Here is a 72,089-nt window from a genome sequence, read left to right as displayed (position 1 = left end):
GGCCAAGGTTCTTGCTGGTGTGAACTCAGAATGCACCTGCAGAGATAGGCTGATCTCTGGGAGGGGTCTGGGACTCCAGCAGTGGACTGGAGGTGGAGTCAGAGACCAAGCAGGTGGAAATTACAGGTGGTCCCACGTGGATAGGCAGGTCTCCTTTGTTCAGAGTTGCTGGGAGAAGTCTCCGAATTAGGGTGGACTGTTGGCTCCACCCTCTGTCTCAGTGCTCAACCAGAGAGGTGGGGGTCAGTGGGCAGGGTAGGGCATAGGATAAGGGGGTGCAGGCTCATATTGTGGATGGGTGGGGGTGTATCAGAGCTCCAAGGGTGCTCTCGATGGGGACAGGACACAGGAGCAGTGGGATCAGGGGCCAACTCAGGGAGTTCGTGGTGGGGGGGAGAGGTTGTAGGGGAGAGGCTGCCCCGATTGGGCCCAGACTCACCTCTAGCCAATGGCTGGCAGGAGAGGACAAAGGCTGAGCTGAAACTTGGGAAGGTTTTGTAGGATAGTGGGATCTCACTGGAACCTGGGACTCTCCAGCTAAGGCCTCTTTCTTTAGCCAATATCCTTCCTTTTCATTTAATGAAAATAAAATTGGTGTTCTGCTGATGCCTACCAGGGAAGTCATCTGAAAAATTAAACATTTTTTTTTCTGTAAAATATATTGTTTGACATATTGTAAATGCTGAGAAAAATAAATAATTATAACCATTAAATATCTACCAATCAAAAAGAAACAAGTCATCTGGTCATCTTCTAAGCTGTATTCTATTCTCTCATTTCTAATCCGTGTTTCTGTCTGTCTCTCTCTCTCTGTGTGTGTGTGTGTGTGTGTGTGTGTGTGTCTTCTCTCTTTCTCTGTTTGTCTACACTCCCCCTCCTCCCGCTTTTTTTCCCATTTTGTACAGTGTTTGTAAGGCTTATAAAACCACCAAGCTAGACTTCTCAGTAAGGAGAAAATTTATATGCGGAAACAAACTGCTAGATTCCTCTTTCATAGACTAGGTAAGGGAAACAGTGGATGACAGGAAAAGCTTTTTCAGTTTTTAAGAGACATAAGCAACAGGAGGCAAGGTGAGGGCCAAAAAAGCCAAGCTGTTTAGGCTAATCAGAAACTAGATGCCATGGCCCAAGGTAGTTGACCTTTGTAGTAAATAGGGCATGCAAAAGCTTTCCTTAGGATTCTGTTTACATGATAAGAATTCTTTTGTTTACTGGATTCCTTGTGTTAAAGACATTGCCACAGGCACTGCTATTTTGGGTTCATGCACTGGACCTGACAAATAGGTTTTAGTTAAACAGGTCAGGCCTGACAGTTGCTATGTGGTCATAGATGACTTTAAACTTCCTCTACTTATGTCTATGCCTACAACTTGCTACTGGTAGAAGTAAAAGAGTTTATCAAGACCCTGGGTTAACTTTTTAAAATGTTATTCTTTTAAAACAGAAGCAAATTAAATCACCACCAAATAAATTATATATAACACAGTTACAAAGAAAACAAAATCCATTTGTAATGTTTACATATGTCACTGATATAAGGCAAAATCTCAAAATAAGAGAGTAAGTAGTAAATACTAAAGAGAGTTAAAATTTAAATTAAAAAATTAATTTACAATCCTTAATTTTAAAGTTATTAAATTATTAACTCCTAAATTAAAGTCAGATAAAAATTGTAATGCTCAAAACCATTTTGTAAAATAAAATATAATTTTACAAGTAAAAGCAAAACCTGCAAAAATTATTATAATAATGTTTCTGTATAAATCAACTGATATGAGCTTTAAAAGACAGGAAATTAAAGCTATACTTCTTTATCTCTATGTTTATTACAAATAACAAATCTAAAATTAGATTTTTTTTTCACAGCATTCCAATCTGGCCAATATTCCTGGTGTTGTGCTCAGACTCTAGACCCCTAAGGACATTAAAAGACCAGATCAGATGCAAAATCAAAGTCTTTTTAATTTATGAGTTAACTCTGGTCCTCTGACATAGAGGTCACATTTTGGCAGTAGTGCAAGGGGATTGTTGAAGGGTCTGCTACATAGGAATAATCTCAGGATTGGCACAACTCCAGGATGGGGGCACTGAAAGAGCCACAGAGCATGGACATTCACACTCCCACTCAGGAAAGACAACAACCCAAATCCTTCACAAGAAGTGGTCTTGATGTAAAAGGATGAGGTCTTTTATATTCCAAGTACACTGGGGTCCACAGTCATGCGCCATGCAGTGGTAGAGGACTGAGGACTCTGAGTACAGAATTGAGACAGCTTTTATAGGGTTACAACAAAGCCTGCACATCTTAAACCAATCATCTCATAGCATTCAGAGAGGTCATTGGAGGGTTGCCTGTATTTTTTCATCCTTATAGTACTTATCTTGAGTTGATTGGTCAGCTGCAGCTGCAGAAATGTTACAATGCCTCAGGTATTTAAGGAACTTTGGTACTTACTGCATTCTACTATTAATCAGTAAAGCAGGCCCATCAGCTATCTTCTGATTGGTTCCTTACCACATGGAGGGTATCTGGCAGTTTCATCCCAGTAATTAGAACAAGGTGAGGCAATGTGTGTGTGTGTGGGGGGGGGTTCAGCACATCCTACTGAGTCAGGAACCTACATCTTGTTTTTTTTTTTTTTTTTTTTTTTTTTTACACCTGTCATGGCTAATAAGGCAGGAGGCTGAGTGAAGGTATGGGCCCTTTACTGCAATTCACAAAATCTACATTCACTTGTTAATTTTTTTCTTTTTGTCTCACATTATCTCTCTATTAAACCAGTTTAGTCAGTCATTTTCTTCAATAATTACATCTGAAGAGAACTGGAAATGCACAGGAGCAAGAGCACTCCTCCTCAGTGGTGAGAGTGAACACCTTCACAGCCACTTTGGCAATCAATACGGAAATTTCTTAGAAAATTAGGAAACAATCTACCTCATGACCTGACTGTACCACTCCTGGGCATATAAGCAGATTGTTTTCTGACACACCTCATGGACCCTTGCTCAACTATGTTCACTGCAACTTAATTCACAATAGTCAAAAACTGGAAACAACCTAAATGCCCATTAACCAAAGAATGAATAAAGAAAATCTGGTATATTTACACAATGATATATTACCTAGCTGTTAAAAACAATATCATAAAATTTGTCTGTGTCGAGTCTACCTCGGCCAGCAAGGAAACATGACCATGACTCTTCTTCAAGCAGTTTATTCAGGAATCTTGTACATCAGCTTCTCTTCTTCCCCAGCCCCAGCAAGCCCTTAAATGTGCACTCACTGCCCAATCAGCTCATGCGACCTGGCGATCCCGGTTAGGCCACAGAAGGAGGAAAGCACCAGATCCATCAAGCACTTCCAAATAAGGCTTGTTTACAACTAAGCTCAGATTACCTGGCATCCAGCAAGGTGCCATCTTGGGGCAGTGGCTTCCCACAGTTCAAGGGTAGAGGTCTGATCTCTGATGAACAAGGGACATTGTAATGGCCCTGTGCCCTGTTATCAGCCAAGCTGGTGCCATACCCATCCGGTATCTTTTCTCAGAGATGGGATTATGATACCAACCCATATGCAATCAGACTTGCCCTCCATGAAGCCACTAGAAGCTGGCCTCAAGTGCAGTACTTTGTTGCCCATCCTGAGTGTGATGACTGCTTAGCCTTTTAACACAGTTAACCAAGCCTGAGGTGATTGTCCTGCCTCCAGGGCTGCAAAGGCTTGTGCAGTCATGGTATTACTTCTCTGCTGTGTAACTTTCATCCTGCAAATACACCATAAGGCAATGAGACTGACTAGAATAAGCACCCCTTCCAGGGCACCCATTCCCGCCCATTCTTTCAGATGGTTCATGGCTTGATTGATCCATGTAGATAGTCCCTCTGCAAATGAGATGTCGACCCGGGTGGAATTCACATGCACAATGGAAAGTCTCAGGTCCTGCATTAACTTAACGAATTCGCTGGACCAATTGCCTAAAAGATACTGAGAAAGCTGGTTAGACATATTGGCAGCCACTGAATACTTTTGATATGACACAAAGGTCACACATAGCCCCATCATCTTCCATTCACATCCTATTTGTGCCAACTACCACAAAGTGTCAATCTGTTCCTGAACTAGATCAATTCGTTGATTCAGGACCATAATACCACCTTTTAATTGAGCATTAAGGGAAGATTGTATGTCCAAAGCAGTGACTACATTCACTGACAGGTTTTTTAAGACAGATTCAGTCTGGGCAGTGAAATTCATGGCAATGGAGAGATCAGTGCAGCTACCATTAACACCACAGAGTAGCCAATGATCAAAAGGATTAAAGGTTCCACATTGAGCTGGGTTTTGATTACAATAAGGAGACCACCTGGGTTGCGGGGGGGGGGGTGTGGATAGTAGAGTTACCCCTCTCCCTAGGCCATCAATCTCTAATCCAGGTAGCATTACTCTTCAAAATTGTTTCACCACATGGCAATTAAGAGCTTCCACTTGAACTATTGCAAAGGCAGCAGTTATTTCAGGGGGTCTGGCTTGCTCAAACCACATTAGTCTGGAAGGAATCCACAGCTTTTTATTTTCTGTGGAAACAAAAGTAGAAATCCTTTTCCCCAGTAACTTGTCCTTGAACTTAACTTTTGGAGTCAAAACATTTTTAAAATATATAAATTAAAATAATCCAGCAGCATTTCCTTTAACAGTTGTTGTTTCCTCAGTAGTCAAACAATACAAAGACAATATAATACCGTACAGTATACATATTCTCTTAGAATGCAACATCTCCTGAAGAGCGAGATAAATGGGTTGTGATGTGGAATTCCCCATACTTTCCCTTTTTTTACTTTTACCTTGCCTGATCCCAGAACTTTATCGCTCCTAACAGAGACCTTATTGCCTCTTTATTGAGGTCCTTATTGCTCCTACTGGAGACCTTATTACCTCTTTACCGAGGTCCTTAACTTGGTCACACCTTACCTGGGACTTACCAGTCAACTACCCTGAGTGCAGGAAGTTCTGAGCCGGTCACCCACGGAGAGAGGATCCCTGTACGGGCCACCACTGGTCGCTTTAACCTCGGCCAGCAAGGCAACACGACCAAGACTCTTCTTCAAGTAGTTTATTCAGGAACCTTGTACATCAGCTTCCGCTCCTCCCAGCCCCAACAAGTCCTATATATGCGCTCACTGCCCAATCAGCTCATGCGACCTGGTGATCCCAGATAGGCCACAGAAGGAGGAAGAGCACTAGATCCATCAAGCACTTCCAAATAATGCTTGTTTACAGCTAAGCTTAGACTACCTGGCATCCAGCCAGGTTCCATCTTGGGACTGTGGCTTCCCACATGTCTGCAAATGAATGACTAGTAAAGATCATCCTGTGTAACGAGTACGGTTTTCCTACCACCGCCTGGTCTTGTTCTGCTGCCGTGCCAGCCCCAAATAACACACTGAGACTCTGTATTTGATACAATGCTATTGGCCAGGTGCTAGTTTCTAATTGGCTAGCTCTGTCTTAAGTATTAACCCATTTGTGTTAATCTATGTATTTCCATGTGGTCTTCTTACCGGGAGCCGGCTGCCGCTTACTGCTCTCTCCAGACTCTCCATCTTGGCCCCTCCTTACTACTTCCTATTTCCTCCTTGTCTACTAGTCCCTCCTATCTACCTTTCCTATTGGCCAACAGTGCTTTATTCATTAACCAGTATGAGAAACATATATACATAATGGCATCTCCCATCAATCCTGAGAGACATAACCCAGCCCCAGAAAGACACACATGGTGTGTACTTACTTATAGCTGAGTATTAGGCAGAAAGCAAAGGATAACTGTGATACACTCCATATACCCACAAGAGATAGGTATACAAGGAAGAGTCAAGGTGAGACACATGACTCTCACTGTGAAAGGGAGATAGAATAGACATCACAGATCGATGGGGAGAGGTCTGAATGGGAGTGGGTGAACAAGAGAAAGGAGGGGTCAGGCTGGGGGAAGATAGAGGGAGAGAGTACTGTAAATACAGCTACAATCAGAGGCATCTCTGGGATAGGCTAGAATCCCAGTGCAATGGAAACTCCCAGGACATGTGAGGGTGACCCTAGCTAAGTCTCTTGTCAAAGCGGGATAAAGAGCCTGACTGGGTCAGACAAGACTTCCAGTCGAGGGATTGAGACCCCAATACAGACGCAAAACCATTCACATAAAATTTATCCTGCCTACAAGATATCTTGGGGCTCAGAAATTATGGGAGTGGCCAACAAAAGACTGGTCCAACTAGTAACCCATACCCTAAGAGGGATCTCACTCCAGACAATGCCTGTAGGGACAGGAACTGAAAGCTGGACAGCCCAGAGACCTAGAACAGAAGCAAAGTGGAAAAAAAAAATCAATGAAATGATGCCTAATGATATTCTCATATTCTCATAGATTGTTGTTTAGTCCAGTTGTCATCAGAGAGGCTTCACCCAGCCACTAAAGGAAATAGAATCCAAGCCGACAGCCTAACATTATACAGAACTCAGGAAATCCTGTGGTAGAAGTGGAGGAAGTATTATGGAAGCCAGAGGGATCAAGGACACAAGGGTAAAACACACACAATGAACTGATCTAGGCTCCTGGAAGCTCATGGAGAGGAACCGCCAACTAGAGAACTTTCATGGGACTGACTTGGGCCCTCTGAATCTATGTTGCAATTGTGTGGCTTGGTTTTGTTGTGGAACTTCCAGCAGAGGGAGCAGAGCATGACTCTGACTCTGTTACCTGCTCTTGGGTTGTGTTACTCATGGTGGGTTGCCTTGTCTAGCTTTAATAGGAGAGGGGGTGCTTAGTCTTGGGGCAACTCCATATCCCATGGCTGGCTGATACACATGAAATACCTGCACTTTTCTAAACAGAAGGAATAGGAATGGATAGAGGAAGGTTGAAAGGAGGGTTGGGGAGGAGAGGAGAGAGGGAGGGGCTATTATGATTAGGCTCAGAAAAAATAATTAATTGATTAAATAAAAAATTAATTTAAAATAAAACAAAAATAAAATAATCCCCACTTAAATGTTAAAAAATAAAGAACTACAAGTATAAGAAAAAGAGAAGACAGAGAATAAGGCAGTGTGCCATTGCTTCTTAATAAGTCACTACAAAACTCATCTCTCAAATGTTTCCCAGGTACACATATTGGAGTCATCTTGCAAGAAGGATTTATTCAGTATAAGTCTGTATATGGAGTGTGTGTGTGTGTTTGTGTGTGTGTGTGTGTGTGTGTATGTGTGTGTGTGTGTGTGTGTGTGTGTGTATGTGTTTACATCTGTATGAATGAATATAAACAATGCATAGCCACATAGAGGCCTGAAGTAGAAATCATGCTTATGATGCCAGGATTCCATCCCATTACCATAAAATGTGCAACATTTTAGATCAAAGGAGTTATAAATAATAGTAGTCTTTAATATTTTCCATGTGCTAAGAACTCATAGATATAAGGTTTCAGTCAACATAGTGTATCAAATGTTAAAACTTTCAATGAAAAATGAAGCTCTATAACAGCTTAAAGTAAATGAAAGAAATTTGTTTCTAAGTGTTGTATATATAGACATATAATTATAGATAACATATCATTAGAACATACTCAAAATTGCCAAAAGTTATGAAGCCATTTCTCCCTTAGTTAATAAGTTTTTTATATTTTCCAGATTGTTTCAAAAATTACCATATATAATTTCTTACAATTTAATTATACTTGGATTTTTATTTTAAATTTAAAATGTAAACTGAAAATGTGGTGGTTTTTACTATGCATTTTTCTATTATATTTGAAATAAATTTGTTAATCAGAAGAAAATATTCTTTAGCATATGCAATGGACATTGAAAATATTGTAGGATTGTAAACCCTGTTATGACAATGCTGTATTTCATGATTATTATCTTAAATCTCTTAAACCTATCACATAATCAGATGAACTTAAAGTTAGTCTTCATCTTGTACAGTAGAAAAAATAATATTTAAAATTTTAATTTACTTTAATTGTTTGTGTGTATCTCACTGTGTATGTGTGCATGTATGTGTGTGTGTGTGTGTGTGTGTGTGTGTGTATGCTTGTAACTGAGAGCATGAGGGATCAGGAGACCATAAGCAGGCACTGGATCCAATAGAGCTGGAATTGTGGCAGGTTTGGTTGTAAGCCACCAGATGTGGATGCTGGAAACTGGTCTTGGGTCTTTTACCATAGCAACAGCTGTTTTTAATGGCTGAGTGTCCTGCCAGAGAGGAAATCATCTTGCACTTTAGCATCTTAATGATCAAAAGCTAAGCCATCCTAAATATAGAGTTCAAAACTCATAATTCATAGATCAAAACAAGAGCACTTAATCATTCTGTTTATTCCTTCCTGAGATTAAAAAGCAAATGTTTCATTCTCACTATACATGTTATGGCTTCTTAATTCTCTAAAATTACAGAATATGTAGGACATCACAGAGCATAATTTTAGGAATGAAGATCATTTTTCTGATTTTTCCCATCAGTTATCTTTAAAACACACATATTTATACTACTGATTTAATATGTATTTCATATTATTATAATGTAGATTTCCAAAATATTTCCTTAGTAGTATCTAGGATCAAGTTGTATTATGTAAAGAAAGCTCCACACAAATTTAAATAAAGCATACAATAAGTTTTCAGTAAGGACCAAGGAAAGACCTAACAGGAAAAACAGCAAGACTGAGCACCCCTGTTAACTTAACTTCCTGGGGTCCTCCCTCTTTTTTATAACTCTACTGAGAGCACTTTTCACTTCTTTGTTTCTGAGACTATAAATGAGTGGGTTCAGCATGGGAATCACAATGGTGTAGAAAATGGAAGCCACTTGATCCTTTCCCAAGGAATAAGACTTCTTTGGTTTTAAATAAGTGAAGATCATAGTGCTATAAAATATTGAGACTGCCAGCAGATGAGAAGCACAAGTAGAGAAGGCTTTTTGCTTTCCTGAATTAGAACTGATTTTCAAGATGGCAGAGAGAATGGATGTGTAAGACATTGATATGGTGAAAAGGGACACCATGAGAGTTGAACCAGAGACAATGATTATTATCATTTCAATGACATAGGTGTCACTGCACGACAGGGCTAAAATTGCAGGGGTGTCACAGAAAAAGTGATTGATTACATGAGAGCTGCAGAAATTCAATCTACTTAGACAAAGCATATTGACAGAGGAATCAATAGCTCCCATCATGTAGGAACAAGTGAGGAGGGCATGACAGCGTTTTGTGGACATAACAACTGGGTAGTGAAGAGGGTTGGATATAGCTACATAGCGGTCATAGGCCATGGAGGAAAGAAGAAAACATTCAGCACCGCCAAACAAGACAAAAAAGTACAACTGGGTGAAGCAAGCCATGAAGGAAATATTCTTGATGGAAGTCAGCAGGTTCTCTAAGGTTCTAGGTGTAATGACAGTTGAGTAACTGAGATCAAGGAATGACAGGTGAGTGAGGAAGAAATACATTGGAGTGTGAAGCTGGACATCTAGACGAATGATCAGTATCATGCCTATGTTCCCCAGCACAGTGACCATGTATATCAGGAGAAACAGCACAGAGAGGACCAGCTGGATCTCCTTGGAATCTGTTAATCCCATGAGGATGAATTCAGGCTCATTTGTATGATTCCAGGTGTTCATAGTGAATGGTCCTAAATGGATGAGAGATCAAAAGTGATTTTTAATAACAGCTGTGCTTGGACTAAGAATTACAAGTACCTATGTCATTTATTTAGAATTGTTTTCTCATGAAAGAGACAATTTATAAAAAATTAAAATATAAATTGTCAGATATTGATATAGATGTAGATTACCAAGTTAGAAACACAGTGAGCATCACCAAGAAAGAGCCACTACTCCAAAAAACAAAAAGAAAAAAAAAATTTGTGTGGACAAGGCAGAGCTTCATTCTTTATCAAACAACTGTGCTCAGAAGAACAAAGCATTTCAAGTTAGAAAGTGAGTTTGGTCTAATGCAGGTGGCATCTAATATTTCCCCCATTGACAGGGGTCTGACCTCACAGCTTTTAAATATTGCTTAGATTTAAAGGAATCCTTGCCAAGAAAATGAAAGACAGCAAGGAGGGCTTGGCTACTTAAAAATTTCTATAATATAATAGAGCCTTTATGTATACACAGGTTTTACAGTGTGAGTGTTGAGGTGGGGTGTGTAGTAGAACATTAGCATTATTGTCTTATAAGGTAAAAAGCATAAAGGATTTACACTCCATTTTACAATGTTTGATAGAAAATACCAATATTTAATATTTATTTTAAGCATGATTTGATAGAGGATGATATTTTACTTTACCATCCCTGTTACAGCTCCTTACAATTAAAATTATAGTTTTAAGTTGAAACAAAATTGAAAATGCTACAGCATAGAAATGTTCACCTAGTGAATATATAAATCGCACACCTCCTTTTTGCTCATTCTTTTGAGCAACCTCAAGACTATAGGGGGAAACATTTAATTATTCACTTTATTTTTTTTTCAACCAGATGAAAGACAATTTTTAATTTAGAGTGAAAAATTAGAAGATAATGAGGGTCTTTATCATTCGATGCTAGCAGGGTGGTTTACTTATAGGGAAGCCCATCAAAAGATGGTTTGAAAAGATGGGGCTATTGCCCAATGAAAAAGTTCTTGCCTGAAATTCTCAAGGCTGTGAACCTTATACTTACTAGTGAAGTAACAAATAAATGAGTCAACATTTGACTGTAGTCTTAAATGAGCAGTTCTTTTTTTTTTTATTTATTTATTTATTTATTTATTTATTTATTTTATATAACCAAGTCCATTTAAATGAACACAAACATTTATAGACAATATTTGGGAATTTGGGCATTGTTCTTTCCAAACTACTTCCTGCTGATAAGGGGCGCTGTCATGGGGGATTCTAAGAAGATGCAGAAATCATGGCTGTAGTCTGCAGCTATAAAGCTGAGAAATGTGAGGTCTTAAAAGAAAATTAATCACAAAGGACTATGTCAGTCTGTACACATTTAACATAGGAAATGTTATTTCTTTGTTAATTCGGAATATTAATTAAAGTCTTTGCTAGTGTTTCATATTTATAAGTGTTTTGCCTGCATGTATGTTTGTACACCAAGTTTGTGAAGTATGTGTGGAAGTTAGAGGAGGGTGGCAAATCCTTTGGAACTGTAATTAGTTAATTATGATCTGCTAGGTGGGTGCACTGAATTGAAACAAAGTCCTCTAGAAAACAGCTGAGTTTCTTAAGCACTGAGTCATCCATTTATCTCCTTAACTAAAATCTTGTTAAGTACTTGTATGGAGCTTAAACGAGTCGTTTGAATTAAGCATTTTGGAATGCAAATTAATATATCATAGAATTAGAAGAAGTTAATTATTGTTCACAGCACTTTCCTCCTTGAACATCTTTAATATTTATGAGAATGTGTTACCACAGGCATTGAGGTCACTTATCTATTTCATTTTTTAAAAAAGGAGCTAAGAAAATTTGCCTGAAAGAACAATTAAAGCATTGTGATTTCTCCCAGAATCTCAGAATTTATAGCATATTAAACAAATTATAATCAGGCTTTATAAATAGTCAACAATAATAGGGAACATTTACAACATATCATGCATTTTCCCTTTAATCTCAAAATCATTTAACACATTATAAATAAATTTCAATATTAAGTCACATTAATGTAGTAAAATAGAATTATAGATTCTTATTGCCAAACTTGATCAATCTAAACCAAGTGAAATATACTTCAATACATTTATATTGAATGTAGAGCATAACTTTGTCAAAACTACATTTCTATTTCTGCAAATACCAACACTGTTCATAAGACCTAAATAAAAAGTTCTAAAACCTAAAACTTGAGGATACTGACCGTGAGTCAAGGATTGTCAGGATGCTTCTTCCTCACCTATAGTCTAAAAATATTTCATCATTAAATTTTTCTATTATATAAGTTATAAAAGCTTTTAAATAACATGTAGATTTTTATATAATGTTTGCTTTCATTGGAGTGGTTATTTTTAGGTTTATGTGCATTCATTTTTTAAAAATTATAAATGAAAACAACCTACAATAAAATTATTAGTCTGGTCAAGTGAAAATTTTAATAAGAAATTCCGTCGCCAAAGTATGGCACATATTTAAACTCCTCAGAGTGGTATAGCACACTGCCTCTCATCCTGTTGAGAGAAAGCACCTCTTATAACCAACACTGAAGACAACTCCAGATTGTCCTGAGGGATCAGTTTCTAGGGGAATGTACTTGGCACACTTTCAAGGTCAAAAGTTCAAAACAAATGAGCAATGGCTTGTTCTCTCACAAAATCTACCATGAACCACAGCTTCATTTGGTCTTCTTGCTTCATAATTTGCATGAAAAATAGTTATTTGCTTTTAAACTGACCTAATAATTACAGAAATTTATATTGCATAATGACCACATAAGGTCTTTTAAAGTATGGCACATAAGAATCTGGGAAACTATAGGCTGGTGGATGTTTATTCAGGGGAAATTCACTTACACCAGACACAGATGATTGCCACAAGTTCCCATCCCAAGGATGTTTCTCGATGCTCTCTGTCTCTGATCAGGATGTAAGAGAGCAAGCTGAGGTCGCGGACCCCAGACCTAGTTCCTCTAGATCTTTTGGTAGGGTGGGAAGTCTTTTTTTTAGTTTGAGAAGAAATGTTCATAGAAACAAGTATTTTAAGCTTCATTTTATAAAAAGTGTAAATAATCCTTTATTGTGAACATTTGAAAGCATTTTCCCCCTGCCTCAGGAGTAGATACTTTAATAAGGAAAAAAAAAAGTTAAAGTATAACAGATATCAAAAGACTAAATTAAAGAAATTGAAATTCATTCTTGATATTTTGCTAACAATTTTAATTTGTCACAATTATTTTCTTGAGCATATATTTATATATTTTCTTACTTTTTTTTAGGGAGGTGGCAGGGTTTCTCTCTCCTGGAATCTGGTTTGTAGACCAGATTGGCTTAGAACTCACAGAAATTACCTGCTTCTGTCTACCAAGTGCTGGGATTAATGGCATGTGCCACCACTGTCTGTCCATTTGCTTAATTTATTATATTATATTCAATATTATGACCTCAATTTAGACTAAAAATTGCAAAAAGAAATTAAGAAATGTGAGTTTTGGAATAGTACAGATTATATGTGTTCAAAAATTATGTGAAATATACATTTATTTATATAGTAGGAAGTAATTTATATAGTAATATTTGTTTAGTAATTTTATATAGTAATTTATACAATAGGTAGTAACCAGCTCAGGGAAAATAGCATAGTCTTTTACTTTTACCATTTCAGTATGTCCTCAAATTATATTTAATTTTTTTCAATTAGGTAAGTTTTTAAATAGAAATGTAAAGTATAATAATGAATATAAATTTATACATGATCAGAATAATTTTCACTCAGTTTCTTTTCATTGACAAACTTGTTTCCTCTGAATGCCTGAAATATTTTCCTGAATTGAAGTAAAATTAAAAGTTCATACTTTTCATTTTATATAAAATTAAACTTTAAAGATGGTGAAAATGTAAATTCCAAGGAATCTATGACTAACAGCAATATCAGTAAGCTACACTACAACTCGGACATTGGATGGAAGGGTATTGTTTTAAAGCTTGATGCAACATATTGTAATTGAAAGTCTTTTCTCACTATTCAACAAGATATCAAGCATCCTACCAGTGTTGTACACATAGTAAAACAATTGTTACCTTAACCATTTAGTATGGAAAAGCCTAAGGGATCTGGATTAGTAAAGCAAAAGAAGTGATTAAATAGTAGAAAGAGACACACTTGTGAAAGTCAGCACTATAGGGTATAGAAGTCAAAGAAAAATAGAAGACAAATTGATGGAAAATGTCTAAAGAAAAAAAGAGCATATACAGGCATTTAAATGTACTTATGCCAATTTAAACTTCTTGCACTTATGAAGAGAAGATAACGAACAGCAGCTTGCACTTCTGTGTATAGACAGGTGATTTAATTTCAATCACAAGAAGCAGGATAATTAGACATAAATATTATTAATACAAAATAGCAGTAGTATTTGAAATTAATTGCATATTAATGCATTAATACATAAATGAATTCCAATATCTATTTTTAAATGAAGATAAAATCTCTTTATTAAATGCTTATTTGAAATATAAACATGTGATAACTACAAGCCATATAGCTGTATTAGGTAAAATCATAAGCAGCATATATCTTCTTGTGCACTCAATCCCTCATCATATGCATTCACAAAGGAAAAACAAACTGAAGCTACAATAGCAGTAGGAATACATTTATAAAGAACTAAGCCAAATACAATGCATCAATAAAATATTTCAAGAATAGTCTAGAAATGCAGCTTTAACACACTTAAACAATGTTATAGATCTCTGTATTTATGTCTTCTCCAATGACAAATAAATAAAAAAAACTAAATATAGGTAGAATTTTACTGAAATGTTGCAAGTCAACTGAGCATAAATCTGTGACTCTAGGACACAAAATATATTTTACAGCTAAATGGGGCAAAACTGTGACTGTTATGTTTAAATGGCTAAAAATCCTGTTCTTGCGGGACACAGGTTGGTTCCCAGCTCCAATATGGTAGCTCACAACCAAGTAATGCCAGTGACAATAGAGAGGAGACAACTTTAGGCCAACTTGTGCATGGTACTGTGCTTATTTTATTTTAGGAAAATACACAAAATAAAAATCTATAAAAAAGAAGAATATTTATACCTTATGGTAATATTAAAATATGTACAAGTCTTCTAATTAACTCACATAATTTTATTATATGAAAAAATATTATGACTTGAAATGACCTCGTGATGAATTTAGTATGTCCCATAAATGGATAAAATAATGATTCATATCTCAAATTCTAAGAAACCATGTTCGCAATAACTTTGTTTCATACCTTTTGAAGTTACTGTACAATTTTCTGAGCATTGAAGTAACTAAATATGTAATTACACAGGTTCTTTTTTGTTTGTTTGTTTTTTCTTGAAAAGGGCATGGTTCATCATAGAAAACATTTCCTGTGGATGACTCTTAGGAGAGCATTTTTCACATCGTTGTTCCTCAGACTGTAGATCACTGGGTTCAGCATTGGAATGACAATGGTGTAGAACACCGAAGCCACCTGTGCCTGGGTGAGGGATGATGTGTTATCAGGTTGCAAATAGGTGAAAATCAAGGAACCATAGAAGACAGTGACACCTATGAGGTGGGAGGCACAGGTAGAAAAAGCTTTCCACCTGCCAGCTGCTGACTGGATCTTCAGGATGGCTGAGATGATGATGAGGTAGGTGGAAGTGATGAGGAGGAGAGAACTAAGGAGTGTGAACCCAGCTAGAACAAAGATCACCAATTCTGTGCTGAAGGCATCTACACAGGACAGGGCTAAAAGAGCTGTAGTGTCACAAAAGAAATGATTGATGTAGGAATCACAGAATGGCAAACTGCTTATCACACAGATGGATATCAGGGAATTTGTGAATCCAATCACATACGGAACCACTCCCAGGCAGTTACACACCTTCTGAGACATAATCACAGAATATAGCAAGGGGTTGCAAATTGCTGCATAACGATCATAGGCCATAGATCCCAGGAGAAAACACTCACTACACACCAAACCAACGAAGAAGTACATTTGAACAAAGCAGCCTATAAAGGAAATTGATTTCTGTGTGGACTGGAAATCTACTAGTGCCTTGGGTGTTACAGTGGAGGAATAAAATATGTCAATGAAGGCTAAATTGCTGATGAAAAAGTACATAGGTGTGTGAAGCTGAGAGTCAATTCTGATTAACATGATTAGCCCAACATTGCCCAACACAGTGAATAGATAGATGAAAAGGAATATTAAGAACAGGCTGACTTGTAATTCTGGATGATCTGAAAATCCACTGAGCTTGAACAGTGTCACTTCTGTGAAATTATTCTCTGTCATTTTTGATAACTCAACCATTGATTTAACCTTGAATAAACACTAAGAAATGTTAAAATACAAGACAAAATCAGTGTCCACTTGGCCTCCAGCATTGAGAGCAAAATGAATAGATTATAAATGTTGAAAGATGATATGATTTTCATTACTTTATTTAAATTTTTATTTGTTAGTGCATGTGCATGTACCTTAATGCAGGTACCTGTAGAGACCAGAAAGGACTATTGGAAATCAGAGAGTTGACATTACATGGTGTGGAGAGCTGTCTGATGTTGGTGATGCTCACCAAACTCAAGTTATCTGAATGAGCAGCAGGTCCTGTTAACCTCTGGGAAACATCTGTAGCCTTTGACTTATTTTTAAAGTAAATGACAAATGCTAATGGATATCCAAATTAATGGTTACATAGTATTTTATATGTTTTAAGACATCATATTCATAATAGTTACAAGACACTCCTACTAAGTTACTCTATCATCTACCAAACTCAATCACTGGGATAGAAGTTTACCCTTAAATATTTGTTTATTGCAATCAATCATTCAATAAATGTACTTGTTGAAGCCTTAAGAAATAGAAAATCTAGTTTGAAGAAGAAATTGTAATTCATTTATTTAATTATAATTTAATTTTGGATTCATAAAATTTTAACATATAACTTACAAATTATAAACAAGATGAACACATGTAATGGTGTCTCAGACTTGGTACATTTCAGTTACTTTTCATGTTAGAAAACTATAAACATCCAGCTGACAATTCACTTTAATAAAAAGTTATTCATGACTATCTATTCTTTCACTTATCCTCTCTGTTGATGATTTCAGATGATTCAGGCTTTATTACATACTTCAAATACTTTCACCTGAGAACATTAGAATACCCAACTTATGGTGCCGAGGACATCAGGAAGTAGCAAGTTTATTGTTTGAAAATAGTTGCCAAAGCATTGATGAAAAGCCTGAAAAACATATTTAAACCAAAACATTATAAGGTGATTCCATGAAAAAAGGATAAGTCACTTGTTAAATGCACTGACAGAGATAAGTAAATAAAAGTAAAATATCATGAACAGTTAAACAAATTTGTTTTTTATATTTAACACCATATCATGCCAAAGGAACTTGAATTCTACTGTGTCTACATAATCATTTAATATGCCTCATATTTATTTGCTTATTAGTTCAAAGTTGTACAGTAACAGCATATTCATTTGTCTCTCAAATAATATTCTTAAGACCTAGTGAAACACACAAATTCATAAAAGGAACAATTAATCTAGTGTGAAATGCAGAAACATAATATTTATAGTTATATCTACAGACATATTTACACAAGAATAGTGGAAAAATTATGATGCTTACATAGCCTTGCAAGAAAGTCTACTTCTCTTTCTGCACCGATCCATTTAATTATATATATGTATATATTATATACATATATATGTATGTATATAGTCTTTTACCTCCTTTGATGCTCTGTGTTTCATGACTCATTGATGCAAAGCTTTGTTTCTGTGATTATTGCTTTTGATGCTCATATTATTTAGCACAAAACTTATTTTCATCTACTGTGAGCCCTTATATATGTCATGATACTGACAAATCTTAGTTCCTGTGATAATATGATCCTTGTCATTGCTATGTTTATTTACTTGTCTTTGATGCAATTGAGATGAAAGCTAAATTAACTGTCATTTATGTTATATGATTTTCTGAAAATTAAAACTCATTATTTTTCTCCAAACCTTTATTCATATTCAAAATGATTTAGTAGTAGCATATTTCTAAAAAGGATACCCAACAAAGGATGTTCTAAAGCAATCTGTGTTGTGGAGACTTCTTATACATGGGCCTCATCAAACTCTTAAACTCACATAATAAAGGAGCTTGCCAGTTGCCACATTTGATCTCTTGAGATTTAGGCTTAATTAAACTCTAAGGTGTGAACTTAAATGGAAGGAAATATCTCAAATTGGAGATATTATCACAACATGAGATATATTTTGCTTGTGGTATTTTAAATCCAGGATTAAGCAATACTATAATATCACCCCACTGTGGGCTTTTTATTTTTATCCTTAAAATATGTTAATTATATTCAGAAATTCACAATTCTGTTAAACTTAAATTTTTATATGGAAATTATTCTGGTATAAATAATGTAAATATTTAGGAAACATCAGCCTGGGGTCATGTCCATAGGTATGCATTAGCATTGTGCCCATGTGAGTATGTCTTAACCTCTCTGATCCTTAGTGTCTATGATTGCTACAAGACAATGCAGACATGTGCCTTGCTTATTTTTGAAATTTAAATTTGATGGCATATCATAGATGAGGTATCTAGTACAACATGGACAGATTGTCTAAATTCTATGATATTCTATGACATAAACAGATATTCTATGACTGTCCTCTTCAAGCCTTTTTCAAAATGGTTTGCAAAATGTTTTGTATTTATCTATAAATATTTTATTATACTGTTTTCCCAAGTTTGATATTTACAATCATAAAAAAATCATTTTCTGTCAATTATAAAACAAAGTAATGCAAACATTTAAAAATTATTTACTTTTTAGGTAAATACCAAAAGTAATGTTCTAAGAACAAAAGGTGTGACTTTGTACTGCATATCACTAAGACTGAGAGAAGTGTTTTGTCTTACCAGTATTGCTCTAAATAGTTTCCTTAAAACCTTGACTATATTTACTATGCCATACAGAATCAGCACCATATTGCACAGAGCTCAGAGCTTAATTCCTAATTTTCTTACTGAAGAAAACTTCCCCATATCTTTGTATAATATTGATTGCCCTGATATCTAAAATAACATTGCAAATATTCTTCTCATAAAATGGCTACTTTTAGAGTTTTAAAAAATTATTGTTCTCACATTAATACATCTCAACTATGATTCTCTTCCCTTCATCCCTCCTAGTTCCTCCACACCTCCCCTTTTTCACCCCCCTCAACCCAGTAAAGATCAGGCCTTCCAGGCACATCACATGAATGTAGCATAATGAGATACAAAATCCCCGGGTATAAACCCTCACATCAAGGTTGGGAGTGGGAGCCCAGCAGTAGGAAAGAGGCTCCAAGAGCAGGCAAAAGAGTCTAAGACACCCCTACCTCCACTGTCAGAATTATTCTCAAAACAACAAGCCAAAAATAATATAATTTGCAGAGGGCCTTGTGTAGACATGTACAGGCATCACAATTACTGCTTCAGTCTATGTGAGTCCCCATGAGTCCTGTTTAGTTGATTCTGCATGTCATGCTCTTCTGTTGTACTTGACATCTCTGTGTCCCACAATTACTCCTCCCTCCATTCCGTGGGATTCACTGAGCTCCAGCTCCAAGGAAGATCTCAGATGGAGAACTCCATCCTGTGCTCTTTCTCTGCCTAATGTTTGAACGTGGGTCTTTGAATCCTTTCCCATAAGTACCTGGAAGAAGAATATCTAACAACAAATGGATCACACAGTGACTTATTAGTATATCAGAACATCACTAGGGATCATTCCATTTTCTGTCTTTCTTCCTTTGTTTGTTTGCTTCTTCCTTTTTGCTTCCTTTTTTTGTCAGTAATGTTTGGTTTACGAGAATGAAAAATAAATACATTTTACAATTTGTTTTTTTAATATGTAAAGTTCAAGTGCCTAAATTACAAGTAAAAAGTTGTGTGAAACTTGTATCTTTGTCTATGGAAAAAATATTTAGAATGCATTTAGGAGTTCTTCTAGTTTAGTAAATTCACTAATGTAGGTTCTCCCCCAAGATTTATGACTTCACTAGCACTTAGTGGTTGGCTAGGCTTCCACAAACAGTCATAGTCTCTCTCTTGTTAAATAGACTTTATGTTAAATTAGAGTGTCATTGGTTTCCATCAAAGCATGTGTTCCATTCATTATTAGATCCTTACCATTATCTTGCTATCCTGGTCATTGGTGTAGTACATGACACTCTATGATAAACATGGAAAAGAGTTCTCCAGGAGGAATCATTCAGTCACTGCCTCTTCAGGATTCTGGGTACTGTTTCTGAAGTATATAGTGTCTTCAATAGACTTTTGGATGGCAATCAAGAGTAATAACAACAATCTATAATATTTTGGGAATATATACTCATGCACTTAGAAATATATACACACAGGTAACAACAATTTCAAAAAATTATGAATTTGAGACAGTAAGGTGTAGCACAAGGAAGAGTTTTGAAGGAGAAAATGTAAGAGGGCATACTATAAATATAATTATAAAATAAAAGAAATATTTTAAAAGATGAAAAGCCATTCTATATCACCATTTTCTTCCATAAAGTAGTATTAAATACCTTTCATATGAGAGAGATTTTCTTAGACATACAAGGACAATAGAACTGAACAAGATGACATGATTTTATCACAAGAATAATTATCCAGAAATGGGATAGAGTTGTGCACCTCCTCCAATGTTCAAGGAACATCAGAGTAGTTTCAACGTAAAGACTACAAGTGTATGAATATGGAGAAGAGTACTATAAATTATTTTCTACTGGATATGGCATTGTGGTACAATCATGAACATGCAGCAGAAGTGACTATCTGCTCAATAAACAGGACAAAATAGACAAGAAGAAAACTGGGAGTAGTTAAGAACTGTTTGGGGTTTTTTTTTGCAATAGAGTTAGTATTATTGGTAAGAAATAAGTGAAGGTAATTAGGGAGTGCATAAGATTCCAATGAATTCTATACCTATATTAAATTATTAAAGATAAAATGGAAAATAATGTGCTTGAAAAATGCAAAAATGAATGCAATGTTTTCAACAACAATAAAAGAATTTTATCAGAGAAATAAAAATTCTTGAACTTTCTCATTTAGAACAATGACTATAGAGGAGAGGAAAAAAAGGCATCAATTACATTGGAATCTACAATAATTGGTTCTGAGAGAGTGACAATACTAGTAGACAGAAATTCTAAGAATAAACAAGCAGTTTCAGAAATGATAATTCATAGGCATATTTACAGTTTCATATTTATTTATCTGTATACACTAATGTATGAGCTATTTATCATTTGAGAAACATGCTCACTCTTGTGAGGTTTTTGTTGTTTGTGCTTACAAATCACTGCTTGCTTGCTACGTATTTGATTGTTTGTGTTACCTTATTTGCCCTGTTGTATTGTAGAGTTGTCTAGACATAGTGTCAATGGGTAACAAAGATATAAGTGCACTTTCAAGCAACCTAAACAATGACATATGACCAAAAGAAACACATAGTTCTGAGTACTGACTTGATTTTAAAATAAAATAAAATTTCAGAAGATTATATTATTTTGATGCAGATGTTGAATTCTCATTTTTGGTGAGTTTCAGTATACTCTGAGATAAGTAAAGGTATTTGTACAAATGTGCAATACTTCTGTTCAACTTCTGTTCAACTGTTCACACCCATGAAGGAATGTGAGCAACAAACTCCTTTTACTAAATATTCCAATTTATAATGATCTAAATGAAAGATGTTATAGAAAAATAAAGTAAGTGCTATTTATTAATTTGAAACATACAATAGTGTGTCTTTGATTTTCATCTCTCTGAATTGTGTCATATCTGACCTGTCCTTTGACCTGAGTTGCTTTATCTGTAAAATTGTCTAGCCATGTGCAGCTATAATGGAGAAATGTAGATACCATTTTCTTCTGTAATCAGATCTCATCCTTAATTAGTAATATTTATGTGATTTTTCTTTTCCTCTTCCCCCTTGTTCTTGATGAAAAGTGACAATACTATTTTAAAGTAGCCAATGGTGGAAAATGGAGTCAATCAATTAATGAGGACACTCAAATTTTCAGAACCATGTTTTGGCAATAAAAAGGAGATATCAGTGACATAACATTACATAAGAGACTTCTGAAATTCTGCAAGGAACAAAAAACTGTTGGAATGTACTGCTCTGTACTAAAGGCAGACATTTCTGAAAGCAGTTATGGTGATAAACTATAACATCTTTAGACACAGAAAGACAACCTACCATGAGCCCTTTCTATGTGGGGTTTTATTGTTTTAGATAACAAGGCAGACAAGTTCACTTGTGGCATGAAACAAACACTACGAAAGATTCCATTCAGCTTTTAGTATTGTACTAAATGCCATTTTTGTTTTCACATACTAATTTCTTTCTTCTGTCTTCTATTCCATCATTAAACTCTGTATACAGATTTGTGTATATAATTGTTGAGAAAGTGAATATTTTATGAGTTTCAAATTAATGCAGTAATAAAACTTCATCTATGTCCCATCGGTAATCTCAATGCAATTCCTGGAGTTACTCACATCTCCCCAAAATGAACTTGAACACAGAAGAGGGCTAATTGGGAAAATGATTGATCCTTTGGTATTGGGAAAGGGCAATCTTATTATATTGTATGTTATACATGAACACCATACATACATATATACATACATACATACATACATATCATATATATGGGATGATAAAAGCATGATAAATAATAGCTAATGCTAATAAAATCACTAAATATTGAAAGCCTACCATGAATGTGTGTTTGAACAAAAACTGCTTTCAAAATTTCCTACTTGCCCCTAGTTGAAACACTGCAGGTTTCAAGTCTACAGAATCAGGAAGTGTGACTTAAACATCCGTCTGGAAATACATATTTACTGAGAAAAAACTTTTCTCTTAATCATTCTTCTCATGGCTTCTTTGGCCTCTTTGTTTCTCACACTATATATCAAAAGATTCAGCACTGGCAGAAAAAGAGTGTAAAACACAGATAGGATTTTTTCTGTGTCCTGTGGAAAACTTGAGCTGGTTCCAAGGTAAGTAGATATGACTGTTCCATAGAAGAGTGTTACTACAGTTAGGTGGGAGGCACATGTGGATAAAGCCTTATAACTTCCCCTGGAAGAATATTTTTTCAGGACAGTGATAAGAATCCCTAGATAGGAACTAACTACTATCAAAAATGTAGCTATGGATGTAGCCCCGGAAAGAACCATGAATAAAAGCTCACTGTGGCGGGTGTCAGAGCATGACAGGTGAAAGAGCAATGGAATATCACAGAAATAATGGTCAATGGCATTGGGCCCACAGAAAGTCAGATTGAGAAGGCTCCTCAGGTGGGTGAGTGAGTTGGTGCAGCCCAGCAAGTAAGAGGCAGAAACCAGACAGATGCAAAACGTGGGGGTCATGAGACCCCTGTAGTGAAGTGGATGGCAGATGGCAAGATACCGATCGTAGGCCATTGCAGCCAAGAGGAAGCATTCTGCAGTCAGGAACATGTTGACAAAGGAATACTGTAGGAGGCAGCCGTGGTATGAGATGGTTTTTTGACCTAACAGGTAGTTAATCAAAATTTTGGGAAGAAAGACTGATGAATAGCAGAAATCCAAGAAAGCTAAGTGGCTAAGAAAAAAGTACTTGGGGGAATGAAGCTGGGAAGTAGCTGAAATTATTAAGATAATCCACAAATTGCCCAAAACAGTAATGATATAGATTAAGAGAAACAACACAGAGAGTGCAGTATTCAGCACAGGGTCATCAGTCAGTCCTAAGAGGATAAATTCAGTTATCACACTCAAATTTCTGTCAGCCATTGATGTGATTCCTTTATGGGGGATCTGCAAAGAACCAGAGGAAAAATGACAAAGCCAGAGAGCAGTTTATAGTCATAAAATCCTTCTATGCATCTTTTCAGAATTTCAAATTTATCAATATAAAATATAATAATCCAAATTAAATTCAAATTAAACAAGGAGGAAAAGTTAGCTTTTAAAAATATTTTTTGGCTTTCATCAAGTAATTAAAATTAGCATTATGTTTCATATGGAAGGAAGACTTAGGGAAAAACTATAACACACATTGGAAGACACATTAAGAATCAAATCTTTAACTTTCCCAATATTTCTCAATAGAGAGTTCAGTAAGAATATTCTAAATTTTCAGAATGAAGAAGATGAATTCCACCTTCCTCGAGTAAATATTTATTATGGAAAAATAAAAACAAGCAAACACAGAAGTTCTCTCAACATTTACCATGTAGGTTAAAACATCTGAAAAATGTTGTCCATCACATTTTTGTAAATTAAAGAGTAACATTGAATACAAATTTATTAAGTATATTGTATGTGCATATATAACTATAAATAGAAATGTATAATAATGTAATTTAATGTCTAGTGTATAATAAAGGAAAGTAAGACTAAGTCTAGATTATGAAATTAAAATAAATGTATCATAATGAAATTTATTTCTTTCAATGAAATTGTCCCACAAAATTAGTCTTTGAAGCAGTAAATAGCACTTACCATAAATTTTCAGGTTTTCTGCAATGTTTATCCTTCATTGTGTATTAGTCAATATCAGATTTATTTTAAATGTTTGATCTTTTTCTTTTATCATTTAATCTTTGAAGTCAAGGAACCACAGCTATTTTAAGAAACAATATTTCAAAATCATTTGTTGACCAGCAGGTCTAGCTCTTTATTTGCAGAAGTTAGATGATTAGATTAATTTGATTTTAACATATTATGTCAAAAAATAATGTCACTTGTTGATTCCTAAGATACTTAGCAAGTAAGTAAGAAAATTATGTTTATGAGACATTCTTACTGTAGAAGTTCTAGGAACATATAACATGCTGGGGTACAAGTGTTTCAGTCAGACAAATTCAGTGGACATTTCACATGAAACATCACTTTTGCAAAAAATTCACAAATATCACTTTCCACAATCATTGTACCCAAATTACCTGAAAGATATTTCCATGACTTTTATAATAAAGGAAGATAAAGTAGGGCTCAGATTTCTCTCTGCTGTTTAATAAAAAGGCAATTTTTGAAAATTAGCATTATCTTTTGCTTAAAATAAGTTACATTTCCCTGAATTTATTTTAGAGTCTAAAAACTTTTTTCTGACAATGAAGGAAAAAAATAGTTTATTGTTCTTTACTTAACAAACATCAATGGCTTATAGGAATCCCTCTAGATATGAAATGAGTTTTTCATCTATATTCTCTTTTGAATTTGCAAACAACAAAGCACTAAACACAACTATCTAGGGAAATGTAGAATATGCCTACACTGAGTATCAGGAGCAACCACTGAGTGATATTTTCCTGACTCCATTTTTTGAACTTCATAATCAGAAGAACTAGAATAATGTGACCTTGCAATACTTTATATCAATGTGTTGGAGACATTACTCATCTTGGAAACCTGTGAAGGTATTTATAAATGTTGGGCTGTAATAAACAAGCAGGACACTTACCTGGTGTGAAGAAGCAGAATAGGTCTATCTCTAAATTTCCTTACTGTTGAGTATATATTTGGCTTTTGGCCTTTGGAGAGTGGAATCCCCAGGGCACTGTGAACACTGGGATTCATTAATAATGCTTCAGGTAGCCTTAAGGATATTAAGAACTTTGCTATCTTCCCAAAAATGTAGCACTTTGAAGAAAAGATAAAGAGAAAAAAATATTCTCCTTTGAAATTATAATGTATTTACCTATCTTATATGGGCATATAGCATATAATCTATATAGACATATTACATATGAAAACACAAAAGATTTGCAAATGGTTTAATTTGACGTGTCTTTTTTCATATACTAGATAACATGTGATACTGTTAATATAGCCAATTATGATACTTGAATACTTTTTTTTCAGGAAAAAATTCAACATAATTTAATTTCATTTATATTTATCCATAACATCACAACAGTTAAAACAAAGAGCCTTATTTAGCTGGATAAGTTGTTTATCCAGAAATTTAACAGCTGAGCATTTAATTTCTGCAGAGTAAGGTGACATCTTCTTCATAGAACTCTAGGGTGAGATTGGAGAATTTCATAATTTTATTTTCTTCAGATAAACTTCACTATAAATATACATCTACATTAAAATAAGACATATTTAACTATAGATATTCCAACCACAGAAGAAATTGCTCTATTATTATTTCATTCCTTTAAAGATAATAAAATTGTTCCTTAGTTACTATATATGAGATTTATTTACAAATGATTAATTTGTATGTCTCTCTGTGCCTTCTCACTGAATCCTGTTTCCGAAGGGTTTATGTATTCACACATGTTGCTTTCTTGTCAGAAATGTATAAAATTTTACCCATGACTATTGTTTGGATGAAAATATACCTTGGAGGAAGAGAATAAATGTCAAATTACCCCACCAGAGAGATTCCAATTAAGAGCCTATGCTAGGGTTGTGTTTAAAGTATATTACTTGCTGCTTTCCCAGGGTATGCAGGTCAAGTTTCTAGCATCCATATGTAATCCACATTATCCTTAATTTGATTTTCAAAGACTCTGATGTCCTCTTCTGATTGGCTTGGGTGTTAGACATCCACATGGTCTAGGTACATACATGCAAGCAAAACACTAATACATATAAAATAATACATTCAAACATAAAAGAGTCCATATTCCAGGGAACAATATATTTACCACTTAAAACATTTAAAATGAGCAATAAGATATGTATTAATTGTTATTATTATTGTCTTTTAACAATATACTTTTGAATTGTAATACAATAAAAAGTGTGGATCCTGCTAAAATATGTAAAATTTATCCTTAGTAAAATACCATATTTTTCTCTCTTTTTAAAATTTAATTTAGAAGCAATCTTGTTTTACATATCAATCCCAGCTCTCTTTCTGTCCCATCCTCCCATGCCCCCCACCTATCCCCATCCCATCCCCTTTCTGCTCACCAGAGAGGGTGAGGCATTCCATGGGGGAATCATCAAAATCTCTCACATCTTTGGAGCAGGACTTAGGCCCTCCTCCATGTATCTAGGATGAGAGAGTATTCCTCTATATGGAATGGGATCCCAAAGTGCATTTGCACAGTAGGGATAAATACTGATCCACTACCAGAGGCCCCATAGACTGCCCAGGCCTATTAACTGACACCCACATTCAGGGGGCCTCAGTTTGGAAAGGATGTACAGATATGTGATTTTTGAAAGGTACAGGATTGACTAGCCAGCTGGATCAGAGGGTAATGACTTGCCTTGCCAAACCTGATTATTTGAGTTGACTCTTGCCCTACATGATGGAAGGAGAAACATCTCTTGAAAGCAGTTCTCTGACCCAGCATGCACACTATAGTATACAAGTGCCCCATACACATTCACTAATTAATAAAAAAATATACAAACAGGTTGGTTATAGTATCCTTATACAGGTATACCCTATTTTTTGCACACTTCATCTATTCTTATGATAAAATTTTGAGGAAATGTTTGCCTCATCAGAAAGATAATTGCTTCATTTTTAAGATCAGTCATTCTGGTAGAATATAAAGGGAGATAGCAGGAATCACGTGGAACAACACAGGCCCAGAAAGATACAAGGTGGTCTGTTCTTTTAAAAATAAATACTCTTGAAATTTTAAAATAATTGAGTTGAGATTTTAACCAAATGCCTTTCAGATTTACATACTTTTCAAGAAAGATTTTTTACCCTTTTCTCTAGATTACAAGTTCAATCCTAATTACTTTTGCTTTTGTTTTACATGTCCATCACATTTGCCTCTCCCTTCCTCTCTCTTACCCTCTCTGCCCCCTCACATGTACCCTGACCACCCTCCCCTCCCCTCCCCCCACCCCAATTCCACATGTAGGGCGATGCCATCCAGGTAGGGTCATGTAAATCTGTCAAGTCATTTGAAGTAGGTTCTAGGACTTCTCTCCTGTCTCTAGGTTAAGGCAGTATCCCTCCATGGGGGGGAGTGTCTGCAAGGTCCTTTTGTGCACCAGGAATACATCCTGCTTCTACTCTCTGAGGTCCCTTAGACTGCTGAGTCCTTCTGGCTGAGATCCATATTCAGGGGTCATGAGTCAGTCCCATGCTGGATTCCTAACTATCAGTCTGGGGGCCTGTTTGCTCCTCCTTGTTCAGGTCAGCTGTTTGTATGTGTTTCTGCAACCTGGTCTTGTCCTCTCTCTCTGCATCTGGATTCTAGTTTGACTCAGTGTTTAGGTACGGGTGTTTGCTTCTGTTTCCAACAGGTACTAACTAGATGAGGGCTCTATGATGGTGGGTAAGTTAGTTGTTGATCTCACTATCCGGGAAGGGCATTTATGGTAGCCTTTCCACGTTTGCTCAAATTGTTATTTGGAGGCAGTCTTGTAGGTCTCTAGACATTTTTTAGGTTCAGTTTTCTCTTCAAACCAATACTGGCTCCCTCTTTTATGTTCTCTCTCTCTCTCTCTCTCTCTCTCTCTCTCTCTCTCTCTCTCTCTCTCTCTCTCTCTCTCTCTCTCTCTCTTCTGTCTTCTATTCCTTCCCTGACTCAATCTTCCTAGTCGCAAGAGCTTTCTTCTCTTCCCCTTCTCTTTCTCCTACATCTCTCTCCATTCACTGCCCCCACTTCCTTCTTAATGAACATTTTTGTCACATTGAAACACTGAGTAATTTAAAATTGGATTAAAAAATTTAAAAGTGGATTAAAAATATTTAAAATGTTCAATGTAGGCTCAAGTGGTATTCTAAATGTTAATTGAAGAGCAATGTACATAATTAAGTCACTAATTCGTCATTGAAAACCAAAACAATTATGTAAATAAATAAACAACTGTTTATGAAAGAGGCAGTAAACTTAGAGTAATGACTTCAATATTTACAATACTTTAAACATGCTAATGTGAGGTGAAAAATATAATTAGTGTATCTAAAATGATTATTTTCCTTTCAAATAAACATAGGTCAAAAAACATTTCTCTTTACTAAATGCTTGCTATGTTCTGCAGGGTTTTAATCAAGACATAATTTTATTTCCATATTTTTGTTTGTTTATATATTTAAATTACAATGTTTCTTCCTTACCGTTCATCATTACAAAATTTGAGTACACTCCTCCCTGTTCTCCTTCAAATTCATCGTCTCTTTTTCCATCAGTTGTCATTACATGCATATATGGATTTGTATATACATACATATTCCCAAATATAGCCTTTTGAGTCCATACAATGTTATATCTATGTATGTTTAAAGGCTGACCATTTGCTACTGGGAAATGGATTGATATCCTCATCACTTGGAACGAACTCATCTAGAAAGAGCATATTACCTCTCTGAGTTTTTCTCAGATGCTTATAGCTCTTTGTCTGGTTTTGAGGCCTCAAGGGCTTTTTGACAACCAGTTTGGCATGTCCATTGGTATTGTCCTTGTTCAGCTCATGTTTAAGCAGTCATGTAGTAAGACTGTACAGGTGTAGCTTCTGACATTCCTAGGAGACACAATCTCCCAATAAACTTCCTTAATCTTCTGATACTATAATTTTTCTGTTCCCACTTGCACAATGTTCCCAGAACCTTAGGTATTAGAGTGCTTTGTACATATTTCCATTGGGATTTGGCTTAACAAGTATGCATATTGATTGACTGTATTTTTTTTCTTTTTCTTTTCTTTCTTTCTTTTTTTTTTTTTTTTTTTTTTTTTGTAGCTGTTTCCCTCTGTTGCTGAGAAGTCTCCTCGATGAGGGGAAAAGATTGTGCTTACTTTTTATATAGAAAATATTAGGTATAAGACTTAAGAACACATAAATTTCCTAGGAATGAAGAATGAGTATATATATATATATATATATATATATATATATATATATATGTACATGTGTGTGTATTTCATAAAATTAGTATAAATTCTAATATGAAAAATATGTTCTTTAATCATAATATGTCAATGTTTAATTCAGACAAAGGCATATTTGTTTTGATTTGAATTTTAGTAACACTGTCTTCTGTAGTCAGGCTGTCCTCAAATGTATTCAAATTGAGGATATTAAACTTAGACTCTTCCTGCAAGCAGTTATGTAATTTTGCAATTCCATGGGTTTTTCACTGTGTCTTTTGTATGCATTGCAAGGAATTGAAGCCAGTTTCCTTTCAGGCTGGGCAAGTACTCTAAGAACTGAGAATTTGCTTCAGTTGGAGGTATATCCTTGTTATTCTAGAGATTGAATGGAATGATTACAGTGTTTGGATATCCAAGGGTTTGGGGAGCTATAATTTGAATTCAGGCCATGTGTGTTCAGAGGCAAGTAAAATTGCTTCATAGATTAGGTCAAATTAATTGTTGGATGCTTACAAAGCAAACCTCAACATTGTTATAATCTACTTCATTAATGTTTGGGGGATTTGGGGATTTTTAACTAGCTTGCTTATTTTAAGAAACCTTCAACATGGAGGAGCTTCAACACTGAGCTCTTCCTATATTTAAGATTCCATATGTAAAGGTAGGACCCAAGTCTGCAGATGAGAACTACTCATATCACCCCCGGGGATAGAGATGTGACCTGCAAACATACCCAACTTCATGTTCTCTGTCTGTCTGTCTCTGTCTCTGTTTCTCTCAAATAATCTCCCCAAACCAAAGAGTAGATAAACAAACAAACAAAAAAAAACCTAAAGAAAAATACAAACAGAAAAAAACAAAACAACAACAAAAAAACAATAAGACAAAAAGTACAGAAACAAATGAAAATCTCAGAAAACAATCATTGAGTTCATTTGTTTTGTACAAATGGTGCTGTACTTTGGTTCTTCTCTGGTGTATGGCTGAGAAATTCAATGACATTTTATTGGAGAAAATGATTTTTCCCTTTTACAACAGGGATTAGTTACAAGTAGCATCTTGGCTAGAGGTGGAATCTTCAAGGTGCCTTTAAAGAAGCACAATCACTTATATTATATTAGACTATAAAATATCAAGAAAAGATTTTAAAAGTATGACTGGCTACATTCTATTGATGTGATGCAAGAAATGAGTAAGATAAGATGTATCTTCTTAAATACTGTAAACATTTTTTTCTTTCATGTTATTCTTTCTTTCTTTTTTATTTTATTTTTATTTATTTATTTATTTATTTATTTTTGGTTTTTCAAGACAGGGTTTTTCTGTGTAGCTTTGGAGCCTGTCCTGGAAGTAGCTCCTCAAATTCACAGAGATTTGTCCTTTTATGTTATTCTTACTAATGTGTCTGAAGATCTATATTTTATACATGTATATTTATATCAGAAATATACATATTTATTTAAGTTAGAAACAAGCTTGTTGAATAAATTTTTATTAATGTAAGGAAATGAAGATAGTACCAAATATATCAGATACTACCCAAAGTCAAAATCTAGGGTTTAGGCTAAAAACCGAAACACCTCCCATGCATTCCTGCATTTACAACCCTTTGTCTTGGTCTAGAATTTAGGTTAAATAATAAAATACCGCCCATGCAATAATATTATTTAATATATTTTTAGCACTGAAACACTGTTTATTTATATAATGTTTATTTATATAAACATTTATTTATATAAACATTATTTCTTAAATCAATATTTTGTGTATATTTGTCTTAAATCAACAAGAAAAATGTTTCATCTCAATGACTCTTTTCACAGCATCCTTCACTTCCTTGTTCCTTAAACTGTAAATCAGTGGGTTCAACATAGGAATCACCAGGGTATAAAATACAGACACCACCTTCTCTTGTTCTAAGGAGTACTGAGAGCTTGGCTGAATGTAACTGAAGCTGATGGAGCCATAGAACAAAGTCACTGCTGTCAGATGGGAAGCACAGGTAGAGAAGGCTTTGTGTCTGCCTTCTGCTGAGCGGATCTTCAGAATAGCAGCAACTATGAAGATGTATGAGATCATCACAATCAAGAAGGTAATCATCGCAATTACGGTGGTGAAGACCAAAAGCAACAGTTCATTCATGGAGGTGTCTGAACAGGACAGCTTCAAAAGGGGAGGAAGGTCACAGAAGAAGTGACTGATGACATTTGGCCCACAGAAGGACAGCTTCATTAAGCCAATTGTATGTGTAACTGAATTGATTAAACCTCCTATACACGATCCCAACACCAGGCCAATGCAAACCATTTTAGTCATAGCCACTGTATATAATAATGGGTTCACAATGGCTACATATCGATCATAAGCCATTGCAGCCAGCAAAAATCCCTCTGTGGTAAGCAGCGATACAAACAAAAAGTACTGCAGGATACATGCAGAGAACGAGATGATCTCTCTTTCAACAAAAAAATTCAGAAGCATTTTGGGTGCAAATATTGAAGAATACCATGCATCCACAAATGACAAACAGCTAAGAAAGTAGTACATGGGTGTGTGGAGTTTAGGCGTTATGTGGATCAGAAAGAACATTCCTACATTCCCCACCAAAGAGATGGCATAGATCAACAGGAACAATATGAAGAGAAACACCTTGACTTCATCACGATCTGTCAGTCCCAAAAGGATAAACTCAGTAACAAATGTAAAGTTGACATCAGCCATGTACTTGTATGTCTTGGTGCCTATTAATGATAGATTAGATAAATTGGCAGTAACCTTAGATTACCAATATCTTAAGAATTCAAAAATAGCCACATTATTGGTAATATATATTTCTCCCCTGCCTTCTAGTACTAGTGCTTAATAAATATGGAAGCATTTAAATAAAGAGTCTATAGATTTTTGAAATGTTCTGTTGCTTTTTAGTGATCATGTGCATGATTTGATGAAGCTAATGTTGGATTCTTAGCTTTGTATATATTAAAATGCAATTCATAAGGCTCACAAAAACTTAACAGAATTTCCTGCTAAGAATATTAAAGCCTCCTTTATAAAACATAAGAACTTATGCTAAAATTTAATCAGTCTCTACATTTTTATTCCACTATCATTTTAATTGACATTGATACCAATAATGCAAACATTAAAAAGCTGAGGAAATTTGGTCAGGGTGAACCTCAGTAATACAACATATGCTTACCATGGCCATGGACCCATATTCTCTATATGCACATACATGCATGTGTGTGTGCATGTGTGTGCAGATGAGTATGTGTGTATGACTGTATGTGTGTATGCTTTAGGTTAATGAATGCAAGGACTTGTGAATAGTATTTAAGGGTTCTATAAATCCCTTGTTCCTGTTTGTTGTATTTTTAATTGTGTGATTAAGTAGAGACCAGAAACTCAAGACCTTACTCTGAGAGCCACTTTTATTCTGTGCTCAGGGTTCTGATGTTTACTAGCTTCCACATTTTATCTCATAATAAATGCCTTAAAATAAAACAGATATTTAAAATATTAAGACAACTCTTTGAAAAATTGTATTAGTTTTCATGGTGCAACCCAAATTTTATTACAGGCAAAGCTTTACTTATTAATTTTTACAAATGTATTTCTGTTAGTACAGTGTTTCCTTGAAACTTAATTTTTTTCACATATACATCATAAATAAATATAAACACATAATATCTGTGTATCATAAGAAATATATATTGAGGGAGCTATTATAGGTTTTAAGAGAAAATTGACTCTAGAGAAATGTCCAGAGACTTATAAGGATGACCACAACTAACAATTTGAGCAACAGTGGAAAGGCTACCATAAATGCCCTTCTCTGATAATGATATTGATGACTACTTATCCACCATCATAGAGACCTCATGTAGTAGCTGATGAAAACAGATGTGCACACCCACAGCTAAACACTGAGCAGAACTGGAATCCAGATGCAAACAGGGAGGACAGGACAAGGCTACAGAAACCCACAGAGACAGCGTACCTGAACAAGGAGGAGCTAATGGGCTCCCAGACTGATAGCTGGGAATCCAACATTGGACCGACTCAGACCCCCTGAACCTGAGTCTCAGTTAGAAGGTCTAGGCAGTCTAAGGTACCTCTGACAGTGGAACCAGGATGTATCCCTGGTGCACAAAAGGACTTTATGAGCACATTCCCCATGGAGGGATACTCCCTTAACCTAGAGGCAGAAGGAAGGGCCTAGTACTTCCAAATGACTTGACAGATTTTGATGATTCCTCCTGAATGCATCCCCCTCCCTGTGGAGTGTGGGGGGCCAGTACGGGAGGGGCATGTGAGGGAGAAAGGAAGAGGGAGGGAGGAGGGGATGGAGAGGGAACTGGGAGCGATATGTAAAATAAGGAAAAAAAAAGAAATATATATTGAAAAACTGAGAGAGAGAGAAACATATATGTTTATATATTTGCTTACATTTCTACTGTCACAGTCCAGCTTTTGTCTGAAGTACTATGCACAAGTTGGAGATTCAAATTATCATGCAGTCTGACTTATTCTAAATCATATTTCAAGCTGTTGATTCCCGTGTAGAAGGGTATATAACTGACTTTATTACATGACTTAAAACCAACTCAGGTGTAAATTTTATTATTAGTTAATTATTATTTATTATTATATTTATAATATTATTTATAATTTATTTTATTAATTCTTATTTTTATTCAGCATTCATAACACATGTGCCTTTTTAAAAATATACTTTGTTCTAGTTATTTCAAAATACAGTATCAGTTAAATTTATTGATATCTTCCTTTTCTTGATTATTTTAGAAGTGACAAAATTACAAAACTGTGAAGGATGCAAAGATATTATAATCAAGGCTGAAGGCCAACCCAGCTGCTCTCACCACCTGAGCTTCTGAAAACTAGATAACTGGTAGCATTGCCTAAATATTAATTAAGAACACTGATGTTATCATGTGTTCATTTGGGGTTCTTTTCACTTATCCTCTGATTAAAAAATAGAAAAAGTATGATGGTTTATGGGTATTAAAAATAAAAAGAAGAAAATAATATCACATTTATATTAAAATATTTAAATGATAGACAGTGTTTATTTTAACGTGTATTTCTTGTTTTGTAAAGTGACCTCAAGAAACATTTGACTTAATACATTTGAGTGTGTGTGTTGTGTTTGTGCCTGTCTGTGTCTGTGTTTGTGTGTGTGTATGTGTGCATATGTATAAGTATCAAAGAGAAGTTAATACTATTATTTGATGTTCCTGCAGAAAAAAAAAAATATGCTTAAAGCAAAGAAGTAGATAGGGAACTCAAATTCATCTTCCCTCTCTAATATGACGTTAATCAGATTAAATCTCAACATATGATTTTAATCGTTAAAACAGTAGCTAAATAATAACATTGTTTACAAAATAACTAAATAAGTTAATTTAGTTTACAAATAAAATGAAAAATATTCATTGCCATTTCCCATTTAAGGACCTAGTGACTCTCTATGCCCTGCTTTATCATTCTCTAAAACAAAAATTAAAATAAACACTAAAAGTTCTTACTTTTAAAATGATATGCGATTTCAGCAAATGACAAAAGTTTCAAGTAGCAGAGATGAAATTGAAATCTGTCAGTACATGGGGGAGAATCAATGTTATAGATCCCTTGAAATGAAAATATGATCTTGATCATTAATATCATGTTGGAAGACAAGTTGAGATAAATATTATGTTATATATTTGCCTAGGTTCAAATGGAATTATCCTGGGAGTAAACGTCTGATTCAAAGGCTGTGATATACTTGTTACTCAGAGTTTCTGTGTTTCTTCAGGGATTAAGATACTCTTAGAAACTTAATGGCTCCCAAAGGCATCCATTTCCTGAGTGTTGTAATGAAAAAAAAAAAAAAAAAAAAAAAAAAAAAAACTATTGTCAAAGTAAGTATACCATATAATCTTACAGAAGCCTAGCAACAGAACCAACACAGATCTTTGCTTAGTACTTTAGCATGTTTTTCAGAACATGTGACTTTGGCATAATTTACCAACAGAAAACAACCAAATGAACTGAAAATGCTAGTGGACCCTATTTTATGAAGCAATGCCACACCCACAGTTGCTTATTGTTGTCTTCATCAAGGGTGATTAAGCTGATACAGGATTTTCTGAGTACATGCTTCCCCTTAAATCTTGTCTGGAAGGAAATTTGCAGCAGTGTTTCAAAATGCTGTCTACATATATATTAGTCAAAAAAAGTGCTCATTTTTCAAAGTTACAGCTAATTTCCTCTAAAGTGTAAGCTTAATTTTCTAAAATACAAACTAGCCCTGGGTGGCTTCTCGTGCCTGTCATTCCCAAAGTAAGCAGTAAGGAGGGTGACAGAGAAAGGTCTCTATAAGTTCTAGAATACTTTGGGCTACTACTTAGTTACAAGCTCACTTGGTCTATACTGTAACATCTTGAAGACAAATAAATTAAAGAAAACCAAAAAAGCAATGAAAACTAAACTAATGGTGCTATTTACAAGGCAACTTGGCAATATTTTCTGGCAAGACAGAAGTTGACCTTTTATTTTGTAAGTCATAGAAAATTCTTATAATTTGAGCCATCCAGTGTCTTTTGAAATACATTTTTCCAAAGTATATGTAATGAATGAACCATGATTATCAAACCATATTTAGGTCTTCTCTTAGGAGGAATTACATTAAAGAAAAATTTCTCAAAGACATCAGAACTCTTTTTATTTCAGGTTTTTGACTGACAATAAGCAAAAAAATTACAATCAAGACACACAAAGCAGGCTTTATACTTTTTGTTAGTGCTTTGAAATTAATTGCTTATTTTTTAAAATTAATATATTATCCCTGGGAGAGGCCATTCGCCAGTTTTTTGTTACTCAGGTTTAAAAAAGAAGTATTTCTTTATTTTCATCAGTAGCACTGATATGCGGAGCACTCAGTCAACTTCAGATGAATTTTTTATGATGACAATTTATTGCTAATATTCAACAGTACTATTTAACATATTTAACATAGTACTATGGAAATTAAATTTCTTTAAAATATTCAGGACTTAAATTAAGGAATAGAAAAAAGCTTAGTGCCTATTTTTTTCTATTTTAGAAAGTAGTTCTTTTAAAATGCAAGAGCTATATTATATAGCTGTAATCCCAGCACCAAGGAAGATGAGAAAAGAGTAACATGGGTCCAAGGATATACTGGGTTTCATCATAAGATTCAGTCTCACAAACAATATGACTTGCATATGTTCTTATGTTTTTTTTTTTCTATGTACTTTTATAAGAATTGACAAAATCTGTATTCTTGAACAATCATTTCCAGTATGAAAACAGGTCACTTCTGTAAACCATCAAATCCATTCTGATCCTTCCAAGAAATCATTAATTCCTTTCTTTTCCCTTTCATACTCTTTTATATGAGGTTTGTCTCACTAGAATCTATTTATATTGTCCTTCCTTGAGTAACTATAGAAACTTGGCTTCCTGATTTCCCACAGAAAAGAAGATCCATACATTATTCCATTCCTTAAGCAAAACAGAGAACATACCTCACATAATTCCTTTTATTTTCATTAATTATGTCCAAATTACTAATAATGTCTAATGCAGAGTCAGTGCACATATGTAGTTGTATTATTATAGAAAGAATGACAGGGAAAATAATCTGTGGGAGACTACTGTTTAATGAGATGTTTCATTTTTTAAACTATCCAAAATTATATTTGACTAAATCTACTGGTACACAATCAAAGAGTGTGGTAAACTATCCTGTGTCTGATCCTCTACATCTGAACAAACGCAACCCATTAATGTGTTAGTAATAATCTATTACTCATACTTGTGTGAGTTGTTATTGGTGCTATTTCCTTGATCTTACTATCCAAATGTGTGGATTTTGCAGTCTTTATATGGCCTCAAGGAAATGAAGTAAAATAGTAATAACTGTGGGGGATACGTTTGTATGGATTTGGTTCTTTAATTCTATGGTAAATATGATGAAGACTGAAATTTTCCAACCCATTGACACTGTGCTTTTTTCCATTCCTATATTGCAATTGAAATTTCTCTCAGCAGTTACTGTTTCTCCAAGTAAATGATTGAACACTGCTCTTCTGCTTTTCATAAACATTTGATATATCTCAAGATATTGATAAAATTCCATATTTTATTTTAGCTTAGTTGGAAGTTTGTTTTAATGGATTGTCATACAATCAGAACTGGTAACTTGATTCATAGAATATTTCTATCATGTGCTTCAAGACATATTACTATTTCAAAAATATTCCATGGTTTCCTCATCATTTCTTCTAGTACTTACAGTAAATATTTATTCATACACTTTATAAACATAATTCCAGGTCTGAGGTATACAACAGTATTTTGTAGCCTTTTTGGATACATAGGTGCTTTTGCCAGAACCATATACAAGGCCATGATTTGTATATTAGAAATATCAGGTATAGAGCTGTGAGAACTTATTTTCATAGAAGACATTTTAGAGTGAATAAGAAAACATTTTATAGAATTATTTTTCTGATTTAGTGCAGAAATTCCTGTAAATGGGCCTAAAATAAATCTACTTTATCAAGTGTCTTCAACATAAGAAGGAAACAAATCTTTCAATTTGCTAAATATTCCAATAACATACATTTTTGTGTCAGAAAATAATTGTCTATATTGTGATGGGGGATGTCATTCTGTAATTATGTTTCTCTCACTGGTTAATCAATAAAGCACTGTTGGCCAATAGGAAAGTAAGATAGGTGGGACTAGGAGACAAGGAGGATTCGAGGAAGTAGTAGGAAGGAGTCAGCATGTAGAGACCTGAGAGAGCACAACACCAGCCCCTCTCCAGTAAGATGAGACCATGTGAAAATATTTAGATTAATAGAAATGGGCTAATAATTAAGACAGAGCTAGCCCATAAGAAACTAGTACCTGATTATATCAAATACAGAGTTTCTATGTGTTAATTGGGACTGGCATGGCAGTGGGACACGACCAGCAGCAGAAAAACTACTAATAACAATATTGCCTAACAGAGCAACTAGCAATTCATTATTGTGAATTTTATCTTTGAATATTTTAATTTATGCTGTCCTTATTGTGCATATAAATACATAGGTATTTCCATATTATCTGTAGAGATATTTATATATTTTATATACACATGTCAAATATATATTTAATATGTATAATACATTTAAATTAAATTTTAATTCACATAATGTATTGAAATTATTACCAATTGTCTCAGTTATTTTCTTAGGTTTTAGTTTAGGGACAAGGTAAGAAAATCTAATACAATATTGGTAATCATGCCATGTTATTATTGAATTCTTTTTTATCACTATTAGACCTAATAAACAAAATGCACAAACCCAATGATACCAATAGGTTAAAATTTTCTATGACCATCACAAACACTATTACATGATTCAGTGTTTTATTTTATTTTCTCAGAAACATACAGTCTTAATTCAATGAAGGAAATGTTTTATCTCCATGACTCTTTTCACAGCATCCTTCACTTCCTTGTTCCTTAAACTGTAAATCAGTGGGTTCAACATAGGAATCACCAGGGTATAAAATACAGACACCACCTTCTCTTGTTCTAAGGAGTACTGAGAGCTTGGCTGAATGTAACTGAAGCTGATGGAGCCATAGAACAAAGTCACTGCTGTCAGATGGGAAGCACAGGTAGAGAAGGCTTTGTGTCTGCCTTCTGCTGAGCGAATCCTCAGGATAGCAGCAACAATGAAGATGTAGGAGACCACCACAGTCAAGAGTGTTGTTATGGCAATGACTCCAGAGAAGACCAAAAGCAACAGTTCATTCATGGAGGTGTCAGAACAAGATAGCTTCAGCAGAGGAGGAAGATCACAGAAGAAGTGACTGATGATATTTGGCCCACAGAAGGACAGCTTCATTAATCCAATTGTATGTGTCAATGAGGTGATCGTACCTCCTATGCATGAACACAGCACTAGCAGAAAACATATTAACTTTGTCATAGTCACTGTATAAGTTAGAGGATTTACTATTGCCACATAACCGTCATAAGCCATTGCAGCCAGCAAAAATCCCTCAGTGGTAAGCAGTGATGCGAAAAAAAAGTATTGCAGAATGCATGCAGAGAACGAAATGGTCTCTCTTTCAACAAAGAAGTTCACTAGCAATGTAGGGGCAAATACTGATGAATAACAGGCATCAACAAATGATAGAGAGCGAAGGAAGTGGTACATAGGTGTGTGGAGTTTGGGAGTTATGTGAATCAGAAAGAACATTCCCAGATTGCCCAACAAGGAGATGACATAGATAAACAGAAACAAAATGAAAAGAAATACCTTGAGTTCACCTCGATCTGTCAGCCCTAGGAGGATAAATTCATTAACAAATGTGAAGTTCACATCTGCCATGTAATAAAGGATCCTGGTACCTGCTAATGATAGAAAATTCAGGTAAAATTTGGAGCAACAATAGGATATCAATAACTACAGAATTGTGGAATTCTCCACCCTTATTCTCCTACTTATAAACATACAATTAAAGTCAGTATTTTTAACAGTGCTCATTTTATTTTTCATAAAAATTTCCATAAAGAAAAGCTAACTTATTTAAGAGCAATATCTAAGGTACACAAAAAGCTAAACCACATCCTTGTTAATAAAAAAGGGAAAATAATTTAAGCAACAATAAGAGCTAATAGTGGAACTACAACCTATGTGTACTTTGAAGCACTTTTTTACACTTTTTGGTCAAGTAAGGCAGCCAGTGTGAAACTTACTAAGATATACAATCCATATAATATGGTGCCCTCAATAAGTCATGGAGATATACTTCAATAGATCATATTAGCATGCCTTGAACACACACACACACACATACACACACACAATTATTATTTACCCATACTTTATTTGAGTGTATGTGAATTCATGTGTATTTTCTAGCTATTGAACATAGCAGTTTGTAGGTATTTAAGACTTGTAATACTGAGCCACCTGAATGCTCTATTTGTGATGTGCTTGTGCCTGTGCGTACATGCGTGCATGCCTGTGTATGACTGTTACAAATTACTAGTATCTGGAAGTGGTAGAACTTGCCTTTAATCCCAGCATTTGTGAGGCAGATGCAGGTGAAACTCTGAGTTCAAGGTCAACCTAGTCTAGTCTGTGAAGTGAGTTCCTGGACAGCCAGGACTACATAGAGAAACCCTGTCTTGAAAAAGAAAACAAACAAACCAAAACCAAAGGATAATGCGTACCTAGAATAAAAGTCTTATAATAATCCTTAGAAAACAATTTTAGAGGTCTACTCTCAGTGAATTTTATTAAAGGACATTTAATCTGAAATACAAAGCATTTTGAAAACATTCAAAAGTGTGGTTTGCATTCAATAGAGTTACTCCTCTTAGACTTCTGAATCATGTGTCTAGTAGCTTCAGTTTTAATGACTAAAGTGAAACAAATATTTAAATTATATACATAATTCTTTCAAACTGTCTTTGCTACCATCACCATGACATTTTTACAGTAAGAAGAGTTTTTGACACATAATAAATGCATTTCTGTCCATGAGTACAGTGCTTCCTGTGAAACCTTTAACTTTATTTCACATTTAGATTGTAAATGCAAAGAAACACAAAATACACATTAGCTTTGTATTACAGGAAATGATTTTCCCTCTGTTGGCATTGTTCAGATTCCTGTCTTCAGTATTATGTACAATTTGAAGATGAAATAAACATGTCATACTGACTTATTCTAAATAATTTCCCACATAATTGTTTCGAGTGACATGAAGGGTAACTTCCTAAAACAACGTTTTTATTCGTCTGAATCATTCAGAACATGTGTGCCTTTACTTATTTAACTGGCTCCATGGCTAAAATTATTGGAAACATTTAATTTGTTTCATATTGGCATTATCTTGCTTATTTTAAAAATTGAAACATGACAATATAAAGGAGACATGATGCCACCTGTCCATTAAGATGAATAGATGTAACACAGTTAGTAACTATGTCATGGAGACAAACTCATAAATTCTCATCAGTAATTTCCAGAATAAAAAGCTTGTTTCATAAGGGACTCACAAAACACTGCCTCTTGCTCCCTTTGGCTCATAAATGCAATGCCTTGTAAAAGCAATAAAAAAAGGAAGGTGAGTAAATCACATCCAGAATATAGTGATATTTGAATTGCAGTTATAAGTCTAAGTGATTGGAGATATGACTTGACAGATGCCTCGAAGGCATCACCACCTGTGTGGAGTATATGTGTGTGTGGGAATGGGATGGGAGGAAGGGAGGGAGAGGGAACTAGAATGGATATGTAAAATAAGAATATATATATATATATATATATATATATATATATATATATATAAGAATTCTTTGTATTAGTGGAAGTTGTAAAACAAAATATGTAGAAAAAGAGAACTATATACAAGGTAATAAATTGGTAAATTACAACTTCTTTTGCCTATTTTTGTTGACAAGATTAAAATTTAACATATTTTCTTAATCATTAAACCAGTAAGTCAATAATAATAACAATAATAATAATTATTATTTATATTTAATTATTAAATATGGGAATTTAGCTGATTATGAAAGAAAAATATACACTTCACCACATTTAGGACCCTTGTGACTGTGCTTTCCTTCGCTGAAATCTCTATAGTCCAACAAATGAGAATAAAACAGAAGACCAAGATTTCTTACTTTCAAAATGAAGCACACAATCAGCAAAAGACAACAATAGTGACAAATTGCAAGGATGAAATAGGACCTTCACTTGCATATAGGAGGGAAAAAAAGGCACAGAACCCTTGTAATGAAAATATGACTGAGATGATTAATTTCATGTCAGAAGACACATTTATATAAGAAATCCTGTAACATATATGTCTTGATGAAAAGACACCATCCCTTGAGGAAACTTCTGATTAAAGGCTCATTATTAAGTTTCTCTATGTTTCTCTAAGGATTTAACAAACTCTTAAGCACTTAATGACTCCCTAAAGACATTCCACTTCCTGAATTTTGAAATGATTACAAGTATAGTCAAAGGAAGCAGACCATATAATTTTTGAAAAACTATGTAATCGTGAGCTAAAATTACAGATATAAAATAATCAAATGAATGAAAATACTTATGGACTCTCAGGTATCAACATTATTTTTAGGATATCACAAAGTATATCTATGTCTTGTCTTCATTGGATGACACAAATCACATCCAGTAAAAGCATAGCCACTCATTCAGTTGCTTTAATGTTTTCCTTATCTAGCATGCATCTGCTTATGCAGAATTTTGTGGTCATTTATTCACTTTAAATCACCACAACAGGAATTTTGGAAGTAGTGTTTTAGGTTGTTTGTATGTGTGTGTATCTATTTCTAAAAAATAAAATTTAATATCCTATTGGGTTTATTTTTAATATATTGTGAAAGTTAGTAATGGATAGTCTCTTACACCTGTCAGTACAGATATGGACAACACGAAATGTGAGAAATGTATCCTTGAATACCTCGTATGCTAAGTGGGATCTTGTCCGAGAAACAAATAAACAAATACTATTTGCACATTTTAGGCAATGAACTTTGGTAATATTCTGAGGAAAGTCAGAATATTCTTCATTATTTTTGTGGAAACCTCTCAATAAATGATTTCACTTATGAAATATAATTTCATAAAATGTTAAAGTTATTTATTAGAAGAATGTTATTTTTACTCTTTAATAGGTAATTTATTGAAGGTAAACCAGTTCTCAAAAATTTTCCATTGTCTTTATATTACGATTATTTTTTTGATAAGAACATCAAAATAGGCTTAGGGTGGTGGCACATTCCTTTATTCCCAGCATTCAGGAGAAAGAGGCAGGCAGATCTTTGTGAATTTTAGGACAGCCAGCCTGGTCTACAAAACTAGTTATAGGACAGCAAAAGATTTACAAAGACAAACTGTCTCAAATGACAAAAATAAATAAATAAATAAACAAGCAACCAAAAACAAACAAAAATGGACATCAAAATAATTACATAAAAGACATAAAAATTGGTCTTTTACTTAATTTTAGTGCCTTGAAATTATATTCTTAAATGGATTTAGTAACTTTGGGAGAGTCCCTACCTAGGTCAGTCTTCAAAACAAACTGTATTTGGGGAAGACAGGGGGGAAGGTAAACTTTGATTGGGATGTAATACATGAGAAATGAATAAATAAATATTTGAGAAAATACATAAATAAATAATGGAACTTATGGTGAAGAGTTTGGAGATTTTTATGTAAGGCAATATGGCATCTACAAATAAGGATAATTCTTTTTATTTTCTCTCATCATTATAGATAAATTGTTTAGCAATATGTTCAACAGGATTAGAGAGAATAGGAATCCTTGTCTTGTACCTGATTTTAGTTTACCTATTTTTGTTCATTTGTTTGGTTTTGTTTCTTGAGATGTGATTATTCTCTCTATCCCTGGCTGTCCTGGAGCTCACATAGACCATGCTGGCCTTGAACTCAGAGATCTGCCTACCCCTGCCTCCCGAGTGCTGGGTTTAATGGTCTGCACTGCCATGCTTTGGTTTTATTGTGTATTTAACATGGTATTGTTGTATGTTACCATTATTGGAATGAGGTATATCTCCCTATATCTTAAGAATGCTGAAGTTACATCACAAAAGGATAGTATAGTTTTGTTAAATGTCTTTTCTACATATAAGGAGATAGTCATTTGGTTTCTGATCTTGAGTCTATTTATATGTGATAGGTTACCTTTATAGGTTAACCTATGTTGAACTATATTTGCATGTCTAGAATAAAACATGATGCAGTCTTCCTAATACATTCTCAAATAATTGGCAAGTATCTTACTGACAATAGTTGTGTCTATGTTAATCGGGTAGATTGGCTAAATAAAAGTAGTTTGTAGAGTTTCTTCCTATTTCACTTTACAGAATAATTTATGGAGTTACAGTGTTATTTTTATATGCCCAGAATTGAGGAAGTGGCCCATGTCTCCAAATTCAAGGCTAGCCTATTAGTTTCTTAGTTCAAAGACAATCAGAAATACATACAGAAGCACTACCCCCTAAGGAAACAATACCCATTCATTCAGAATAACTCAACTGCTAATAGCTGCTTATTTAGGTGGGAAACTAAGGGTCTCCTCCATCAATTCTGGAAAATTTAATTGTTTTGTGCGAGTACAAATCTTGTGAAGTTAATCATGTCTTCTGCAAGATCTTGTGTGAAACAGTCATGTAATGTCCATACAATAGTATTTCACAGCTCTTTGTATCATTTCCAGTGTCTTAATGTTCTTTCTTAACCTGATTAATGATGTTTTCTCAGTCTTGTGATTTGAATGGCAGGTTGATGTAGATGTCCCATCTATGGATTATCAGTTCCAGTTACTTATTCTCAGAATTTTGACCAGTTATTAATCTCTGCATTCACTACTACTTACTATAAGAAGCAGCATCTTTGACCAAGATTGAGAACAACACATATATGCTGCTGCAAACAGAAGTATATACATGGCAGCTTGACAATATTATCATTGATAAAAACAAAAACAGTTTATTTTTCTTTCAAGCTATGGCCTTCTGAGCTATGTTTGTATATTTTTTTCCATCTTCATAGTATAGACTTTCTATGTACCAGTCCTCAAATCTAGGCAGAAACAGGTTATTTATACCTGTAAAGTATCTTATCACTTTTGTAACAGTTGGCACATCTTTCCTGGTAGGCTAGATTTGTAGCTTACAGGGTCAGATTCTGCATAAATCATGGATATCTTTTATCCCCAGCATAGTGCATAGAAATTTTTAGTTCTATGAAAGCTAGACAACATGGAGAAACTCTCCTGATCAGTTTGAGATTAATTTCTCAATGTCTTATAAGCAAATGTCTGGTGGCTTCAGCAGTAGGGATATTTACACTTAGTAATAGTGAATAAGAAAAAACAAAAACAATAGGCTTAATGGGGTTCATTGCCCATGGACCAATATTGTATATAAATATAAATTCCTTGGTTTTCTAAAGTAAAACTTTTTATGCTTACAATATTATAAATCAAATTTCATGGCCACAATACAGAAAATGTACACATAATTTATTTTAAAATTGCTTGTATTTGTTTCTCAATAAATATTTCAAGCATTTATGAAAATATTTTGGGTTATAAGATTTGTTACTTATCACCATATATTGATTAGTTTAACAAAAATATATTGGAATCATATTGTGTTCCTTTCTTTTCAATTACTATCTTGCCAAATCATTAAAAAATGTTGTTTGGAGCTAGAAAAATAACTCATAGATTTAGAATGATGACAATATTTTTAATTACTAATGTAGTTTTATCTCATGGTCCTACCATCAAAAGAAAAGAAATAAAAATGAAGAAATGGTAAAACCAGCAATCCCATTAATATATTTTACTATTCCAAAAATACTGTTAACATATCAACAAATGTTCTCTACAGTGTGTTAGAAGAACAGATCATTCTTGAATGACATACCCATATCCCCACCCCCATTGTGCTTGCTTTAAAAATATTTTATCCTGACTGTACTCATATGTCACAGCTAGGGGATATGAAGGAAAGAGTCAATCAGTTATCAATATGAACTTTTTAACAAGACCCTGTTCACAATAAGTAAAATGTAAGTAGGATATTTTACTGTTAAATGTGAATGAGGAAATTCCTACTGAATCTGAGAAAGAAGGAAGACTATGTGGAGCCAGGCAAGTTCTTGGTTGGTAGAGTAATGAAGACTCTGGTACAGACAGTTTGAACAAAAGTAGAAGTAGAAAAAGATTGCTGTGTTAAAGAAATAACATGAGAATGTACCATGCCAGCTGAGTTAAGATGGTTTACGGAGGAGAGGAAAAGGAAGAGGTACCACATGAGTGAACCTTCATGTCACTGATACACTTAATGGCCTAAAAGAGTAGGAAAGAGACACAGAAAGAGAGAGAGAGGAGGAGGGTGAAAGAAAAGAAAGAACATACAACTTACATGTATTGATCAATTGTGAAAGAAGCAGCTTTTACTTTTGAGCAGTTTCTCTTTCTATATTTTATTTTATGCTTGTTTATTGAAGTATATGAATGTTCATAAATTATACTTCTTTACATCATTGTAAAGCACATGACTCAATAATTTCTGTCACTTTAATAAAAAAAAAAACCTTAATATGTTTTTCAAACAATTCAGTGTTTTCATGTCTTTTTTTTTTTTTTTAATAGAAATAGCCCGAGATCAACAAGAGAAACATTTCATCTCCATGGTCTTTTTCACAGCATCTTTTACTTCTTTGATCCTTAAGCTGTAAATCAGTGGATTCAGCATGGGAACCACCAGGGTATAAAATACAGATACAACGTTCTCTTGTTCTAAGGAGTATTGGGAGCTTGGCTGAATATAACTGAAGCTTACTGAGCCATAAAATAAAGTCACAGCTGTCAGATGGAAAGCACAGGTGGAGAAAGCTTTGCGCTTCCCTGCTGCTGAGCAGATCCTCAGGATAGCAACAACAATGAAGAGGTAGGAGACTACCACAGTCAAGAGTGTAGTTATGGCAATGACTCCAGAGAAAATCAAAAGCAAGAGTTCATTCATTGAGGCATCAGAACAGGATAGCTTCAACAGGGGAGGAAGGTCACAGAAGAAGTGATTGATGACATTTGGTCCACAGAAGGACAGCTTCATTAATCCAGTTATAAGTGTCAGTGAGTTTATAAGACCTCCTAGGAATGAGCAAAGCACCAGCCCAACACAAACCATTTTAGTCATGACCACTGTGTAAACTAAAGGGTGTATGATGGCCATATAATGGTCATAAGCCATTGCAGCCAGCAAAAATCCTTCTGTGGTAACCAATAATGCAAACAAAATATATTGCGCAATGCATGCAGATAATGAGATGGTCTCTTTCTCAACAAAGAAGTTCATTAGCATTATAGGTGCAAAAACTGAGGAATACCATGTATCCACAAAGGACAGAGACCCAAGGAAATGGTACATTGGTGTGTGGAGTTTAGGAGTTATGTAGATCAGAAGGAACATTCCTGAATTCCCCACCAAGGAAATGACATAGATTAATAGGAACAGGATGAAGAGAAACACTTTGAGTTCTTCATGATCTGTCAGTCCCATAAGGATAAACTCAGTAACAAATGTAAAGTTGACATCTGCCATGTACTTTTTGGCCTTAGTATCTATTAATAACAAGAAAGTTGGATAAATTGACAGTAGTAGTAGAACCTAAATGTCTTGGGAATTCCAATCTAGATATGTTATCCGTACTTGAGAATTCTCTCTGGCTATCATGTTGATAAACATAGAAAGGTTTAGCTAAGACATGTATAATTTCCAAAAACACAGAATTTGCCTCTTCTACTTAATTGTTTAAATAGATTAAAAGAAGTTAGATTCATAGATGAGGGATCCACTTAAATGCAATGTTGTAGGTGCTAGGAAGCTAAACTTAACTTCTTGGTTTCAACAGGTAAATTCTAATTTATTAACATGAAAGAACTAAATTAAAAAATTAACAGTTATTTTTCATTCAAATTATCCTTATTTATACTTAGTTTTATTATAATTACATCTCATTTAGAATATATCAAGAACTAATATATTAACTCTAGTTTCTTTAAAAATTTAAGACTATTTATTGGGTATGTGACTTAATGAAGTAGCAGTTGCTTATGTCTCTGATCACAATTTGAAGAACATACATAAATAATAAAGAATATTATAGTATTTTGACTATATCCTGAAAGGTCAAAATTAGTTACCATTCTACATATCGTTCCAGTGTGGGGAGGCATTGTATACAAGACTTCATTCATGATAGGCAAGTGCATAATGAATGAGACACACTGTCTTCCAAGTGTGATAGCAGAGAATTATAAGAGAACACTCCCAATGGTGTTGTTAGAGGATAGTCAGAGGCATTGGATTCTGAGAAGTTCCCATTCTGTGATTGGTATCAAAGGATGCTTTGATCTTCAATAACAAAGACTCATCCAAAACAACATATAATTAGTGTCTGACATTTCATAAAAATATTTTGTCACAGGAATCTTATGTATAACCAGTGTTGTTTTAAAAATAATATAACCACATAAAATTAAACAAATCTTCAAACAAACATAATATTTTGTGATCATCCTGCAATGTAGACTTTAGAGTAAATGGTATGTTTTCTGCTTAACTATAAATATCTCTCTGTTAGTAGACATTTCCTCTGAAACTTTTAACTTATCCAGGATAGTGGAGGATTTTCCACAGAGGACCTAGTTAACTAAATTTCCTCTAATTCCCTATAAACAAGGTAGAATGCAAATAAGTAATTTAAACATATTAGTGGTAATGTAATTGATTAAGGATAAATTAATTGGTTTTATTGCTAGATTGAACATCATTTTATTCTTTATACAGTCTGTAAACCTTAGGAAAAGAAACATATTGTAAGAGGATTGATACAGCAACAGGAAGACAGACATCTTACATTTCGGTTATTTATAGTAACAATTGAATGATAGAAATAAAAACTGATTATTTTGATTACAATTGCTTTTGTTGTATGAATATCCTTTTGAATTAACACACTGCATTTTGATGTTGTACTTACATTTAAAAGAATTTGAAATATAGGTTAAGAGGTTTGAATTGATGACTAAATTACAAGCTATTCCATTTCTGTACTTGATGAATCTAGCAAGCTAAAATCCTCCTTAAGAAGGGTTATTATAAGAAGCTTCAGAGGGAGTAAAGTTAATGGAGAAATAATGTAAATATAATTATTTCAAAAATAAAAACAAATACTTGCTCATTAAAAAGTAATTGATTTAAACAATGTGTGACTGGATGGATATAATAAAATTCAGCTTATTCATGGAAGGAAAATAGATTCAAAATCAGCATCTAAGGAATATAGTGACCATCCAATATATACTTATCATTCCCTAAAATTATATCAAACCAAAATCAGAACAGTCAAAGGGCCTAACTTTTGAAATGGTGTGTAAATTCAGTCAAAGACTCTACCATAGACAGCAGGGTTGAAATTCAAACTTATCCTTACATAAAGGAAAGTTCAAAGTAAAGAACCCATGGTATGTTAATGCATGTGAGACAATTATAACATGCAGAAGACTGATTGTGTATGTATGTACTTTGGTTCAAAGGGAATAGATACCATGAAGTTAATTTCTGATGCAAAAGATGTAATACACATATTATTAAATTTCTTCTTGTTTCTCAAGGGAAGAAGGAATGCTCACAAAGTTAATATCTCCCCTAAGGCATTCCATTTGAGGGATTTTATAATGAATACAAGCAAATGGAAGGAAGTATGGAAAAATACAACATACGATTTATGAAAAAAAAGCAACAAAGTGGGATGAAATGTCTTATTGTTCCTTTAGAACTTAATTGGAATTCATTCCTTGGGTCAGTGTCACAAATGGAAAACAAATGCAAATGGAAAGAGTAAAAATCCATTTCTATCTCTTAACTCCAATAGAAGACTATAAAGAAATAAAATAATATCCTAATAAAATAAATTAATAATTCCTTTGGGGATCAGTTGAATTAGGTTTGTCAAAATTTGTATTAACATTACTAAAATTTGCATAGAATTTTTTCTTTTTCCTTTAGGATAACTACTTTTTAAAATTTTATTTAAGATTACAATTATAAATTTTATTTCTTATCTTTCCTCCTTCCAAACCTTTCCATATAATTCTCCCTGTTTTGTCTCTAATTAGTAGCTGTTTTTCACTAAGTATTACTGGCTTCATTCATATATTGTACCTTGTAGCTATGTTTCATGGACTGGCAATTTGACACTGGAAAATAAATCACTGAGTTTTTCTTTATGGAAAATGACCTCTCTCTTCTCAATATTTTCTCTGTTGTCTACAGACTTTGTATATAGATGAGGTCCCATGGTCTATGTGCCACCTTGGTGTGTCCATAGGTGTTGTTACTAAGTGCATGATTGGGTATTCATGTTAGGGAAACATTGTGTTCTGATATTACTAGGGACAGCTACAACCAGTACTTTACTAAACTCTAATTATTAAAACATGTGTCTTAATAATCACAGATATGTACAGTTCTCATCCCACATCAGGGAAAGTTTTCCTGCCAAAGATGGAAACCACTTGAGAAATCCAAAAAAATTAAATGCACAGATAATGAGTCCACTACTAATGGATACAATGCAGGAAAACTATTATACTTAAAGCTCAAAGAACACTGCAGAGGAGAAGACAAATAATAGTAAATAAAAACTAGAGGATCGGGAAGTTTTCTTTGAGACTGTGTCTCCTTTTCCTATTAATATCAGAAGTTGCATTGCATTTTAAAATCACTTATTATGAAAGCCTTCCATATAAAATCATTCTGGAATTGTGTTAAATAGTATGTACGTACTCATCATTTCTGATTCAGAAGCTAACCATTTAATAAAATAAAATAATTATGACATGCCAAGACATTAAGCTTGGCAAGGTTAGTGTGGGGTGTACAGTAAGAAGTGTGTGCAATTCAAAACTAGTGGAACCAATCTAGTATAATTTACTTGCAGTGATTTCTTTAATGGCTACACCAGTTTGTAATCCCACCAACAGTATATGACTGTTTTCTTTCCCCATATCCGGGACAGCATTTGATGCTTTTCAGTTTTTGAACTTAGTCATTCTGACTGGGGTAAGATAAACAAAGTCTTAGTTGGTAAGTGTCTGAAGGTGAAGGAGGTTGCACGTTTTAAAAACATATTTTTACTTATTTATTTATTTTTCACTTTACATGTTGATCACAGTTCCCTCTCCCTCTCTCCCTCCCTCACATGCACCCCGACCACCCTCCCCTCCCATCCCACCCACCCCAATTTCACATGTAGGGCAATGCCATCCAGGTGGGGTCATGTACATCTGACACGTCATTTGAAGTAGGGACTAGGATTTCTCTCCTGTCTCTAGGTTAAGGCAGTTATCCCTCCATGGGGGATGTGTCCGAAAGGTCCTTTTGTGCACCAGGAATACATCCTGGTTCCACTGTCTGAGGTCATTTAGACTGCTGAGTTCTTCTGGCTGAGACCCATATTCAGGGGGCTCTGAGTCAGTCCCATGCTGGATTCCCAGCTATCAGTCTGGGGGGCCATTAGCTCCTCCTTGTTCTGTGTGTTTCTGCAACCTGATCTTTTCCTCTCCCTCAGCATCTGGATTCTAGTTCAACTCAGTGTTTAGGTATGGGTGTATGCTTCTGTTTCCAACAGGTACTAGATGAGGGCTTCATGATGGTGGGTAAGTTAGTTGTTGATCTCACAATCCAGGAAGGGCAGTTATGGTAGCCTTTCCACAGTTGCTCAAATTGTTATTTGACGGCAGTCTTATAGGTCTCTAGAACTTTCTTTAGGTTCAGTTTTCTCTTCAATTATATAATGGCTCCCTCTTTTATGGTCTTTCTCTCTCTCTCTTTCTCTCACTCACTCACCCTCTCTCTTCTGTCTATGCCTACCCTGACTCAATCTTTCTAGTCTCATGTGCTTTCCTCTCCTCCCCTTCTCTTTCTCCTACTTCTCTCTCCATTCACTGCCCCCCCACTTCCCATGTGCTCTGGGAAACTTGTCCCTTCCCCTTCAGTGAGGGACTTTATATGAATCTCTTAGAATAAACCTTGTAACCTAGTTCTTCTGGTGGTGTGAATTATTGGCTGGTGATCATTTGCTCTAGGTCTAAATTCCATATGTGAGCGAGTTCCTCTTTTTGTGACTTGGTTACCTCATTCAGGATGGTTTCTTCAAGTGCCATCCACTTGCCTGCAAATTTCAAGATTCCATTTTTTTTTTCTGCAGAGTAGTATTCCATTGTGTAAATGTGCCACATCTTCTTTATCCATTCTTCAGTTGAGGGACATCTATATTGCTTACAGATTCTTGCTATTACAAATAGTGCTGTTATGAACATAGTTGAACACATGTCTTTGGCGTTTCTGGTTTTAAAATTCTGAAAAGATTAAATGGTGTCTCAGCATTGTTTTGATTTTCATTTCCTGAAGGCTGAGCATATTGAGCACCTTTTAAAATGTCTTTCAGCCATTATAGAATCCTCTACTGAGAATTCTCTATTTAGATTTTTATGCCACCTTTTTATTCTATTTGGTGTTTTGGCGACTAGCTTCTTCAGTTATTTGTATGTTTTGGAAATTAGCCTTCTGTCAGATGTGGAGTTGATGAATAGTTTTTCCCATTCTGTGGGCTGCCTTTTTGTCTTGTTAACAATATCCTTAGCCTTAAGTTCTATTAGGTCTTAAGTTTTGTGCATGGCAATAGATATCAATTTATCTGCAGTCTGGCATTCTGGCATCCATTTGTGCCAGCACCCACCATTTATTGAAGATGCTTTCTTTTTTCCATTGAATAATTTTAGCTGCTTTAACAAAAATCAGGTTTTCATAGGTGTGTGGGTTAATATCAGGGTTTTCAATTCAATTCCATTGGTGCCAGTACCAAGCTATTTTCAGGACTATAGCTCTATAATAGAGCTTGAAGACAGGAATAGTGATGTCTCCAGTAGTTTATTGCACAGGGTTGTTTTGGCTATCCTGGGTTTTCATTTTTGCATATAAAGTTGAGTCCTGTTCTTTCAAGGTCTGTGAAGAATTTTGCTGGGGTACTGATGGAGATTGCATTGAATCTATAGATAGCTTTTGGTAAGATTACCATTTTTACTTTGTTGATCCTACCCAACCAAGAGCATGGAAGATCTTTCAATTTTCTGGTATCTTCTTTATATTCTTTCTTTAAAGAAGCAAAGATTTTATTATGAAGGTCTTTTACTTGTTTGGTTAGTGTTACCACAAGATATTTTATGTTGTTTGTTGCTAGTGTAAAGGGTGTTGATTCTCTGATTTTTTTTCTCAGCCCCTTCATCGTCTGTATATATTAGGGCTATGGATTTGTGTGTGTGTGTGTGTGTGTGTGTGTGTGTGTGTGTGTGTGTGTGTGTGTGTGTGTGTTTGTGTGTGTTTGTGTGTGTATGTGTTTGTGTGTGTGTATGTATGTGTGTTAATCTTGTAACCTGCTACTTTGCTGAAGTTGAGTATCAACTGTATGAGTTCCCTGGTAGAGTTTTTCAGGTCACTTATGTAAACTATTATATCATTTGCTAACAGTGAAAATTTGACTTCTTTATTTCCAATTTGTATCCTCTTGAATCCTCTTGATGTTCTTTTGTTATCTTATTGCTCTAGCAAGAACTTCAAGTATAATATTGAAGAGATATGGAGAGAGTGGACAGTCTTGTCTTATTTCTGATTTTAGAAGAATTGCATTGAGTGACTTTTTCTCCATTTAGTTTGATGTTGGGTGTTGATTTACTATATATTACTTTCATTATGTTTAGGTAAGTTCCTATTATCCCTGCTCTCTCCAATACCTTTATCATGAAGGGGTGTTGGCTTTTATCAAAGGCTTTGTAAGCATCTAGTCAGATGGTCATGTAGATTTTCTTTTAAAGTTTGTTTATATGGTGGATTATCTTGATGGATTTTCCTATTTTGAACCATCCCCACATCCCAAGGATGAAGCCTACTTGGTCATGGTGGATGATTTTTCTGACATGTTCTTGGATTTTATTTGTCAGCATTTTTGGAGTATTTTTGGATCAATGTTCATGAGGGATATTGGTCTGTAGTTCTCTTTCTTAATTGCATCTTTGTGTGGCTTGGTTACCAATGTAATTACAGCATCATAAAACGTGTTTGAGAATGAACCTCCTGCTTCTACTGTGTTGAACTCTTTGAGGAGTATTGGTATTAGGTGTCCTTTGAATTTCTGCTAGAATTCTGCACTCAAGTCATCTGGACCCAAGCTTGTGTTGGTTGAAAGATTTTTGATTACTGCTTGTATTTCATTAGAGGTTAAAGGTCTATGTAGATTGTTTATCTATTCTTGATTTGAGTGTTCTTATACTGCCCTGTACCCATCCCTGCTTCCAGTGCACAGTGATGGGGGTCTCTTCCTCTCCTGGTGGATACAGGAACAAGGTTATCTTCCCATGGGTGCAAGCAGGTCCAGTACTCCAACAGATCTCCTCTTCCAGTGGGTGGAGCCAGAATTAGGAATTTGGCAGACTAAGGATGAGGTAGTGTGCTGGGATATGTTACCTTGTGCACAGTCCACAGGATTCAGGAGGCTCAGAGCAGGGCACCAGAAGGCCTCGTAAGTATTTTCATTAGAATCATAAAAGAAAACAAAATAACTCTGAATTATTTCTCAACAAAGCTAGTACATTACATCATAAAGAAAGAATTCCATTGTAAGCTAGGTGTGATACAATATGATTCTTATAGAAATTAACTGTAAGTAAATTTTCATAAATGTTTAAATATGTTTAGGCTACCATAATTAAGTGTACATATACACTTATGTGTAAGAAAGTCTTATGTTGACTTATGCAAATATATAGGTATTATGTAAATATTGATGTATTCCTATAGCATGAGACCATTGAATAATAATTAAGCATTCTCTATATGTAGTGAATAGTAAATTGTTTTTTTTTTTGGTTTGGAAATTATGCTGATATTATGCAGTAGGTAACAGTGAGATAGTAGACAAAATATTATAAGATTAAGTCAACCACAGTGCCAGTTTCTAATTAACTTCTGAGTGAGTAAGCTCTAGAAAAGCAGATAGGCAACATAGTAGAAAAGTTCACACCTCCAAATTTTAGTGTCTTTCTTCCCTATTGGCCATCATTATTATTAGTATTAGTACTATTTGTTGTTATTATTCATTCATATATTATATAGTGACTGCAGTTTTCACAGCTACCAGTTCTCTCTGTTCCCACAACACACATTTTCCTTCTCTTCCACTTCATGCCTTCTTTGTTTCCCTAAAGAAAAGAACACGCCTCCCACCCAGGGTTATCAACAAAACATGGCATAGTGACTTACAATAAGAGTGGGCACATACCCTCATATCAAGGCTGGATGTGGCAACCCAGTAGGAGGGAAAGGGTCCCATGAAAAGGCAAAAGGTCCAAAGACACCCCCACAGCCATTGTCAGTCCAACAAGGTCACCAATCTATACAACCATAACACATATGCATAGGTCTGTAAGTACAGACCCATGGAAGCTCTGCAATTGTTACTTTAGTCTCTGTGATCCTCTATGGGGCTTGTTTTTTTGATTCTGCTGGCTGTGCTCTTATAGGGTCCTTGACCCCTCTTGTTTTTACAAAATCCTTCCTCACACTCTGTACTTACCCTGTTCTTGTGGGGACTGAGTCAGTCATGCATTGGCTGCAATGATCCACAGTTGTCCTCAGTTGAGCTACTTGCTTTCCTTTCATCTCTTGAAACAAGAGTTGAAAGAATTCTAGTTGTATGTATGTCACCCTGGAAAATGTTTACATTTTTTTAAAAATAATTTAAAAACTAAATGTTTGCCTGGTGGTGATGGCACATGATTTTAAACTCAGCACTTGGGAGGTAGAGACATGTGAATCTCTGTGAGTTTGAAGCCAGCCTGCTAGTTCCAGCACTGCCAGGACTATTAAACAGAGAAATCCTTCTGTTTTCAAAACACCAATAATAAATAAATAAATAAATAAACCTACATTTTTAAATGTCAACATTCACATGATACCTACCTAATATGTTCTCTGTGAACCCAACATAAGCAGTATATGTTGTCATAATACAAAAATTTTACTATTCACTTTCTCAATAGGGTTTTTGGATAAAATACTCAAGAAGAAAACAAATAAGGAATTAACTGTAATCTATGATATCCTAGAAAACTTTTGTGCATATTCACATTTCTTCTAAAGTCTAGTAGATATCATAGATGTATGGATGAATCCTTAGTATTCATTTTTCACTGTACTGAAGCATTTGTAAACAGCACAATCAGGGATTTTGTACACATAAAACAGATATTAACTTGTTATATAATTTCAAATTTACTTTTTACAAGAATGATTCAAGAAACCTGGGAGTCAAACTATTTTAAACTTTGATGCTAATACAATATTGGGTTCTTATAGAATCAAATAAAAAATTGATACTTCCTCTATTCTAGTCTATAATTTTATAGTTCGATTTGGAAGCTCCTGTCACTATCTTCTTGGGTATCCAAACCTACAAGATAACAAGATCCTATCTTCTTTATGGGATGCTCATTTTCAACAATATCATATGATGGGGAATGTATCATAGGATAGAAGAAAGAAATAGGAGGGTGAAAAAGATCCTTCTTTTACAAAATATTCTTTCATATGATACAAAATACCCTACATAGACATATCCCTTCCAAATGTCCTGGTACAGTTATAATATTATCATGACCTTTTCAAATGCCACTGCCCCACCTTGTAAGCTTCTCACTGCCTTTCATTACCATTGCAATGTGACCATTCCATAGTCTCATGAACCACTGGGGCATAGAACACACATTATTATGTAAGCATAATAAAAACCATTTGTGGTAATTATACTGTATGAAAGACGGAATTGAGATATGTGAACATTTGTAAGTATTTACAAAATCTGCAGGTTACAGGAAAAATTAATGTTAATTTCATAAAAAATGAAGGAAAGGTTGGAATACAAGTAGAAAGACCAGTAGGGTAAAGATCCCTACTTGGTGCTAGCTCTAAAACCAAATAACTATGTGTAACAGTGCAATAGTTGACATAGATTCTGTGAATATATATTGAGAATTATAAATAAATTTACCAGTGTTTAATGTAAAATATCAAAACGAAATTATTTTTAATCAGAATTGTAGGAAAGGACAAGTTATTCAGACTTTAGTGTTTTTTTAATGTTTATTTTAATTGTATTATTTAAGTTATGTATAATTTAATTTCAGACAAGGTATCATGGCCACATTCATTTCAAATTCTTCTTCCTAACTTATCCCAGATATTCCCACTTTATATCTAAATTTTGTTGTTGCTGTTGTTGTTTTAGAAGAGACTATCTCCAAGGAGATATTCCCTGCTCCTTTGACTATCAAAAATTATTTAGATATAAAGTTATGTTTTAATTTTTACATAAAATAGATATACATCACTATTAAAAAAATAAGTCATGGAAAAATTCTTAAATGATAAATTGCAGGCCTTGCCACAGATTACTGTACTCAGCAGACACTGAATACCTTAAACTAAATTCTGTCTCCTTCACCATGCATAATGGAAAGCCATTAGGCCTTTACAGGCCCTTGGGCTTGGTTAAGGTAAGCTGATGCTTTTCAGCTTATAGGTGGTCTGGTATCTCTGGAAAGCTATTATTCTGACACTCACATTGGGTTTAAAAGTATAGAAGACTTTTACCTGAGACCATCACAGATGGCAGTATCATTTGTGAAATATTTAATATCATCATGGGAAGAACAACTGATTACAGGCTGGATCACATGAAGTCCATGTACTGACAATGAGCTTCTATTAATCTAGTCTTCAATGTGAATAAAACCAACATGCCTGAGCCAGGCAGTGGTGGAATGGGCCTTTAATCCCAGCTCTCAGGAGGCAGAGGCAGACAGAACTTAGTGATTTTAAGGCTAGCCTGGTCTGCAAAGTGAGTTCTAGAACAGCCAAGACTATTAAGCAGAGATATCCTGTCTGGAAAAACAAACAAACAAAAAATAACAAAAACAAAAACAAAACACAAAAATGTAACATGCCTGCCAACCAAACACAAATGTTACTGGCATTATTAAACCAAGTTCCTTTTATAATACCTATTTATAGCTTTCACAATTACATTTTCATTGGATACTAAGAAGAAGCACTACCCAAGAAAATAAAGGGGTATATAGAAGGCTCATCTACAATTTAAGCTGCTGCTTATGAATGTGACTCTCCCAGTGTTCTCCAATCAGTAAAACCAACACCATTGCCTGTGATGAAATTTATATAAACTATAATTTATTTATCTACTGTTTAATTAATGAAACTTTTGTAACATACTTATTCACCTTCTCAAATGTAAGGTTGTATACTGAGTATAGAAATATGTCATTAGGAAGCATGTTTTGCCACCTTTTTTTAATAGATCATTAGTATTATTTTTATACTAGGCCACTGGGCTATCTAGTCTCAGGTTCTTGGCTAAGTAGGCAGTGTTAGTCATAAGTTCAATTTTATATAAAAGCCATATTTAATAGCTAAACATGTATATTTTCTTGTGCTGAGCTGTTTCCTTCCTTCCTTGTCTAATAATTTGGTTTCAACTCTTCAGTGAAATTTGCAAGCCAAACAAATTGCCATAACACAGGTATTTTATGGATACTGGATTATATAAACATTGAGTTATCAGCTACATTTTTATTCAGCCATTTAGCATGCTTTTAAAATTGTGTACAAAATGGGAGATAATCATTTCTGCTTTACAGAAACTTTGTAGACCCATGTGAAAGGATTCATGAAAGTCCTGCCATTAGGGACCTTTTTTTTTAAAGTTTTCTCTGAGAAAATATAGTATCCATTAATAAGAATCACTAAAAATATTTTGCTATAAAATTTTATCTGACCCGTATAAGTAATTGATAATTTTCCATGAAGTTACTCTGAAGATTCACATCACAGTTGCAGAATCAGAGAAAGGACAGTGTCAAGAGTTGTTCCTCTCCATACAAATTGACTTCTTTGCTGCCTCCTTTACATCCTTGTTCCTCAAGCTGTAAATCAGAGGGTTCAGCATAGGGATGATCAAAGTATAAAACACAGCAGAGATTTTTTCCTGTTCCAAGGAGTACTGAGAGCTTGGCTGGATGTAGCTAAAAGCTACAGAACCATAAAATAATGTCACAGCTGTCAGGTGTGAAGCACAAGTAGAGAAGGCTTTGTGCCTCCCCTCTACTGAGCGGATTCTCAGAATAGCAACGATAATGTGGCTATAGGACACGATGATAATGATAAAAGTGAAAATAGCAATAACTCCAGAGAAGACCAAAAGCAACATCTCATTGATGTGTGCATCAGAGCATGAAAGCTTTAAAAGAGGAGGGATGTCACAGAAGAAATGATTCACAATGTTTGGACCACAGAAGTCCAGTCTGAGTAGACCAATTGTGTGAGTCAAGGAATTAATGAGGCCACCCAAATAACATGCCAGAACCATCTGAGTGCAGATGCTGTGAGTCATAATAACTGTATACATTAAGGGGTTTGTGATTGCCACATATCGATCATAAGCCATCATAGACAGAAGGATGCCTTCTGTAGTTACATAAACTGCAAAAAAGAAACTCTGTAGAACACAGGCAAAGAATGTACTGGATTTGCATTTTGATAGGAAGTTAACCAACATCTTAGGAGCAAAAACAGTAGAGTAGCAGATGTCACAGAAAGAAAGGTTACTAAGGAAGAAGTACATTGGAGTGTGAAGTTGGGCATTCAGCCAGATCAAGATAATCATCCCCCAATTACCCACAAGAATGACAAGATAAACTAGACTGAAAAGCAAGAAGAGGGGAACCTCCCAATTAGGATTTTCTGTTAAGCCAACCAGTATGAATTCTTTCACACTTGTGTGATTCCAAATTGCCATTGTTCAGTAGTTTATAGGAACTTTTTACAAAATTATATCATGAGTATTAAATGAATAATAAATAAATAGAAGGATTTCCTCCAGGATCTGATATCCATCATGGTATAAGTCACAGAGAGGTTATCCTGTGGTATATGAAGCAAAAAAAAAAAAAAAAAAAAAGAAAAGAAAAAAAAGAAACCTCAGCAGTAGCTCATATTTGTGCTACAAAGTCTATACACTGAGAGTCAAATGACTACATCTCACAATAGTTTCTTCTCTGATATCAATTATCACAGAACAGGAAAATATAGGGAAACCTCTCCTTGTGGATCTCTGGGCATTTCCCTAGTGACAGATTTCTCCTTAAATCTATAATGGCTCTTTCTATTATGTTATCTCTTTTCTTGTTCTCTTCTGTTCTTTCTGTCTCAATCTTCCTGTTCCCTCAGCATAGGACCCATCCAGACTCCCTGAATGTGGGTATTAATTAGGAGGAATGGGCCGTCTATGGGGCCTCTGGTAGTGGAACAGTATTTATTCCTAGTATATGAATGCACTTTGGGAGTCCATCACACATAGAGGGATACTGCCTTAGCTTAGACACATGGAGGAGGGCCTAGGACCAGCTCCAAATGATATAACAGACTTTGAAGACTGCCCATGGAAGGCCTCACTCTCCCTGGAGAGCAGAAAGGGAATGTGCAGGGGTTTGGTGGGGTGGGGGACAGGAGGTTGGAAGAGTGAGGGAATTGGGATTGATAAGTAAAACTGTCAAGCGCTATCGCCTTGCCTGCAAGAACGACGCTCAACAACAGGCTTCTTCTGCAGCTATGTTTATTGCTCGGCTCATTACAGCAAGTTGAGGGAAGACCCCGAGGAGGAAAAAGGGCTCTGCTTATATATGCTCAGAGGAGCCATGTCCATTACTGACAGTTGCAGCCGGAATGCTTGTAACTGTCACCCCATGAAGTAGATCGCGCATCCGCGCCTTGCTGGCTTATGGACAGGAAACCGGTGCCATCTTCGGGAATGACACCGGTGGCTCTCTACATAAAACAACTTTGTTTCAAATTTAAATAAAAAGTAAATAAATAGGAAAAAATATCTCTCTCCTATTCTGCAAAGCTCTCAGTTTGTAGAATTGAATATGATATTTAGAGGGTGATATCCAACCTCTGTCTTTTTCATTAATATTCATCACATTTCTGCTACAATCTTGTGACAAGGGAAATTTCAACATCCTGTTAATAGCCATTTGAAAGTATTTGGCTTCCAGTTAACCTAAACATACCTACTTCATTCAATACCACCCCTTACCCTCTATTCAAAATACCTTACCTCATATATGCCCTTACCTTCTACATGGATCTCTGACACATTGGATTAATGTCATCTTCACAGGGAATCTCAGCTAGGGCATGAATGAAGATAAATGTTTTCATCTGTTATTTGTTTTAAGATTGATTAAGTATTATGAGTGTCATTTTAAATGACATTTTTTGCCTTCACATTTTTTAACACTTCTTTTTGCATTCTAATAGTGTTGTTCTCAATTTTAAAAATAATAAAACAATCCAGAACATTCATTGAAAAGAGGAAATAAATTGTGAGAAACACTAATACTTGAAATTTTCTATATATTTTCTTTACAAAATGATGAGGTAAGTTGGGCATTGGTGGCATACACCTTTAATCCCAGCACTTGGGAAGCAGAGGTAGATGAATCTCTGTGAGTTTGATGTCATCCTGGTCTACAGAGCTAGTTGCAGGACAGGCAGACTCCAAAGCAATACAGAGAAACCTTGTCTCAAAAACAAAACAAAACAACAACAACAAAAAATAAACAAAAACAAAAACAAAAAAATGAGGTATATTTTCACTTAATTCCTTTTGAAAGATACTTATTCAATTCAATATTAGTTAATTATCAGAGGATTAAATTATATACACACTTTGTAACACAGCTATCAAATATTTATCACTTACTATTGTGAGCCTGTGTGTTTCTTTTGAAATGACAGATCACCTAAATCAGCTACTTGATTTTTTAAAGATGATGATGCCCTAAAAATTAAACATGTTTTAATATAAGCACCTATGATTGCTAGCATCTAAAAATTAAAGTAGGACAGAGAATAGAAACAATGAGTCATTGCTGTAGTATAAATGGAATTAATTTCACATTTCTATTGCAGTTATGAAAACAATTTACTAAAAATTTTCTGTCTTAAAATAACAGTTTGCAAGTCAGAAACATGACAGTATCTGAATTTCTGGGGGGGAATTAACAGAAATGCATGCTCTCACTTCCTAAGTAGGAAGCATTTTGTCACCCAATGCCCCCATTTGAGCCTATAAAGCTTCTGTCTACAGGACCTGACCCTTTTTTTTCTTTTTTAATAATTAATGTAAATGCTTTATTATAAAACTGTTTTACAATTTAAACTTTTATTTGAGAAACATATTCACATTCACAATTTCTTAAAAGTCCTTTCCATGAGTGCATCACGCAAGAAATACACTAAAATCATGTTGGGTCGGGAGGGGCTAGCATTGCCATCAATCCAAATAATCTTCTTGTGTGCTTAGTTCTTAAGTATCTGTGTGTTCACATATGCTTGGCTACTGACCCTTTTTTCTAAGATAGTAACATAGTGCTTTTGTACTTCATCACTGTGCCTTCCTCCTTTCTTAGTTGAAAGAGCACTTGAATTACATATAGTTCATACTTTTATACTCTAAGGTATTTGTCTCTCATGGTCTATTCTGACTTATCTGTGAACAATCTGTTGTCCCATCTGAGGTAGTATTATGGATGTATAGATTAAGGTTTATATAACACTAGGAATTGTTATTCAGTCTTTTACTTGTGAGATGTTCAGTGAAGGATTCTATGTAAGATCCCCTATCAGTATAAAATGATCAAGAGATTTAAAAAGATATGTGGTTGTGTTAAAAAAAAAAAAAAAGAGTGTACCAAGAAAAAGTGAATGCCCAGAAATAATAAAATATACTGATTCCGTGGCCACTGAAATGTGGTTGAAAACTGCCAGTGAAATGGGTAAAACATTTTTAAGAGATATCACAGTACATGGATTCCATATTTCAGCCTTACCAAAGTATTTACTATTTTTACCACTTTCATTTTATCATTCTTATTGTCTGTATAAAAGTAGTTTTTCATAAAATGAATCTTGTTCTCCTTTGAATCACTGCTCTAATCTACTTCTGTATTGAGTTTTATGCTAATATAAGTTCCTCTAGATTTTATGAAACATGTTTGTATCTCATTAAGTACAGTATTTTACAATCTTTTTAGAATTCAAAGAACATGTCATTTGAAAACATTTGAAAGAATCCATTATTTTTTAAAAACATTTTTTAATTTTTAAAATTATAATGCAATTTCATCATCTCCCTTCCCTTTCCCCCACCAAACCCTCCTACATACTTATACTTGCTATTTTTCAAATCCATGGTTTCTTTTTTCATTGATTGTCATTATATTCAAATTTGTGTATGTATGTCCAAATAAATATTTTCCTAAATATATATATACAACCTACTCAATCTATATAAATTTGTACTTTCTTTTTTGAAAAGCAACACAAATTGCCTGAAACAATACCTCCAAATAAAGATATAAAACATGAGATTCTGATAATATTTACATTTAATATCAAGGATAGACATATACACGTATATCCGTGTTTGTCTCTGGGTTTTTCAATTGTGCTTAAAAAGATAATCTCACAAATGAGGAATGTCAAGGAGGGAAGCAAGTGTGATGGAAGTAAATTTCAATTACATTTGTGGCATTATTCACTAAGTACGCAGTAGGAAAGGATAAAAAAAGAAAAGTACCATCAACTTGAAGAAACCATCCTAAATGAGGTAACCCGGTCACAAAAAGAGAAACATGGTATGTAATCACTCATATATGGATTTTAGACATAGATCACCAGCCTATAATTCACACCGCCAGAGACACTAGGATACAAGAAGGAGTCTAAGAGATTCATATAAAGACTCTTACAGAAGGGGAAAGGGACAAGATCTCCAGAGCATATGGGGAGTGGGGGTGGGGCAGTGAGTGGAGAGGGAACTGGGAGAAAGAGAAAGGGATGAGAGGAAAGCACTTGGAACCCTAAATTTTTCCATCCTTACAGTGTGTCATTACTGTTATTTAAAATCCCTCTTCTAACCAGGATGTATTCCTGGTGCACAAAATGACTTTGGGGGCACATCCTCCATGGAGAGATACTCCTTTAACCTAGAGACAGGAGAGAAGGCCTAGTCCCTACTCCAAATGACTTGACAGATTTAGATGACCTCTCCTGGAAGGCATCACCCTACATTTAGAGTGAGTAGGATAGTAGGCATGGGTGGTCCGGGGTCATGAGATGGTGGGAGAGAGGGAAAGAGGGAGGAAGGGAGGGAGGGAGGGAGGGAGGGAGGGAGGGAGGGAGGGAGAAGGAACTGGGATCAATATGTAAAATAAAAATTAAACAGAAAAAAAAAAAAGAAAAGCACCGTCTCTTGAAAACGTGTTTCCCATCTATGATGTTGGAGTTATAACTTTAATACAAGTGTATTGGAGAATAAATTCAAGCTTTTCTGCACTTAATATTGTTCTACAGATGGAAAGGAAATAGAAGGCTGATTTACAATACTAACTACTATGAGTAGTCTGCCCTCAAACAAGTTATTCCTCAAGACATTCAAATTTTATTTTACTGCCTTCATATACTGAGGTTTATGAATCATACCATATCAACCTGTTCAAATGAATAGAAAACTCTCTTGAGGTCATATCATGATCCCAGGAGATTAAACTTAATTCATGGTCATCAATGAACAGAAATACAATGAGAGTACTTACAACTTTTAAATGCTTTCTTTTTTTTTTTTTTACTATAGTTAAAAAAAGAAACTCAATGAAAGCATATCAAATTAGCTAATAGTTACCAAACTTTTGCTAACTTCATATACAGGAAAGAGCTCTTTAAGAAAAGGAACATACCACCTCAATGATACTCATGTCACAAGAGGGATCCAACCTCTGACATTGTCTGGAAAGCCAGGCAACAGAGTTTTGATAGTCCAAAGACCTAGGACAAAAAAACCACAAGTGGAAAAAATGCCAATGAAATAATTCCTATTACTACTCTGCTATAATTATAGACAGGAGTCTCACAAAATTGTTATCAGAGGGTTTTCATTCAGCAACTGATGGAAACAGATGAAGACATGTGCAGCTGAAGTTTAGGTGGAACATTGAAAATCATGCAGAAGAGTTTGAAGAAGGAATGTAGAAGCCAGACAAGTCAAGATAAACAGAAGATAACCCACAGGATCAACTAAACCCTAGTCATAGGGGCATTCAGAGACTGAACCACCAAGCAGGGAGGATGCATAGGTCTGACCTAGGCCATTTGCATATATGTTATGGTTGTGTAGCTTGTTCTTGTAGAAATAACAGTAGCAATGGGGACTGTTTCTGTTTTGGACTCTCTATTTATTTATTTATTTATTTATTTATTTATTTATCTATCTATCTTCTGTTAGGAACCACATTCTCCTACTAGGATTGTCTCTTCTAGCCTTAATGTGAGGGTAGGTACTTAGTGTTATTGCAACTTGATGTGTCATATTTGGTTGATATCCCTTGTAGGACTGCCCTTTTCTGAAAGGAAGAAGATTGAATAGATAATAGTGAGAGGAGAGGTGGAGCAGGAGGGAACAATAAGGGAAGGTAGAGGGCAAACTGTCATTGGGTAAGTAATATATGAGAGAAGAAAATCTTTAAAAGGGACTGGATTTAAGTATATATATATATATATATGTATATGTATTATTAATGTATCACTCATGTCATAGGCATGAATACAAAGTTATTTTAATGTATATTAAATGATATATATACATTCATAATCATTTAAATTTATGTTTATAGATGCACATATACATTAAGACAGTACAGTATATATTAGCTAATTTATATTTTTTAATAGTTTTTTCTTTACTTTAAATTTGAAACAAGCTTGTTTTACATGTCAATCTCAGTTCTCTCACCCTCCTGTCCTCCCCAGTACTCCCACCAACTCCCATCCCATCTCCTTTCTGCTCCACAAGGAGTTTATAATTAAAAAAAAAAAAGAATTAAAGACAAATGAAGTAAAATATCACAAAACATTTGTGGAATTATTAAATTTGACACTGAAATTAAATCTACATTTAAATGCTGCAATCAACATCAATAGCACAGAGTGTTAGGCAAAACTATGAATTAGAGAGTCTGCCTTTAAATCAGCATGTCATTTTGAAGAATCGAATTGCTATGGCAAAGAGGCTAGCACTGTAAAAATTAAAACTTAAGATAAAACATGCACCAGCATGGGAAACAAATGGAAGAAAAACATAAAATATTTTTCAAAATCCCTTATTAAAATCCTTAAGGAAATATAGCTCTAAATTGCTTTAAGTTACTATTCATTTTATTAAAATAATGGAATATAGTATGTGTTATATACAATTTACAATTCTAAAATACTTTAATTTTTAAATTTGCATAAGTGTAAAAATATCTTTAAAGTACTATCTAAATGTAGTATTTAGTAAGTAAAAACATATCCTGTGGAGTGGGTAAGGAATGGGTTAGGAGGTGGGTTTGGGGGGCATGGGTGGATGGGAGGTAGAGGGAACTGGGATCAATATTTAAAATAAGAAAAAAATACTAAAAGAATAAAAACATACTTCTACTTACCTTATACAAGAAATTTAATATAATTATAGTGTAAGTAGTTTGTAAACATTATATAAACAATGCTATTGTCTATGAGATGTGGTGGATTTAAAAAAATATATGATCCATAAAATATAATATTCTAAATTGTTAATTGTGATGCTGTAGTTGGATAACTGGCAATGAGCTTCAGTCAGTGTTCAGGAAATAACAAAATATCAAAATCTTTAAATGGAAATAGCCTTTCCTTACTTACAGATTATCAAAGATCCAATGAACAACCCAAGTGCTATAGAAGACCAGCTTTCAAGAGTCTTTAATGAATTATTATTTGGAACAATGTTGCTAATGGTAGTCTTTACTCTACTGGGGACAGGATCTGCTCCTTCTGTGTATATAAGTCTCAGTTTTCCACAATTGAGTCATTAGCATCCTTCTTGTCTCTTGAGTGTGAAACTATTCAGAGAGTTTCCAGGCCCTCTGATGTCTGTCCAATGGATATTTTTTTCACAAATGAAGAAGAGAAATAGTATTATTCATAAATAATATTTTAAAATAATCAGGAATTTTCTCTAAATTCAAGCATCTTGCTATAATGTTCAATAAAGAAAAAGAATGCATTAGTAGGAGTTTAGATAAAGGATGGTGTGTTCATATGAAAGCTACTTGAAAGACTGTTGAAATCTTCCGTTAAGTACTAAAGCTATTCTTATTTCTTCAAATGCTATCCCTATACATGCTTCCCTTACATTATTTTCATTCTTATTTTGACATTAAATGAAGAATTTTATCAACATACTCTAAAATCTTTAGTGTTGACTCTTTTGAGAAACATTGCACTATATAAATTCATTAGAGTTTTATGGTTTGCAAATGCACTATATTTAGTTTTGGTAAGCTAACTTGAAAGTCAAAACTATACTTCCAATTTTGTGTCCCTGGTTACCATATAACCCCATTTCACATCCAGTATATAATTGATCAAGGACAGTTTAAGGCATGATAATGATTTCAGTTGCAAGAATAATTTTTAAAAGCTCATAATTTATAATTCATACTAAAATTAGAATAACAGATATTAAAATTACAGCAACATGAAAATTAATACACCAATCAAAAGTTTATATTGGAATCTTTGGAAAGCATGTGTAAGAACAGAAAAATTTTAGATTTTACAAAGAAGAGTTCAGTGGTTGGCTCAGTTGAAAGGTTTGCCCTGCAATATAAAGAACTAAGATCACAAATCCTAGAACTTATGTTTAAAAAAAATACACTCACCAGGGTCACACAAATTTAAACCTCTGCCCCTGGAAGACAGAGACTACATTAGTTGAAAAATGTTTTCCATGTAATATAAGGAATTAAGTTATCAAATCCTAGAACCTCTATTAGAAAATTTACCCATCGGGGTAGCAAAAATTTAAATCACTGTCCCTGAGAGGCATCTATGTTTGGATATTCAGAGCATGATATGGTAGGGCAGCTGGACTCATGTGAAAATATTTTGCTGTGACTTTTACTGCATTTTTATGCTGTCCTCTAGGCGTCTGGTTTGTGGGTGATTGCAGGTCTAGGTGACGATATCTGTTTCTGTATTCTTTGGCTATATGTTTTCTTTCCTAATTTCTGTTTACTTTCTGGATTTTCAGAAAGTGTGCTGGCTGTGTGTTGTCTGTTTACTTGGCGTGGTCAGCGAGTATGTTCACAGGCAATGCCTGCTGGTACTTAAGACTGGAATTCTTAGATGAGTTTAGAAAGTCTTGGGATTCATTGGAGATAAGGTCAGAGAAGAAAAGAAGACCACAGTAAGTTTCCTGCTATAGAACTGAAGATGAGGCTGGGTATATTGGATATCATGAGAAGTAGACAGGTATGGTTCAACTTCAGTCTCCATATTGCCCTTATAATTTTTTGACAGGAATGCATATTAACAGCAATTCATGGAATGTGGGAAGATTATGATTCAACAGTGTAGAATTGGCAATGAATAGATGTGTGAAGAGTAATCTTCATTGTCAGTTTAACATATCCGGGAAAGGAAATCAATTGAATTATTGTCCCTACATTGTAGATATTTATATGGGACATCTAATTGTTTACAAATGAATGAAGATTGTCCATCTCACATGGGGTTTCCTTAAATAAGCAGGTGTAACTTTGCTGTGTAAAAAATTAGCTGAACTCAACCCTGAGACTGAAACAATAAGTACAATGCAACAACGATTTGTTCTTAAAGTTCCTAAAGTTCTCGCACTGACTTTCCTATAAGTGAAATAAGTCCTTTCAGCCTCACGTTGCTTCTGGCTATTGTTTTTTTTACAACAAAATAATTCAAACTAAAACACAAAGTCCATAATTGTTCCTTGCTTTATTTGTTCAGTGTAATGTGATCCAAACCCATATAACCACTATTTATTATAGACTATATAGATTTAAAATTAAAATAAATACTAAGAATAGAATGCCTCAGGAAATGATTCAGTATTATGTCATGAGATAGTGCTTCATATTCACAATTACTTGAATAAAACTAGAGAACTTTACATTATTCCTTATTTTAATATTTCAACATATAACTGTTTCTATATAGAACCTTATATTTATTTGTTTATTTGGCCCTTTAGCTAAGTAGATAATTTACCTTTTTTCTGTTAATCTAAATGTTTATCCAAGGAAATTTATATCTTTCTAACTGTGAGTTTATAGTTTGATACCAAGTAATTGTACGAAGATCAGAACAGTGAATATAATGTGCATAGTATAGTTTATAATCTGGTTGTTAAATTGGTGACATGAATCATGAAGATTCATCAAAGTTTTGGAGTATTATCTCTTTAATATACTATACATGATATTGGCAGCTCTAGATTAGTAGAGGATTCAAAGACTAGTGTAATGGTCAGCCAGCAAAATGCTTGCCACACAAGCATGACAAATTCAATCTGCTCCCAGCACCCACAGAAATGACAGGCTTAGTGGCTTGCATCTGTAATCACAGACCTAAAAATGGAGACATGAGAAAAACTGGGGATTGTGCCTCATTGTCTGTTGTTGAATTAGGATATTCCCACACCCAGTAAGAGAAGAAATAAGGTGGGGTTCAACGAAAAGAAATACACAGCATCAATCCTTGGCCTGCATAAGCATATACAAACCGGTGAATGTTGTTCTGTATACTATACAAATAAATTAATATATGGACACAGAGAGACAAACAGGTATGCACACACAAAGAACACTGGACTTTGTAGGTTTCAATCATGTAAATGAAGTTTATCAATTTAATGTAAAATTGAAGGTTAGATCTCAGTAGCTTTATTTGCATTTTATTCACCTGACAACTGAAGCATGTTCAGAAAGTCTTATTAGTGAAAATACACCATATGAAATGTTGATCAGTGTGGAAGGTGTTATAGTGTCAGAGTAATTCAATGAAGTAGGATGTGAAATATAAAATTAAATTATTGTTTTTTTTACCCATTTATCTTAATGAACTTTTAAATATAGCAGGTATCCATTATGTTTAGCTAAAAAATTAATTACAACCAGTAAAGCAGGGTATATAAGATATCTGATCTTGTTCCAAGTGGACACATATGCTTGTAATTTCTACTCAGTAGAGTTGTAGAAGCATTATTCAGAGTAATTATACAAAAGGGAAAATAAGCGTTCTCTGTTAGAAATATGAAAGTTAATTTTACCTCTGCTTAGAAATGGAATTAGCCAAGTGGTGGGTATACACCTTTAATTCCAGCACCCTAGGGGCAGAAACAGGCAGATCTCTAAGAGTTCAAGTTCATCCAGGTCTACAATGTGAGTTCCAGAAAAGCCCTGCCTTGAGAAAAAAAAAAAATGCTCAGGAGGACTGGGGCAGTCAGTGGGGCCTCTGGTAATGGGTCAATATTAATTCCTAGTATACAAATGGACTTTGGGAGCCCATCCCACATAGAGGGATACTCTCTTAGCCTAGACACACGGGGGAGGGCCTAGGCCCTGCCTCAAATGATATGACAGACTTTCAAGACTCCACATGGAAAGCCTTGCCCTCCCTGGGGAGCAGAAAGGATATGGGCTGGGGTTTGGTGGTGGTGATGGAGAAGACAGGAGAGTAAGGGAACTGGGATTGACATTTAAACAATCTTGTTTCAAATGTAAATAAAATATTTAAAAATTGTATTTATTTATCGACTTTATAGTTCTTTTGTGTATATATTATGTATATGTACATATACATAATATATGTTTATGCATTATGGCTTTCAGTTTTCATGGATAATTTCAAATAATTGTATAGTTCACAAATATAAATATGCTCAGGCAATCATCACTAAGATAAAAGAACTGGCTGCCTCGTTTATATTAAATTATTTTTCTTATAATATATGACTTTTAAGAAAAACTTTAAAATCTGTTCTATCATGAATACAGTAGACAGAATTATCAAAAGATTAATGGTGAAAAAAATAATTCTGTAAAAATCAATGAGGATTAAAGGAAATGTAAACTCTATGTGGAATGGGTTGGGAGAGGGGCATGGGAGGAGGGGAGGGGAGGCTCAGGGAACTAGGATTAACATGTAAAACATGCTTGTTACAAATTTAAATAAAAATATTATTAAAAAAGAAAATTAATGCATGGCCTTATGCAAAGCAAATCTTGAAGACTATTAGACTGTTACTACCAATAAAGTAAGCACACTTTCAAAATATATAGTCAATATTAAAAATAAGAACCATTTATGCATACTGGCTGCAAATAATTGGAAAAAGAAGTGTAGAAATATTTGTAGTAGATATAGCCAAATACTTGGGTCAAATTTAACAAATATTTAAAGAAATCTTGCAGTGTTGATGAAAGTAATCAGAAATGTCAGGAAATGAATGTCTAATTCAATGGAAGAAGAAACTTTTGTTAATAAATGTGTTCCTAGGGTTAAACTTACCTAGAGGTAAATTTATAGTATTCATGGAGTAAAGTGTGCAAGATTGAAGGAAGCAGTTCATGGGTGTATGGAGATTGGAAAAGATGTAGATGAGAAAGACCAATCCCAGAGTCTCCACCAAGGGGTTGACATAAAATAAGAGGAATAATATGAAGAGAAACACATTCTGTTCATCACAGTC

The 72,089-nt window shown here is 34.6% G+C and overlaps 7 protein-coding genes across 7 annotated transcripts; all 7 read right to left on the bottom strand.

Annotated features, from left to right (window-relative positions):
* Nucleotides 1-8,729: 8,729 nt before the first annotated feature.
* LOC127221849 (olfactory receptor 8H1) lies at nucleotides 8,730-9,677 on the bottom strand. The gene has a single exon (XM_051183830.1). The coding sequence runs from the start codon at nucleotides 9,675-9,677 to the stop codon at nucleotides 8,730-8,732; it is 948 nt and encodes a 315-aa protein (XP_051039787.1).
* A 5,412-nt stretch (nucleotides 9,678-15,089) lies between these two features.
* LOC127222040 (olfactory receptor 8I2) lies at nucleotides 15,090-16,022 on the bottom strand. Its single transcript, XM_051183952.1, has one exon. The coding sequence runs from the start codon at nucleotides 16,020-16,022 to the stop codon at nucleotides 15,090-15,092; it is 933 nt and encodes a 310-aa protein (XP_051039909.1).
* Nucleotides 16,023-22,681: 6,659 nt separating this feature from the next.
* LOC127222039 (olfactory receptor 1052) lies at nucleotides 22,682-23,620 on the bottom strand. Its single transcript, XM_051183951.1, has one exon. It carries the CDS (start codon nucleotides 23,618-23,620, stop codon nucleotides 22,682-22,684), a length of 939 nt encoding a protein of 312 aa, XP_051039908.1.
* A 7,790-nt stretch (nucleotides 23,621-31,410) lies between these two features.
* On the bottom strand, nucleotides 31,411-32,379 carry LOC127222038 (olfactory receptor 1052-like). Its single transcript, XM_051183950.1, has one exon. It carries the CDS (start codon nucleotides 32,347-32,349, stop codon nucleotides 31,411-31,413), a length of 939 nt encoding a protein of 312 aa, XP_051039907.1. The 5' UTR covers nucleotides 32,350-32,379.
* Nucleotides 32,380-39,113: 6,734 nt separating this feature from the next.
* Nucleotides 39,114-40,052, bottom strand: LOC127222037 (olfactory receptor 1052). The gene has a single exon (XM_051183949.1). The coding sequence runs from the start codon at nucleotides 40,050-40,052 to the stop codon at nucleotides 39,114-39,116; it is 939 nt and encodes a 312-aa protein (XP_051039906.1).
* Nucleotides 40,053-46,912: 6,860 nt separating this feature from the next.
* Nucleotides 46,913-47,851, bottom strand: LOC127222035 (olfactory receptor 1052-like). The gene has a single exon (XM_051183948.1). The coding sequence runs from the start codon at nucleotides 47,849-47,851 to the stop codon at nucleotides 46,913-46,915; it is 939 nt and encodes a 312-aa protein (XP_051039905.1).
* An 11,449-nt stretch (nucleotides 47,852-59,300) lies between these two features.
* Nucleotides 59,301-60,239, bottom strand: LOC127222034 (olfactory receptor 1052). Its single transcript, XM_051183947.1, has one exon. It carries the CDS (start codon nucleotides 60,237-60,239, stop codon nucleotides 59,301-59,303), a length of 939 nt encoding a protein of 312 aa, XP_051039904.1.
* Nucleotides 60,240-72,089: the final 11,850 nt, after the last annotated feature.

Source organism: Phodopus roborovskii, unplaced genomic scaffold, assembly GCF_943737965.1.
Source record: "Phodopus roborovskii unplaced genomic scaffold, PHOROB, whole genome shotgun sequence".
Classification (NCBI taxonomy): domain Eukaryota; kingdom Metazoa; phylum Chordata; class Mammalia; order Rodentia; family Cricetidae; genus Phodopus; species Phodopus roborovskii.
This window is presented reverse-complemented; position numbering and strand designations above follow the sequence as displayed.

What these genes read in the sequence shown, in the direction of transcription:
- LOC127221849 (XM_051183830.1), bottom strand. Translation starts at nt 9,677, where the DNA reads ATGAACACCTGGAATCATACAAATGAGCCTGAATTCATCCTCATGGGA.
- LOC127222040 (XM_051183952.1), bottom strand. Translation starts at nt 16,022, where the DNA reads ATGACAGAGAATAATTTCACAGAAGTGACACTGTTCAAGCTCAGTGGA.
- LOC127222039 (XM_051183951.1), bottom strand. Translation starts at nt 23,620, where the DNA reads ATGGCTGACAGAAATTTGAGTGTGATAACTGAATTTATCCTCTTAGGA.
- LOC127222038 (XM_051183950.1), bottom strand. Translation starts at nt 32,349, where the DNA reads ATGGCTGATGTCAACTTTACATTTGTTACTGAGTTTATCCTTTTGGGA.
- LOC127222037 (XM_051183949.1), bottom strand. Translation starts at nt 40,052, where the DNA reads ATGGCAGATGTGAACTTCACATTTGTTAATGAATTTATCCTCCTAGGG.
- LOC127222035 (XM_051183948.1), bottom strand. Translation starts at nt 47,851, where the DNA reads ATGGCAGATGTCAACTTTACATTTGTTACTGAGTTTATCCTTATGGGA.
- LOC127222034 (XM_051183947.1), bottom strand. Translation starts at nt 60,239, where the DNA reads ATGGCAATTTGGAATCACACAAGTGTGAAAGAATTCATACTGGTTGGC.